This window comes from Myodes glareolus, chromosome 8, assembly GCF_982192425.1.
Source record: "Myodes glareolus chromosome 8, mMyoGla1.1, whole genome shotgun sequence".
Classification (NCBI taxonomy): Eukaryota; Metazoa; Chordata; class Mammalia; order Rodentia; family Cricetidae; genus Myodes; species Myodes glareolus.
In genome coordinates, this window is record NC_142033.1 from 8,684,924 (window position 1) to 8,757,012 (window position 72,089).

The window sequence follows — 72,089 nt, forward strand, 5'->3', positions numbered from 1 at the left end:
ATGAGAGTTGGTTATGCAATGGGTCTTTGGCCAGGATAGAGAATGTTGGACTGTGTTTCAGAAGAGCCATCTCCTTATGATCCAATTTTCTCCTCCACTGCAGCTATCTGGAGGTAATACCCCCTTCACCCAGTCAACTGACTGCAGTTTTTCTGAAGAAGGCTTAACCCTCTCAGCCTCTCACTGTGTCCAGAAGCAAACTAACTGAACAAATTATAACTTCTACCTGTCGACAAAGAACACTGTAAAACAGTAAAGAAACTTATTAAGACCTTAGAAAATAAAGGGAAATGGATAGCTATGGTACTTTGGTTATTTCACCAGAATAGCAACAGAATAGAAATAGTGCACATGCTCATTCCTTCATAGATGCGTATTTATTCCACAGATGGACAGAGACCCTTCCAGAGAGAAGTGAACAGGGTTAAGGCAGTATCCATCCTATGGGGGCACCAGAAGCTACAAACAGTTGGATAGCTAGAATGCTTACTCCCAAATGAAGTTGCTGTGGACTCAGCCTGCCTTGACTAACTCACCTTGAGCAACACCACAGGGACAGCATTCCTTGCTAGCTTTCTGTTAGAAACCGTAAAGAATATAAATTCATTGCAGTGATGTGCCAAGGTTTACAGCCTCATCTGACCTTGGTGTTCCAGACACTTCAATGTACTCAATTCTTTCCTGATGTGGGATTCCCCTCTGTATGCTGTGAACACCATTGGTGAATAAAAAAAAAAAACTGCCTTGGCTTGTTGTAGGACAGAACTGAGGTAGGCGGGGAAAACTAAACTGAGTGCTGGGAAAAAGGAGGCAGAATCAGAGAGAAGCCATGTATCCCTGCTTTAGGTAGACACCAAAACTTTTTTAGGTAAGCCACAGCCATGTAATGATACACAGATTAATAGAAATGGGTTAAATTAATATGTAAGAATTAGCCAATAAGAAGCTAGAGCTAATGGGCCAAGCAGTGATTTAATTAATACAGTTTCTGTGTGATTATTTCAGGAGTCTAGGCAGCCTCCTCCAACACCTTCCTGACCATTTCACAGTTGGCTCCCCCCATATCATTTTACTTCTGTAGCCTTTGCCTGTCTAAACCAGAGGACTAAATGTGCTAATGGGAAGCTGTGTGTATTAATGAGCATATTTTGCTTGGTTCATAAAAGGTTTAGTTACAATACCGCTTTTTCAACATGTAAAAATGTGGGCACTTAGCAACAACAACAGATTTCTTTTTTAAATTTTTGTGCCTCTGATGATGAAAGAATTATCTGAGTATTATTTTGAAAACAAGGATGATAGAGCTTCTGTCACTCCCTATCATCTCTCCAGTAACAAGGCTGCTGATCAGGTCATCTGTGCTGTTGTTATTATGACGGATTGACTAAGTGTCTAGTAACTACCAAGGACTTTAAACCCTCCCTGTTGTGGGAAAATGCTCTTCTACACTATAAAGATTTGTCACTTATATTAGTTTGATAAAATGCTGACTGGTCAGTAGCCAGGCAGGAAGTATACGTGGGGTGACCAGACTAGGAGAATTCTGAGTCAGTCACCACCCAGACACAGAGGAAGTAAGATGAGAATGCTTCACTGAGAAAAGGTGCCAAGCCACATGGCTAAACATAGACAAGAATTATGGGTTAATTTAAGCTGTCAGAGCTAGTTAATAATAAGCTGGAGCTAGTAGGGCAAACAGTTTATAATTAATATAAGCCTCTGTGTGTTTCTTTGAGACTGAACAGCTCAGGAACCAGGCGGGACAGAACCTTCTGTCTACACTTCCCTGCATGAATCTGAGTTCCAACCACTTTCCCTCAAGGCTAGAGGATTCGAACTATTTGTAGAATCTCTCCATAAAGTTTCAGTTTACTCAACAATTAAACAGAGGTAATAATAGTAAGGGCAATAATACCAATCAAAACTAAAGAGTTTGTGCAACCAAAGTTCCAAGAACAATGGACCCCTGGTGTTAAATTAATATTTTGTCATTTCACTTACTTTTCACTCATTTATATTGTATTCCTGACTGTGTGAAAGCTTGCATGTTGAGCCTGAGCTAATCATGTCCTACTGCCCTTTTAACAATAACTCAAACACCCTTTATCTTCTGAACATCACGCAGTGCTCCGTGGTGCATTTGCTTCTCCCGTCTGAGGGAGTTTCATAACGGTGTGGACATGTATTACTCAGATTTTATATTAATCTTCAGTTCCAAGTGCAGTTCTTAATGCATAAAAACTGCACAAAAAGTAACAAAATCATGTAAATATGCCATAACCTTATATGCATAGTCGAATTTATATTAAGTAATTTGTCCTTATTGATCTAATGCTTTGTGACAGTTCTCCAGGCATTGTCTGTTATATTTTTGGTTGTGAGTCTAGCCCCTAATGACTGAACCATCTCTCCAGTCACTTGGGCATTATCAGTGTAGGGGACTTGCTTTCAGCTCTGTCTTGCCCAAAAACAGGGCATATTTCTTCCTTTCTTTTGGAGTAAACTTGCAGACTTGATATAGCCGACATCCTCTTGCTTTGATTTTGCATGTGCTACGTGAAATACAATTACAAAGAAGGAACAGCAAGTGAGATTGTGACCCTGGCATTTGGCTACATGGTTGAATTCTTCGTCACCTGGAATGCAGAATTAGAGTGTGATAGTTTATCATGCGCACTGAGTGTGTGTGTGTGTGCATGTGTGTGTGTCCATATTTATCATAGGAGGGTCTTTCACACATATGAGGAGGAAGTTGGATGCTTTCCACTATCATTCTCTACCTTCTTGGCTTGAGACAATGTCTTTGTCTGAATAGGAAATTTGCCTTTGTGTTGAAGCCCATGAACTTTTAGAATCCATCTGACTCTACTCCAAAAGGTGGGCTATGGGCACCCACAATCATATCTGGTCTTTTATATGGGTGCTGGGAACTCAAACTCAGGCCCTCGTGTTTGCAGAGCAAGCATGCTCCTGAGACCTTCAGTGGCATCTTAATTCAGTTGTTCTCTTCTGTTATGTCTAGTTCACCTACTTAGGGGGGCAGGAAGAACCTTTGATATGAGCAGTGTTCTCTGGCATGATCCAAGCCTCAGAAGTACTTAGAGATCAGGAGAATGCTATTCAAAAGGAAAGGAAGGAGACAAGGTCGTTAACATTCTTTGCATAGCGTTCATTTATAGCATGCATCACACATATGATAACTAATGTTCTGTAACAACTTTGTGAATTGTTGTTCATGAAACACTTGGCTTCCAAGTATGAGGAGGACTGTAACACTTCAGAGAGGTCTACTATTTATCAAGGTCACAGAGTTCATAAGTGTTAGGAGAAGATATCAGACCAGGATTTCTGGACCCCAGACTCTACCTTCTGTCCTCTACAACATCCTGGGCCAACAGAAAAAATTCTGTCTAACTAAGATATGAAGAGTAATTATAAACAGAATAGCCGGGCAGAAGTGGCACACACCTTTAATCCCAGCACTCAGGAGGCAAAGGCAGGATCTCTGTGAGTTCGAGACCAACCTGGTCTACAAGAGCTAGTTCCAGGACAGGCTCCAAAGCTACAGAGAAACACTGCCTCAAAAAAAAAAAAAAGCAAAGACACTAATTAAATATAAGGCACTAATTGTAAACACATCGCTAAAAACTGGAGAGCTCAAAACAGTGAAAGATTCTTATATGTGAAAGGCATTAGTGCATCTTCCCATTTTATACAGTGTGTATAATTAATTCACCTCCTTTTTGAACTTGCTTGTTTGCTAGGGGTGACCTTGAGTAGTAGTAATCTTTCTACTAGGATTATGAGCATTTACCACCAAGCCTGATGTATGTGGTGCCAGGAATAAACCCCAGGACTTAATGTGTGCTAGATAAGCAAGCTCCCAACTGAGCCACAATGCAGCCAAACAAGTTTGTTTTCGACAGTAAGAGCTCAGCAGGACTAGGGGAGTCCGCAGAGTAGATGGCAGCAAATCATGGGAGCATGCGATGAGGCTGTTGACAAGTGGGCACTCTTCCCTTTGTAACGCTACCTACGGGAGACACAGTGGTTTCCCCAGGACACCCAGTCATCATGTCTGAAACACTAATCTGTCGTGTCACGTTGTTAATGATTCTGAAGCACTGGTTTCGACTTCTTAAATGAGAGGAGATAATGTAGGTGCTAATGACTGCTCTCATTTCTCAGTGTCACCAAACTGTTGAAGAGTTTCATCTTTATAAACGTCAACTTGTGAACTGCTGGACATGAGTGTTCTACCTGGAGACCTAGCATCAGGGATTTAATGGCCAACTTCGAGGAGTTCTTCAACGTTAGTAATTTCTATCAGTAACAATTGCCAACATTTTTGACGGCCAGTATGTATCAGTGGCTATTCCAGATGTACCATACAGGTTACGTCATCATTTCGTTTTCACAACAAGCTTGAGAATTAGAACTCTTATTATGAAAGATAAATACGGGTGATTTTCGGGATGTGAATAATCCCTGAAACTCCCAACACACAGGGCTATCACACTCATCCCTTCTCAGCCTAATACTGGTCCCTCTGGCGGTAGCCTCAACTTGGGCAGGCTCAGTAAATAAGCACAGTTCTGTTTATCAACAGAAGGCACTGGGGTCTGTCGCAACATCAGCAAAGGGAATGAGGTTGTTCTATGACTCACTTGGCTCCAACAGAAAGAAGCACACACTCAAAGACTGGATCTCACAGTCATCATGACGCAAACAGAGGAACAGAGGACAGAAACAAAATACAAGCGCAGGTGCCAAACTATTGAATGAGCTTTTCTGACGGTTCCTCATTAGAAACTTCAGCTTCACGGTCAGCCCCTGGGCCCTCGGTTACTTCTACCCACTAGTGAACGTTCTAGACAGAGGAGTGAAAGTGCAGGGGTTCGTCCTCTGGTGTGGCAGCATCAGTCTTCCGTGGAAGAAGTCTCTCTTGTTGCCTCTTCTGCTGCTCCCTGGCAGAGCATAGTTCTGGCAGCTCTTGAGACAGCCTGCAGACTGGATTCCATACTTTCACTAGTCAACAGGAAGTGCCGTACCCTGTCTTTCACTAGCGTGTTCCCTGCCTAACAAACCCAGGAGTTCTGGATGCCCGAATTCCGACCTGGTCTCTGCTGGTTTGGAATTGGTTTTCTAGTAAGCATACAGACTGCCGTCTCCAGGTGTCGCACATGAGAGTGGAGCTCGGGGACCAGTTTGCTGGTATAGTGGGTCCACGCTTCCAGGCTCGCATGCCTGACTCTTACTGGACTCTGGCCGCAAATAAATGTTATGTTCGTAACAACAGTAAAAGAGTTCTACCAATAGCTTTATCTAATGTACAATCACCACTCACCTATGGCCACACAAACACCTGTACAGATACGAGGTGTGAAGGAGTGAGGGGAATACAGGGAAGGATGACAGGAAAGAAGATAAAAAGAAGATAAAGGAAGAACAAGAGACAGAGAGAGAGAGACAGATAGAGAGAGAAAGAGGAGAAGGGAGCAAGGAGGGAAGGTTTCTTTATATATTATATGCTACTTGTGTCTCACCAGGATCTGTTCTTTAAGTCTAGGTTTGAATGTCCTAAAGAAAATGTCGCTACACTCAGAAAAATGAAGATGAAAACTACCCTGAGATTCCACCTCATCCCGGTCCAAATGATATTCATATCACACACGCACACACACACACACACACACACACACACACACTGGCAAGGGTGAGGGCAGCAGGTGTCCTGACACCCTACTGGTGAGGACAGAAACAACATCTGTCACTGGAGATTAGTTTGGGTGCTCCTCAAAAACTGAACGCACATTTGTCATATGACCTACATTCTACTTCTTGATATTTACCAAAAGACTCCAAATCAACACTTCATCAACCAGCCCATCAATGTTTTTAAAGAGCTATTCACACGGCTGCATTATGCAACCAACTTGGCTGCCTGACTGTGGATGAATGAAACAGCAAACGGAGTTCATAGACACAAGGGAATAACTGCAGATAAATGTATTAAGAGTATTAAGTCAGTCTCAGAAAAACAAATATCACATTTTCTCTCATTCATGTTCCCAGACATTTTTATGTATGTATGTTATATATATAATACCATGTATGTACTGAAGACATGAAAGCAGAAGCAGACCAGACTGAGAAGCAAAGAGCACTAATTAGTAGGAAGGGCGAAGGGCGAGGAGAAGCAGTTAAGTACGAGGAGGGGGATATATTCATGGTACAGGGTACATAAAAATTAACTCAGATGACTGTACAATAATAATAATAATAATGATAATGATAATAAACAGGAGGCCATAGTCAAAACAAAATAAAAAAGAGTTAGTTCTGTGCCTCTGAACTTGGGGCTCCGGGGTGTGTTATTTCAGGCAGCGTACTTTGCAATGCAGGGGTGTTGGCACTATCTCCTCCCCATGTCCCACACAAGGCTTCTGGAGGCTGTGTGACTTTCCCAAGACCACATGGCTGTTGAGGAAGTAGCAAACTGGGGTCTGATTTTGCTTGCCTGAGAGTTGCTCTAGGGGCCCAATTCTATTCTCTACATTGCTGTTTTAGTTCTGTTTTAGACACTTAATCATTCTTTCATAGACTCAACAAACATTTTCTGGGCGCCTGCTATAACAACGGGGATCACAAAGGCGAACTATGTAAAATAGTTCCCTACTTCTTGAGACTCACATGTAAGAGGGGAACTAGACAATAGGCCAATGAGTGGGCAGAGTAATTTCCAATTACACTATATACCATGGAGTCCATGAGACAGGGTGCTGTATAATTCGATACACAGGAACTTGAAGGACCTTCCTACAGGAGGTGAGCTTTAAGCATGGACTTTAAAAGATAGGGAAAGAACAAAATAAATGTAAAACTCTTAAGGCCTGAGTGTGCTAGAAGATCTGAAGGTAAGCAAGAGGCCTCTGGGGGCCCCGAGAGAGTGACCTGTGGAAGATGCTGGATGACAAGCAAGCTGAGGCTGGGCCATTGTTTCCCTGAACAGGGAAGGGGAAGGAGAAAGAATGGTCTGTTCTCTACACGCTGTCCAGAGTCCTGACAGGGCTTCAGTTTCCGGCAATAGGATCCGATGATAATTTTAAAGATGGCCCTGGCCCTTCACAGGGGACAAACTCGAAGTAAATAGATACAAAGTCGCTTTCATCTAAGAGAGATGTTCCCTCACCAGACTGCGTTGGTGCCGACAGAGGAAAAGCCACTTGATCTGAGCTCGTGGTATTGATGGACCTAGACGTGACTAATAGGGAGAGAGAGGAATCCAAAACGGCATCCTGATTTTTGATTTTGTTAAGAATACAGTTGGTTGGCATCCTGCAGCTGAAATTTAGTGTGACCGGCCCTGCTGTCACACCTGAGCACATCTCTTTGTCCTACTACTGTGTGGTTCTAAACAAATCCTCCTGCCGGCTTCACCTGAGAGTCCTCCCAAGGCTCACACCTCCAACTACACACACATACCATACACCATACACACCACACACACCACACACACTACACACACCACACACGCCCCACACACCACACACACCAACATAAACATTACCCACCACACCACACACACCACACCATACATACACACCCCACATACCACATCATACACACACACACCACACACCACACCACACCACACACACACCAACATAAACATTACCCACCACACCACACCATATACACACACCCCATACACCACACCATACACACACACATACCACGCCACACACACCAACATAAACATTACCCACCACACCACACACACACACACACACACACACACACACATTAATCCTCTCTAACTCCATTTCTGAGAATCCCCTCCAATGATTTATGTCAGGGTATTAACTCTGTGAAGACCAGAGGCTGAGTTCTCTAGCTCTCTTATTTTATAAACAGAAAACTGAGAAAAACCCAAGAAATGGATCTGTTCAAGGTTACCTAGCTATCACACACACACACACACACACACACACACACACACACACACACACGCACGCACACACGAAGAGAGTGCCAATCTCTTGATTCCCAAACAAACCCCCTTTGACTTAATTCAAGCTGGCCTCTAAAATTCTCTCGCCTCCATTGTCTCTCCTCCTCCGCTGTAACTTCATGATGAAGGGGTGGTCCGCCCGCCTCCTCTGCACCTACATTGCCTCTCTCGATAAGGTCAAAGACTGTGTCATCATCTGGCAGGACACACAGCGCTGACCGTATTACCTAGGCAATTCAATACACTTAGGGAATGCTGATTGATGATGTGCTAGTCCCGCATTTGCACACCAAGTCTCTCGTATGTTTAAGACGACTTCTCAGTCTGCACAGCAGTCGGGTGCGCCCCGTTCTGGGCTGCTGTAAGACAGAAGCCAACTCCTGCCTGTTGTACATCTTTATTATTATCAATGCTCTTACTGTATCTGCTCAATCCATCATAAAGGAAATTGCAGTGTCTGTAGTCTCTGATTTTCCCCCATCTATGCACAAACTGGGCTAGACTAAGATCTGAGATTCTGTTTACTTGTTTCTAAATCCTAGACATCTCATTAGTGATCCATGACCTAATCCTTTTAATATGCCTTCCAAGAAGGTTTCCTCATTACACTCTCCCTCAGGAATAGGAGGAACTCTAGGTGTGGCGGGGAGAGGAAACATCTCCTACAAGTCTCTGAAAATCCACATGGGATTTAGAAACGAGAGCTTCAGCCATGCTGAAGTGGTGTGAACGCAGTGTGAACCCGTGCTGCCACCTTTACTCTTTCCACTCCCTGGTGTAACCATTTCCTACCTTCCATCTGTCTCCACAGGGCGCGGCCACCTTTTGCCTCCTCCTCGGCACCAGTGAGCAGCTGAGCAAGCCCTCCCCCACCCCAGGGCTTCCCAGGAGAATCACGAGGGAGGAACCCTGTTCTATCACCTTCCTTCCATTCCAGTTGCCATTCTCCTCCTGGATTATCCACCCCTGAACACGGTCTCGTGTCAATCTCGACCGGCTTCTACTCTTGCCATCCCTTATTTCCCGGATAGCCATGACTTTTAATAAATATCCCATACAAAATGACAGTCCAGATACACTTTATCCCATATTTTAATAGTTAACATTTTAACACTGCAAGTTGTATTAATAAATAAGGCTGACCAAGGCGAAGAGTCTGACGTCAAAGGTCAGGCTAACCCGAACAAACTTTAGATCTGCTTCTGTTTTACAATATTGGGATAAAGAGATAAACTCTCCAACCCTCTTTCTTCCTCCGCTATGTAAGGACTAAAAGCATCTCCATAGTCACTTGTTAGGATTAAAGGATTTAACACACACGAACCTCTTAGACACAGTCTGGCAGGGTGCAAACCACTCAACAGTTAACCGCGGCTCTTAGCCTTGCTGGTGTTATTGTTAGAAGGGCACCCGCCTGTCTCTAGACGTTGAAATAGTGATGACAGAATCAGGGCGAGAGTTCCTTTAGTGCCTTTCCAATTTAGAAGTGGAAACAAAAGAAACTCTGGGAAACCATTGGAAGCCGATGTGCCCCCATGGGTGGCATGAGCGAAAGGCCAGTGGAGCAGCCATCCCATAATTTCAGGGTATAATAAGTCCAGGAGCGTTACTCGGAAACTTTATCTTCCCAACAAAAGTGAGCAGGGGCTCCCGTGAAAAGAGCTGGAATCTGGTCACTAGGCAGTGGTTTTGAACAGCAAATACAGATGACAGCCATATTTACGGTCAATTTACCAGGATCAGGTATCAGATGACCCCTGACACCAGCCACCGCTTACTAAAGAGCTAATTAGCTGTGAAAATGAGGTGACAAGTCAATTGTATCCGCACAAAGGACGAATTTGTCATGTGGGAATCTGCTGGTAGTTACAGCTTCTGGGTGGCTTCGTGGCCTACAAAGGAAGCTAAGTGAGAGGAAGAAGGAGAGGGAGGCCCCCAGTACTGAGGAAACCCCAGAGTGTTTACTTCCCAGGCACAGGTGACTGCACATAGCCACTCCTGGCCAGGAACCCCCGGCTTCAACATCAGCTGTGGGGGAAGAGAAGGGTCAGCAGAGAGCCCAGCTGTGTCAGGGTACGAATGAAGATGTTAGCAGCCTGTGTTCCCCAACTAGTTTTTCTTTAAAATTTAAACAGTGTGTTCACGGAAACTGCAGGAAACCTAAGAAAAACAAAGGCAGAGAAAGAAATCTCTATATTTTCTACCCCCAAAGAATCGGTGGTAAGATGAGGCAATTGGCAAAGAAAGCTGAAGGCAGGCGGGACACACAGTTCAAAGTCTTTATTGACGTCACACTGTGCCCTAAAAGCATTTCTTCGCGTTATCAGTCAATTCCCAGCATGACTGTAATTTATAGAATCACCCTTTCCAAGTTCTCTAACTCTCAGAGATCACTCATTAATTGATGAGGAGACATCACTGTCTTACAATTGATACACTGTGAACGATGTTAAAGTTTCCTCACCCGTGCTGACTAGGAACGCCCAAGGTTACCGACTGTTCCCAAAACTGTCCTGGGTGCCGTCAGCTACCATCCCTGTGCCTGCACTATGAACTAGCTACTGAGCATGGAACTCTGTTGAGACCGAGACCCACTCAAAGACAGTGGGGTCCTATTTTTTATAGAAATTATATCACTTTCACCAACTAGGGAAAGAGGTAAGGAAGCCTGGCTATGTGGAGAAGACATGCTTCCTACTCCATTGTAGCAATGGTGGGGGGGAGGGCAGGAAGTTCTCTGCTTAGGTTCCTGAAGTCAGCAAAAATCAGGTTACATCATTGCACAGGGTCATAATGAGCTCTAATGGTTAGCACAGGTAAGGACAGAATGCCTTCCTACCTACCAGGCGAGTGCTCCTATGTTCCTAAGAGTCTTCACATACGAGGAGACCCTGGCATGCCTTACAAGACATCTGAGTCTCGGAAGTCCCATCTCATATGACTTCAGGGGAAAGGCATTTTCCTGCCCACACTGTAAGACAGTCCAGTCTCTCTCTCAGAATGATTTATGGTAGAAACCAGAAGAAAAAAAAATACCACTCTTAATCAGAGGACGTGGCAGGTCTGTAGTGGTTCAAACAAGGTTGTGAAAAATTGGCCATGCTTTTCCCAAGGTCATGATTAGGTGTGTCAAATAAGAACATGCAAAGACCAAGCTAAATAGTTCACTTCTTCCCAGCAGGAAGCCATGCAGCCAGAACCTCAGCCTTCAGGCTGGTCATGCCTTCTCCTGTCATCAAATGTCTAAAACAACTAAAGCATCATCCATTTGAAATTTCTTTTAACATAAAAAGTATTTCTGTTTGGCTATAGAACCACCCCCTACCACCATCATGTAACAAATTAAATCGTTCCACTTTAATAGCTAATGACTTGCTTACTCCTTAAAGTCCCTTCAAGTGTCTTTTTCTCCCCTTCTCATGGACTCTGTTCCATCTCCTTTGTCTCCACCCACATTTACTCCAAGCTAGACACACATTTAGCTCTTAGAAGGTAAGGTCAGCCTGTGAAAGAAAGCACACTTTTATTTTTCTGAGCCTAGATTACCTTGCTTATACAGTGTCTTCCAGATCCATCTGTTTTTCTGCAAATTTTGCTTCATTTTTCTTTATTGCTGGATAAAATTCCATACTGTACATGGGCCACATTTTAGTCATTCATCTGTTGGCTGATTTCATTTCTTAGCTATTGTGAAAAAAGCAAGGGATGAACATAGCTATGCACGTGTTTCTATAGCGGGAATGGAGTCCTTCATATATAGCTGTGTCATGCGTAGGTTCTATCTTTAGATTTTTGAGAAATGATCACACTGATTTCCATATTCTGCACCAGTTTACACTTCTACCTAATTTCCCCCCAAATCCTCATTAGTATTTGTCATTTGCTGTCTTGGTGGTGGGCATTCTGAGAGTAGGGAGAGTTGGAATCTCAAAGTAGTTCTAAGTTACACTTTTCTGATGGCTAGGGATATTGAATACTTTTTTAAATGCTTATTGGCTATTTGTAAATATTCTTTTGATAATTATCTGTGGCTCATTGACCCACAGGTTGATTAGCAGGTATATTTGGTGTAATTTTGAAGATAAAGATAGATTGACTGTTAGATAGATAGAGAGAAATAATAGATAGATGATAGATAGATAGATAGATAAATAGACAGACAGACAGACAGACATGAATTTTAAAAGAAATCCCACGCTAGCTCAGAATTGAGTATAATAGAGGGTTGTTTATTTAGGGGAAGACTCACAGATTACAGTCCCCTGCTCAAATGCGGAACAGCAACCGAATCCCACAGCCAGAAGAGAGCCCAGATGAGCGCTTTACATAGGCATATATAGTGTAAGTGGGCGGTTCGCTTACAGGCTACTGGCGGTAGAAATTCCTACAGCATAGGTAGATGATAGATAGATTATGGACAGATAGATAGATGGACAGATAGATGAATGGATAGATAGATAGATAGATAGATAGATAGATAGATAGATAGATGGATGGATAGATAGATCAGAGAGAGATATGATATAGATAGGTAGACAGACAGACAGATAGATAGGTAATAGAGTCATTAACCCCTAGTCTGAAGTGTAGTTGTAAAGAATTATTTTGTGTTCTGTAGGCTATCTGCTTACTCTTGTTGATAGTTTCTTTTGCTGTGCAGAAACTTTTTTAATTTCACGCAGTTGAATTTGTCAATTTTGGGGACTATTTCCTATGCCATTGGAGTTCTATTAGAAAACTTCTGGCATAGACCTACATCCTGAAGTGCTTTTTCTTGACAATCTCTGTGTTTCTGGTTTTACATTAACATGTTAGATCCAGCTGAATTTATAGGAAGAAAGAGACAGCACTAATTTCATTTTTCTGCAGATGGACATCCACCATTACTAACACCATTGATTGACAAGGCTCTCTTTTTTTTTCAATATGTTTTTGATATCACTGTCAAAAATTAAGTGGCCACAGTTGTATGGGTTTGCCACTTGTAACATGAGGGCTGGCTTGTTGGGGTTTCTGTCCCGCCCAGTACCCCACAACCGGCAACTCCCAATGAAAATCACACACAGGACTCCATAAGATTATAAAGCTGATTGGCCCATTAGGTCAGGCTACTTGTTAGTTCTTATGACACATATTACCCCATTATCCTTATCTACATTAGCCATATGGTTTGGTACCTTTTTCAGCTGGGCAAGTTACATGCTGCCTCTTCGGTGGTCTGCGCAGGAGTGGCAGAGGAAGCTTCCTGCTTCCCAGAATTCTCCTGTTCTCATTGCATCACCTTTAATTCCTGTCTGGTTGACTCACCTATACTTCCTGCCTGGCCAATCAGCATTTTATTAAAATACACGATTGACAGAATACAGACAATTCTCCCGCACCATTTCCCTCTTTTTTTTTTTAAACAAAGGAAAATACCCATAGTTCATTTGTTGGGAATGTGGGCATAGTATTTCAGGCTACTTCCTGCTGGTTGGGGGTGCTGATGATCTTATGGGGACCTAAAGAAAATTTAGAGTTATAATCAAGTCCTGACTGGAGTATCCTGTGAGTCTTGATCATCTCAGGCAGCAGTCTTGAATCTGTTCTGGATATAGAACTCTGTCATCTGGGCCATCTGTTCCTATCGGAGATTTCTCAGGTGGTCTTCCTTTTTCGAACCTGATTTTTCTTAACTCAGAATGAATCCACAGCCTCTCATTTTCTGTGGAAACAAAAGCAAAATCTCTTCTCCAAAATAACATACCTTTTGACTTCAATTTTGAAGCCAAGGTATTTTCAAAATTCTATCTTGGATTAATCCAACAGCATTTATAAGCAAATATTTTTTAGCAGCTGATGCTCCTTTCTCAGCATTCAAACAATTCAAAGAGAGCATAACATACAGTATCAAGATTCTCTGTGTATTTTCCATCTTTATGCAACTTTATTTTAACCTCTATTTCTTTTATTTTTACTTTTAACTTTTTGAGACAGGTTCTCTGTATGTCTTTGTCCTGGAATAACTCTGTAGACCAGGCTGTCCTTGAACTCACAGAGATCCCTCTGTCTCTGCCTCCCAGGCATTGGGATTAAAGGCGTGTACTACCACACCTTAAAGTCACAGAGGTCAATCTACCTCTGCCACTTGAAGTCTCAGAGGTCAATGTACCTCTGCCTCCCAAGTGTTGGGATTAAAGGTGTGTACCACCACACCCAACTACTTTCTTTCTTTCTTTACTTTAAGAACTTTAACTTTTATCCTGCATATATTTTTAACACACTGTAAACCATTTAGAGGTTTTCTTCATCTTTGAATCTCTCTTTACTGTATATCTCTCTTTTTTGACCACATGAGTCTTTAATTTGCTAAACAATATGAGAGCCATGGCGTTGACAGCTAGATCCAGCCCATTCCTTAGCTTTCCAGACTCATGGCTGAGATACCAGCCAGAGCTGTGTTCACTGACACAACTCTATGGCGTTTCAAAGTCCTTTCTAGCAAGCAAGCTGCAGCATTCTGCTCACAGACCACACTCAGTCGGACTGCCTGCCTGAAAGAGTCAGAGATTGCCCTGGCAGGACAGCCCAGAAAGCCAGCATTTTAAAACAGCACAGCTTTTTTCCTGCTATGGCTGAAAACCCGAAAAGCATGCCTTCAGCTTTTCATCAACACTGCTTAAGTGTTTTGTGGCAGGACCTCTTAAAGGAGCTGCAAAATTTTGCAGCTAAAGCTGAGTCAGGAAGTCTCTCTTAGATGAGAGCACTTGCTTGCCTCTAGCAAGCAGAGCAGACCCGAGAAATTGCTGCTCCCAAGAAAACATGATTTACTCTATTCTTTTCCAAGCTTTCTCAGGCTTTCTGTGGATGCAATTATCCACGTGAGTGCCATATGTAGCATGACGGGGGCTGACTTGTTGGGGTTTCTGTCCCACCTGGTACCCCGCAGCTGGCAACTCCCAACGAAAATCACACACAGGACTCCATAAGATTATAAAGCTGATTGGCCCATTAGGTCAGGCTACTTGTTAGTTCTTATGACACATATTACCCCATTATCCTTATCTACATTAGCCAAATGGCTTGGTACCTTTTTCAGCTGGGCAAGTTACATGCTGCCTCTTCGGTGATCTGCGCAGGAGTGGCAGAGGAAGCTTCCTGCTTCCCAGAATTCTCCTGTTCTCATTGCATCATCTCTAATTCCTGTCTGGTTGACTCACCTATACTTCCTACCTGGCCAATCAGCGTTTTATTAAACTACACGATTGACAGAATACAGACAATTCTCCCACACCAGCCACTGGATCATCTGCAGTGTTCCATTGGTCTGTCTCCATGTCTGTTTTTGTCTGTAGCATTCTGTTGGTCTGTCTCCAAGTCTTTTTTGTTCCAGCACCATGCTGACTTTGTCACTGTGATGGAGTACAGTTTGAGGTGAGCTAATGTGATGTTTCCAGCTGTATTCTTCCTACTTAGCATTGCATTGACTCTCTGTGGTCAAACAAATGTTCATATTTGCTCTGAATCTGTGGAGAATATCATTGGAATTCTTGCGGTGATTGAATTGCTTCTGGAGATTGTTTTGGATTGTATAGCCATTTTCAAAACATTCATCCTGCCAATAACTATTTCAAAATAAGCCCAGGTTTGTCTGACATGGGTTTCTGTTGGAGCAGATGGCATTGGTTGTAAGCTTCAGCCCATGAAAACCCTTCTGCTGAGGTATGACCCAAGCTTCCTTGGAGTTGACTCCACAAACATGCCTTTATAGAAACCTCTACTTAATACTTTTCCTCACCACAGCCTCATTCTGTTGAGGGGTTGGAAATAGTACTTAGAGTATGTCATTGTGCAAAGCCAAAAACAGACTACAAAGCCACAACAGGACTCTAAATTTTCTGCTCCATGGAGCTACATAGAACACAAGCTCTCGCTCAGTCAAAGAACTGTCATTGCTTGAAGACCTGACCCCAGTTCAGGTTTGAAAGTCCTAGAAAGTCTGTAGAAGTTGTTTCTCTGTGTTTCTCTGGAATCAGGAGAACACACTCTTGGGTTACATGCTATAGGATGCTATTTGAAGACTCAACCAAGTTAAACTAATAATCTACAGACATAGAGGATGGAAATTAAATGATTACCTGAAATTTCAAAAGTTGGGCATATATTCAACTTCCAGAAGAATAAAAGTAAAGTCAATTCACGCAAATAGATTTTTTAAGTACTCCCTAAAACAATAATTTTATGCTAGTATTATTTTAACTCTATTTAAAACAATCCCTTGCACAGCTCAAAACTGGTAGGAAAGTGAACGTTTCACACACTACACGGTCCATTAGAATTATTACAGCCACCACTGAAATGAGAGCAAACAGTGATTCCAGAGACTCCGGCAGTTTAGAAAGAAAAATAAAAATACACTTGAACCTCGGTGAAAAGATCTAACAAGGGGTGTTTCAAAGCTATGAACAGAAGTTGAAAACATTACAGCAGCAGCTCTCTGAGCCCCAGCACAGTTGTGTTTTAGGGCACATTGTTGCTATTGTTACTGGATCTCCCCAAGGGGTCACTGTGGCTTGTAGCCAAGAGCCATTCATAGAAGGCTGATTACCCTAGAATGCCAGCGGACCTCACTTAAGCAACCATGACATAAGCAAAGCAAGTAACAAAATAGACATCAGTAGCCATTACTTCTATAACCAGAAAATAATTCACTTGAAGGAACTCAGCCCTGTGGGTCTCTTTAAATCGTAATAACCAGTGTGCCTTAATGTTTATTTTCTGTCCCCTCTACGCCCACGCTCGCAGGCAGGAAACGGAAGGAGCGGACTAAAGATTAGCCAGAACTGAAGTTGAAGCACTTCTGAGAGTATAATTATGAAAAAGTAATTACATTAAATTGACTCACTGTTTTGGAAATATGCCAAATGCTTAAAAATGAATAATACCTTTTACCTTCCCCATCAATACTTGTTAGCCAAAATGACAAAAAAAAAAAATGTTAGCGCCACTAAAAATCTTGATTTAACAGATTCTCCACCTGAACTAAATTTGACGCCACCCAACTGTTCCCTTTGACAGTCTCTGCTTCAATAAGTGTAAATGATTCGCCACTGGAATACCAAACCTCTGAGTTATGTTTCATATTAATTATTTTTTCATTTATATTACAAAGTCAATCATATGGTTATTATAGAAAATTTAAATAATGGCACAAAATATAAACTAATAATTACTCTTAATATTGTCAACCCCCAAAGCAGAGATCATTGATATTCCAAAGCTTTGTACATTTTTATTACAAAATTTAGATTCCTTTTGTAGCTATTGCTTTGTAGTCTGCTTTTCTTTTTGCATAATGACATACTCTAAGCTTTCTCATGGAATCAAATACTGTTTCACCATGTGACTCTGAAATCCATGTTTTAGAACAGAAGCACATAATTATTAAAATGGACACCTTTGTAAAACACATTGGCTGTTTTCAATATTTTATTCTTAGAAAGTCTGTGCCCAAGAGACATAAATTGTTGTGGATATGTGTATTCCTTTGGAATGCATCCTTCGGAGCTAAAGTGTCAGTTTCAGTGGGAAGAAGCACACCTTAGATGGCCGTGTGAATGCCGCCCTCCCACACCACCAAGAGCCGTCACTACAACTTCCATGTTCTCACCAACAACTTACTGTTATTGCTGAATTTTTTCCTCACTAAGCAGTTGGGTCACTTTCTGTCTTTCTTTTATTCAACCACCGAAATCTGATCATATTTTCTGTATTTGTCTTTTGAATTTTCTGGTCTTAATTGTCTGGTCCTGGTTTATCTGATTCCCAATGTGTGTTCTACATACAGAAAATTAGGATCATGTTTCATTTATCATGGTTTTCTTTTACTTAGTTTTCTTCGTTTTCTTTCTGTCTAATATGTGATGGATTTTTCTGACATAAAACTGTGAGAGATTGCTTTATAATAAAATAGTTAAAGAAAAAACAGGGACTGGAGAGATGACTCAGAGGTTAAAAACATTGCCTGTTCTTCCAAAGGTCCTGAGTTCAATTCCCAGCAGCAACATAACTGCTCACAACCATCTGTAATGGGGTCTGGTGCCCTCTTCTGGTCTGTAGGCACACACACAGACAGGATAGTGTATACATAATAAATAAATAAATAAATAAATATTTTTTAAAAATAAAATAAAACAAAGTAAGGCTAGAACTTGTTACTTTGAGTACTTTCACCAATAGCCCTCATTCTGGCCCAAAAGCTTTTAAGGAGTTTTGTTAAGTGATTAAATCATTCTTGTTTAGCTGTAGAAATTTTGAGAATATGAAATTAAGCACTGAGAAGGTCCTTCTTACCCTCCAAAAATATGAAAATGTATATGCTACTAATGTATGCTTCCTGCTCAATTAAGGGTTTTAGCAGTTATTCTGCAAAATTAGCTTTTACATATTTTATTAACTCTTGGAGAATTTCATATGTCATACGTTGTTCTTTGATCATTTTGTTCTTCTCCTAACTCCTCCCAGATACATGCTTTATTCCATAAACACCCAACTTTGTGTTCTCGTAATTCTTTTTAAATCGCTCCTATCCAATTAGTGCTGGCTGTATAATCCTGGTGTGTGGGCATTCACTGGAGTTTGTTACACCTGTCGGGCCACACCCTTAAAGCAAATCAACTCTCCCTCTCTTCCAAGCTATCAATTACCAAGAGCTCCTCAGCCAGGGCCGGGATTTCTTGCCTATGCCCTTCCCCTCACCTCTGCTCTACGCTGGGGTTTTGCCTTGCTTGAGCTTGACCATCTTAGGGAGTGAGTGAACCTTAGATCCAATCAGAAAGAGGCTGGCTATGCCCGTGGCATTCACGCCACCTTGCAGCAGCAAGCATATTTTGCCAGAGCAGTCACTGTTATAACATACAGGGTTCATAGCTGGAAAACAATGGCAATTGCTTTTCTCCTCCTGCACTTACAGCGCCTTCCAGTACTGTGAAACCAGTACAGACGAAACACCCGAGTCAAATCTATCTTGATCTCTCCATGCTTTATGACTCAGCTATGTGATGTATTGGGAGTGCAGGATAGAGAAGGGAATATAGGGAGGAACAGCTCATACTACAGACCTTATAAAAGGGTCATATGAAAAACTGCTACTGCAGATGCTTTCTGTAATATACCCATAATAAATGTATATGAATATGAATATACATATATTTGTGTGTGTGTATGTGTGTGTGTGTGTGTGTGTGTGTGTGTGCATGTATCTTAAATGGAATTACCCTATAACAGGGCAACAATGTCCCATCAGACACCTTAGGGTAACAACAACAAGAAGTCTGGTGCTAGGAATGGATTATAGTATTTGGAAGTGTTGGCCAGTAAGGGTCCGCAGACCCCAGACTATTATACAATTCTGTCATTGTTCTTGATTCTCCTCCAGAACTTGACGGTGAGACCTTATGGCTAAAGATGTCAAAATTAACATAGGTACTGATGACTTAGAGGAAAATGAACCACTCCAGTGGATTTTCCCAGCTGAAAACATAAGCTCAGGAAAAGTGACTGGCCACCAGGAAAGGTTACACATGACTTTCAGCACCCGACCATCCCCAGCAAGGTTGAGCAGAGCATAGGGTTTTCTTGAAGGTAGCCTGTCTATACCAGCGGTTCTCAACCTCCCTAACGCTGCGACCCTTTAATTCAGTCCTTCATGTTGTGGTGACCCCATCATAAAACTACTGCAATTGTGCTGTTGTTATGAATCATAATGTAAATATTTATGGAGATAAAGGTTTGCCAAAGAGGTCCTAACCCACAGGTTGAGAGCCACAAGTCTATAGGTAACTGAGCAGTAAGTCAACCCAAGAGAAACCTGGACAACACGTTTTCTCCAACTCTTCCAGAAACATTCATGCTCCTTTGATGATATAACTTTTCCCTGCCATCTTGTATTTTTCTAAGCAATTCATAGAAAAGACATAGCAAGTTGTATATGCTGAATAAATATGGTCGATGTTTAGGTTTAGAAGACAGAGTCAATAAAGTAAAAATAGCCCCACTATTAAAAACAAACAAAACCCAAGTGAGGCACTTTCTGTTAGAAGAGAACGGAAGTCATAGTGATGACTGAAGTCACAATTACACTTCACTTGCATATATGAGAAGCCACAACAGAAGTAAAGATAAGATCTCTCTGTTTAAAATTCTCTTTGCTCCGCTACTTCACAGACTGGAGTATTCTCCCTGGAAGGTTGCAACACTTGGATAATATTTCTCTGGACCTCAGATAGAAGCCTCCCTTGATGGCCTCATAAACTAAAACAGAGTGGGAACAAAAGAGGCAAAGTCACCAACTTCCTCCCTTCTCACGAGTGTTTGTTCATCTCTTCCTTATTAATCTTTATATTCATGCTAATCACATATATAATCTCATTAAATATAGAAAGTACACAAACAAGAGTGTAACTAATAACCTGTAAAACTATGATATGATTATGAAACTATGTATCCAATAACCTGTAAAAACAGATGTGATTATGAAATAGCATTCTCTAGTAATCATTTTATAGGTATATCTTAGGAGTTATCTTGTTATCAATGTGCTGCCTTAAAAATGCCCAAGTCATTCTTGGGACTGCCCTTTTATCCACTTTAGTCCTATGCCTACGAGTCATCAGGAACTTTTTCCATTTCAAGAGAAGCCCCTTTTGAAGCAGAAAGAAGAGCAGTAAAGACTTGATGACCATGGAAATGTAATTGTTAGTCTTAGCTGGGAATTGTCAACTAAGCGAAGCGGGAGATCAGAATCATCACAGAGATCATTCAGAGCAGGGAGAGTCCCTCAGGCTCAAATATGGTCAGGACTTCCGCACACTCATGGGAGGAAAAGTCACCCACGGGTCAGATATGGCTGAGGTTCCGCGTTCTCTTGGGTGGCTGCATCCCTGATTGCTTCTCCAATGTGTCTGCTAATAGAAGAATGGAAGAGGCTGGCCTGCCTCTCAGAGAGTGGAAGTCTGACTCAGCTTCTGGAAACAGGGAGGAGGTTTCTCCAAATGGGGGCACATTCCTCAAAGAGGGCAAGCAGAAAGACGTAAGGTACACTGTCTAAAGTCTCTAAACCTGTGTCTCAGGTGTGTGAGGTTTTACAGCGAGTGAGCTTGTGCTCTTCTCTTGCTGTGGGACTCCTGGGCACTTTGTCCACAGAGGCAAAGCCCTTGTCATTTTTCACACTGCAACCCACAGCTGCCGGGCACAGTATCAAAGCAGACCAAGCAGATCTTCACAGACGAAAGCTCCGAGACCCACCACAGACTCTGGCAGCACTAACAAACCCGGAACACAGATTCTACTGGGCCCCAGTGGGCAGCAGGAGAGGGAAACACAAAATCCCGCAGCAATGAGATTAGGCCACGGCCATAAAGAATCAACTTCTCTTAAAAGGTAGTGTATGTCCTAACATCTTCTGGTCATATAAAACCATGTGAATGATGGTGGTGTGAAGATCTAAACACTGTTAATACCACAGGTGGTGTGAAGATCTAAACACTGTTAATACCACAGGTTAGATGGGAGAGAGAGAGACAGACAGACGGACAGACAGACAGACAGACAGATAGACAGACAGGTGATAGAGTCTATATATATACACATGTGTGAATATATGTGGATATATTAAACAAACTTAGTTGTACTTTTTAAGCAAATGTAGAGTCAATATAAAAAGATGTTTTCCTGTATTTATACTTAACATAACACCCAGAAGCAATACAATATAATGTTTTAAACAAAAGTCTCTCTTAACTCAGATTCCCTTTGAAATCTATAGGAATTGTCTGTCAATGGAAGATTCAGCAAAGAGGAGAACAGCTCCTACTGATCCAGCCAGCCCTCGAAGGACAGCAAGGGCAGAAGTCCATGACTAGTGGTTTGTAGTGGCATCACTGCAGCAACTAAGGATCCAAGTCTCACGGTCAATAAGATCTGGGTTCAAATCCCTACTTGGGTTCTTACCTGGCTCATTAACTTCTCCGAGATTCAGTTTCCCTCCTTTATAAAGCAGGAGTAAAAGTACCTCCCTCAATAGCTGTGATCACATTAAAAGACATTGATATTAAAAATAAAATGACGCTGAAGTACATGAAACAGCATCTAGAACAAAATAGACTCTGCTTATTTGATAAATTAGGGCTGTTATTTCTATCACTACGATTGATTATTTATGCCCAAGTTTATCCAAAAACAGACTCAAAGTGACTGATAAAGATAAACAAAACACGAAAAAGTAACACACGTGAACAGTAGATGAGACAGGAAGAATATTTTAACTCAGCAGATCCGTCAGATTAAAATTTGTGTTTCTCCCTCCTGAAACACTCGTCAGTCGCAGAGCAGCTGAAAGCAGGGGCGACCGAGCACCGCAGGGGCGGCCAAGCACCGCAGGGGCGGCAGAACACCGCAGGGGCGACCGAACACCGCAGGGGCTGCCGAGCACCGGTGGAGGGGCTCTTGGGAAGACTAAAGCTTCGTTTTTATTTCACCTCAGGCCACAGACTCTTGCCCATGCTCCCATGAAAACACCAGCTATCAGAGAAAAGATTACTATAAACTTTAGTGTCTGGGGCACAAGGGCCAAGAAGGAGAATAACACGACCTCAGTTTACTATGTAGTAGGAGATCTGTGCCAACTCCCCATTCACTCTGCAAGCCAGCCTTTCTGCGGGCCCTTCTCCTGATCCTCGTGCTTGGCTGGAGGTAGAGCCCCACCCTCTCATTTAGTGAGGTGACTCAAAAAGTGAGATCCCATCATAAATATCATTTCAGAAAAATTATGCCCCACCACTTTCAATGGCAGATCACCAGGGAAGGGAGGCATTTGGGTATGTAAATTCACTCAAGTCTACTTTTGAATATTAATCCGTATCAAGTCACCTCTCCCACAATCATTTTTGCCATAAACGTGGGGTCATTATCCAGCAAGCTGTAAGGATTAGCATTTTAAAGCCATGTTGGAGATAGGAATCCAACCAATAGATGTAAGCACTCTTAGCCTCCAGTGGAGAGGAGTCTATGCTCACAGTGTATGTCCATGCAGACAGAGAATTGGGAAATCATTTCAGGCATGGAAAGGAAAAAGCCCAGTTAAATGTCTGTGAGTCTCTGGGACCCTTTGTTGATCCGCTTCCTAGAGCACTATTAAACCTCAGTGAGAAACAGTTTAACTCCGTAACCAAACAGAAACAGCTTACAGACATGAGCAACAAAGAACAGGGCCAAAAATGGGGGCTGGTGATGGCATTTGCCTTCTTGCCATCTTCTGAACACCGAGGCAGCACATTACCACATTTCTAACCAAGAAGTTGGGCAGCAGAATTTGAAGCAGGAAGACCAGGGCTCGCTCCTAGTCTGTAGACCCTCGGCTCTCTCGGAAACACCACACTCAGAAAAACTAATCCAGGTTGAGTCCTGACCAGGCATTCAGCCAAAAGAGTCCCTTGAAATCAGTACTTAGCCCAGCAACTCAGTGTGGGAAGGCATCAGAAGGTGGATAAGGAAGGCGGTTTAAAATGAGAAGGGATTATTACAGCTTCTTGCAAACATGCTTTCTTTGACAGAGCAGAGTACTGAGAATGTAGATCTGGCAACTGAGGCGAAGAGGGTGAGAAATTCAGACCGTCTGGGCAGAATGGTCATGAAGCACAGTGTCTCCTCTCAGGAAAGCAACCACTGTCACCCACACCAACGTGGTCTAATTACAGACAAGCCAGGGCCTAGGCTCCTCCGCCAGCTAGGTGATGTCTGTATGGCAACCACAGAAACCCATTATGTCCTAAGTTCATCCTTGGCGCCATTCTCCAAATCCCTAGCTCTCACAAGCACCAGGGGCAAAATCTTTGCCCCTTTTACTAAAGCACCAACTGCAATGTCTCAACAAATATGGACAGAAACTGAGTGGAGACACCGGTGCTCTGGAAGGTTTGAATGGAAATGCAATCTTGTTTCAAAATAATGTTTGCAATATTTAAAAATTATTTCTATAAAATAACTACAAGATAATTTGGGAAGATACAGGGGTTAAATATGATATGGTTTTATTTTGTGAAAATTACCCAGAAGACGTAAATCTGGTGAGAGAGAAAGAAAGCAATAGGTTAGGGGCAGGAAAAGAGAGAACTGGGGAGTGGTGGAGTCATACAGAGCTAAGAGGAAGCCGCGACTCCACGTCACGGTGATGGTTCTAGTGCCCTCAAATTGCACACCTTAAAATGACTATCTTTCTTTTATGTGTCTTACAAATTTTATCTCAGAAGTTTGGTGGAATTTCCTTATGAGCTGGATACTAAATGACTTTGTGGAATGATTAATTTTCTAAAGTGTGAAAATGATATTACATCAGTAGGAGAATTTTCTTTTCAAAGTTGAAAGTGGTAGTCTCTAGGGATAAGAAATCATCATATCTACAATTTCCAATATTTCAGTAAAAGAACGTGTTTGTATCAGGTTCATCTTCTTATTTAGCTTCTCTAGGATCACGAATAATAGGCTCAAAGACCTTTAATTATGGTTAGAATCCACTTATGAGTGAATACATACCGTGTTCCTCATTTTGGGTCTGGCTTACCTCACTCAGTAAAGCGTTTTCTATTTCCATCCATTTGCATGCAAAATTCAAGATGTCATTGTTTTTTACCGCTGAGTAAAACTCTAATGTGTATATGTTCCACACCTTCTTTAACCATTCTTCTATTGAGGGGCACCTAGGTTGTTTCCAGATGCTGGCTATTACAAATAGTGCTGCTATGAACATAGTTGAACAAATGCTTTTGTAGTATGATAGGGAATCTCTTGGGTATATTCCCAGGAGTGGAATTGCTGGGTCCTGAGGGAGGTTGACTCCCAGTTTCCTGAGAAACCGCCACACTGATTTCCACAGTGGCTGCACGAGTTTGCATTCCCACCAACAATAGATGAGTGTTCCCCTCACCCCACATCCTCTCCAGCATAGGCTATCGCTGGTGTTTTTGACTTTAGCTATTCTGACAGGTGTAAGATGGTATCTCAAAGTGGTTTTGATTTGCATTTCCCTGATCGCTAAGGAGGTTGAGCATGACCTTAAGTGTCTTCTGGCCATTTGAAGTTCATCTGTTGTGAATTCTCTGTTAAGTTCAGTACCCCATTTTTTAATTGGGTTAATTAGAGTTTTAGTGCCTAGTTTCTTGAGTTCTTTGTATATTTTGGAGATCAGACCTTTGTCTGATGAGGGGTTGGTGAAGATCTTCTCCCAGTCAGAAGGCAGCCTTTTTGTCCTACTGACAGTGTCCTTTGCTTTACAGAAGCTTCTCAGTTTCAGTAGATCCCATTTATTCATTGTTTCTCTTATTGTCTGTGCTGCTGGGGTCCTACTTAGGAAGAGGGCTCCTGTGCCTATATCTTGTAGACTACTTCCCACTTTCTCTTCTATCAGGTTCAAAGTGGACGGATTAATGTTGATGTCTTTAATCCATTTGGACTTGATTTTTGTGCATGGTGATAGATATGGATCTACTTTCATTTTTTTACAGGTTGACATCCAGTTATGCCAACACCATTTGTTAAAGATGCTTTCCTTCTTCCATTGTATACCTTTAGCTCCCTTGTCGAAAATTAGGTGTTCATAAGTTTGTGGGTTAATATCTGGGTCTTCTATTTGATTCCATAGGTCGACTTCTCTGTTCTTATGCCAATACCAAGCTGTTTTCAATACTGTAGCTCTATAATAGAGTTTGAAGTCAGGGATGGTAATGCCTCCAGAAGTTCTTTTATTGTATAAGATTGTTTTGGCTATCCTGGGTTTTTTGTTTTGCCATATAAACTTGATTATTGTTCTCTCAAGGTCTGTGAAGAAGTTTGATGGGATTTTGATGGGGATTGCATTGAATCTATAGATTGCTTTTGGTAGAAGTGCCATTTTTACTATGTTGATTCTCCCAATCCAAGAGCAGGGGAGGTCTTTCCATTTTCTGGTATCCTCCTCAATTTCTTTCTTCAAAGACTTAAAGTTTTTGTCAAATAGGTCTTTCACTTCCTTGGTTAGAGTAACCCCAAGATATTTTATGCTATTTGTGGCTATCATGAAAGGTGATGTTTCTCTGATTTCCCTCTCTGCTTCTTTATCCTTTGTGTATAGGAGGGCCACTGATTTTTTGGAGTTGATCTTGTATCCTGCCACGTTACTAAAGGTGTTTATCAGCTGTAGGAGTACTTTGGTAGAGTTTTTGGGGTCACTTATGTAAACTATCATATCGTCAGCTGTAGGGAGCCACCTGGAGGCACAGGTGGTCCTGCAGTTTGGAGGTATACCTGGCTTGGCCGCGTGGGGCTGAGCACCCTTGCCTGCACCCTTGCTTGCACATGCTCAGACCAGCAGAATGGCATTAACCAATCAGGACAGCGTTCAAGCCTCTCCACCGTTTAAAAGCAGCTGCCTCTGGACTCTACTTCTGCTCTCTCTAAGCTTTCTCTCGTCCCTGCTCTATCTTCCCCTCCCCCAATTTTCCTCAATCAAAGGGCTCCGAATAAAGACGTGACCAGGGAAGGAATTCTCGTATTTAGTGGCGTTCATTCCTGCTGGTCAGGATGCGCGCCGCAGTCAGCAAATAACGAAAGTTTAACTTCATCCTTTCCAATACGAATGAAATAGACAAGAGTCCCAGGTAACCTCGGGTGCATGGGGGAGTGGGAGGGTTGATGGAAGGGGAGAGGGTTAGAGAGAAGGGAGTAGGGGAGGAATGGGAAAAGCTCGGTGGCCTGGGATGGGGGGGGGGAGGAAGGATGAATATGGGATCAGGGAAGAATATATTTCAACTAAGGGAGTCATTTTAGGGTTTACAGGAGACTTGATTATATATGGGATCCCAGGTCCAAGGAGAGATCCCCCAGATTGTTCTCTGGACAGAGGAGAGGGTGCCTGAACCGGCCGTGGCCCATAACCATACTGATGTATATTTTGCTTATCACCATAGATCCTTCATCTGGCGAAGGACGGCGATACAGACGGAGACCCACATTGGAGCACCGGACTGAGCCCCCCAAGGTCCAAATGAGGAGCAGAAGGAGGAAGAACATGAAAAAGGAAATCAGGACTGCGAGGGATGCGATCACCCACTGATACAAGGAAATGGATCTAATGAGAGTTTACCAAGGCCAGTTGGACTGGGACTGAACGAGGACGTGATCTAACCAGATTCTCGGAATTTGGCCGGATTCTCTGAATGTGGCTGGCCCGAAGTCTTTCTGAAAAGCCATTGACTATGATACTGGGACTTGTTTCCTCTGCATATACTGGATTTTGGGGATCCAGTCTGTTTGGATACTCACCTTCCTGGACCTGGAGGGAGGGGGGAGGAACTTGAACTTCCCACAGGGCAGGAAACCCTGACTGCCCTAAGGGACGAAGAGGGAGGAGGAGAGGGAGTGGGGGGAGTGGGAGGGTGTTGGGAAGAGGGGCGGAAATGGAAACTTTTATAATTTAATGAAATTTACTTTCAAAAAAAAAAAGAACGTGTTTGTATACAGAAAGTAAAGCAACATGGAAAAAATATGACTGTTGAATCCAAGTGAAAAGTAACCAGCTATTCATTGTGCTATTTTTCAATATTTCATTATCTTCAAAACTTGCCAAATATTGAGACAAAACATTTTAACGATCCTTTAAAATTATGAATAAAGATCAGGGTTCATATTAATTAATTAATTAGTGCAGAAATTTGCCAAGTACCTTCTTAATGCCAGATACTATCCTAATACGTCAGAAATATTAATGCAACATGACCTTGTTATTCCAGTCTACTGTGGATAGCCATAAATAAGCAAACATCACAATATAAGTTATGCTCTGAAGATGCCAACAAGGACTCCAAGTCTAACACCTACAGGATCTTACTGAACGTCCTTGAGAAATAGTCAGGTAAAACCCAATGAGAAGTAACCTGGACTAGACTCTCAGCAAGAGGCCACAGATACCACACACAAATGAAAACAGGTAGCAGTGTTTACAGGGGGCCACACAGTCTGCAAGGGGCATTGCCACTCAAACTCAACCAACAGGAAGCCACTCCAGAAGGCGAAAATCAGTAACGAAGGAGGCCAAGGGGCGAGTCTCAGTTGTACGTCAGCCCACGTTTACAGCACATCCCAGTCTTGCCTCTGGAGGTATCTGCCTTTCCTAATGGTGGGAGGAGGGGAGTGGGCAGTCAAAAGTGTATGAGAAAAGCAGGAGGCACTGGAAAAGCTCCAGGTCTGGGTGAGGGGGCATAGCCACGACCACCAGCCGGGTGCAGATCAATGAGTACTCATGCAGCCCAGAGCCGCCCTGCTGAGGGTATTTTTCATTTTCTTTTAAATACAAATGCCAGGCGGAGACGCGGGCACAGGGTAGTAATTCCCAGAGCTGTGAACCCCCAGTCCGTTTCAAGTTGAATTGATTGTCTCTCTAGAACTACTTAAACGGAATCACATGGCAGAAGGTTGGGAAGGGCCACAGTTGCACGTTGCTTGGTGTGCCCACTGCAGTCCGACGCTTGCCGACTCTGGTTGGAGAACAGAAGGGGGTTCTTACATTTCCTGTTACCATGATCACCACATTCACAGAAGAGGTTGGGAGGAGACTCGATGGAAGGGAATACTTGGCAAACTTGAGATTAATAAAATGATGCTGACCTTAAGAAATAAACAAATTAGGCTACGCTCTTTTTAGGTTACCCTTTACCAAGGGACAGCAGGGGTTCCCACTCATGGATCTAGAGAGAATTGTAGTCTGGGGTCAGGTACAGCACCGTATTTAGGATTTCAGGCTGGGAGCTCTGAACGATTTTCCACAAAAATCCACGGCAGCCTCTTGTGCGCAGAGGGCTGCCAGGCCATCTACAAACCCAGGGCTGCTGCTTCTCAGCACAAAGTTTAAAATAGCCGCACTGAAGAAAAATCTCCCCTTTCCTATCTTGAAACACATCTCTGGGTGTTATTTTATCCTATTCTGGGGCCTGAGAAGAAGCCTGACTGCTAATTCGCAGCTCTGGCACTTTGAAGTCCCATTGCTATTCCAAACTCGGGAGCCTCCCATATCATAAAGGAATCTTCCACCCGCCCCCAGCCACACTACAAATAAACTTGCTTCAACAAACCCACAAGCCGCCCTGCGCCCCAGTGCCCCAACGCCAGCCAGCCTCTGAGAACGGAGCCAGAGCAGCGCAAGCTCCGTAGAGAAAATAATATCCTCAGCATGGAGCCCGGAGCAAGAAAAACAGTGAGCTATTTAAACCCCGCCATTTCTCTTTTAAAGACTTGGGTGTTCTTCAGAAAGAGAATTTTCCTCCCGCCTCACAAGGGTCCAGAGTGTTACTCATTTTATTTACAGAGCTTTGAAGTGAGCCTCCAAAGTTTGAGTTCAGCTCCAAGGAATGTGAGGGTCAAATCATTTTCCCTTTCTGATGAAGGGAAGCTGTGAATTTAATACCACAATTTATTCAACACGAGGAAATGCACCAGGGCACGCTCCGCTATTCATGTAGACACTTGGAACCGTACCACACTCCAAAGACTTTGTACAGTTTGGCTAACAGTGGCAGGACATTAATGAGTCTTCTGGCTAATCCATTCCTCCCAGTCTCAGCACCTGTGAAATGCAAGACACTTTGCATCTAATAGTGGGCCTGACTGGATCGTTTTAAACAGTGCTGGACACATCATCTTCTAGAAACAAAATCATTAAAACGGCATCCCTATGGTGTGTGTATATTTTAGGAAACCCGGGGGCTAAATAGCACAGCTGGGCCTGTGGCTTCTCCTGGTGACCTTGCAGTTGACCTCTCTTTGTACAAGTGCCCTTTCGGGCTTTGTTATCTTAACAAGAACCCGCATTTATATAGCTGCTTTCTTTATGGAGCTTGAAGTGCTTTGTTGACCTTGGAATGCCCTTCATGCATAGGAGGATGCTCGCCCTAGGCCACAGAGCTGGCTAGACATTCACAGGCTAAGGACCAAAACATTCAGCTGTGAGCTAACGTTAGTGCTGAATGTGCTTTTCAGGCTCTCCTGGCTGGAACGATGGGGGTGTCCCGCCGCCTGCAGAACATGATAGCACCCAGGCACATTTGAAAGAAATACAAGGAGTCAAGCATCGGATCTTTGAGCACGCATCTAGAATCCCTGTGGCCTCTGTTTCCCCACCTGCTAAATGGGCTTCGAGATCACAACATGGGCATCTGCTATTAGTTACCCTCTTAGGTCTACACAGCTGCCCTTCCTGTTTCTTGTTTGCAGCTGATTTCACGTGTTGGATTGATTAAATATGGAATGACCTGACACTATCCTCATGGATTTACGTGTATTATGCTATTTAATGCTTACACTAATCAGTTAGACTAGGTACACTTACAAGCAGACACAAGACAAAGGCACTGTGAGTACCTTGAGGACTACTTCATGAGCGGGTGGAACTCAAGTTCAAGGCCGTCTCCTGCCTCTGAACCAGGTGCTTTTCACATGGCCAACTTGTTTTCCGCGACTGCTTCAGACCTTATGATATACAGGAGACCTGTAAATAATCAGCTGTCATACAATATACTAAGAAGATAATGATGATTGATTGATTGATTGATGGTTTTTTGAGACAGGGTTTCTCTATATAACAGCCCTAGCTATCCTGGAACTAGCTCTTGTAGACCAGGCTGGCCTTAAACTCACAAAGATCCTCCCAAGTGCTGTGATTAAAGGCATGTGCCACCACCGCCTGGCAATAAAATCCAGCTTAGGTACACCATACTGAACCACTGATATCCACAGTAATCTCACTGCAGAAGCCTTGGGGCTCTGCATGTCTGCGGTCTTCTTTCCGCTCCGCCTGGCTTCTTGGCAGGTCTTCACCTGGGGCTGTGCCTCAACTCCAGCCTCCCACTCTCTGATGTCCTGGTTTCGAACAAAATGTTCCCTTGGGAGAGCATAATGAATACTCCTAGTTTTTGTTTCCTTTTTTTTTTTCAAAAGGATCATGTGAACCTCCAGCAATAAACAGGAAGTGTCCAGGGACTGTGCGGCAAGGGAGCCATGAGGTATTGCTTTCCAGACCCTTTGTTTCTTGTTTATTTCATTGAGAGGAGAGAGAGGAGGGCCTTTGCTTCCGTTTTCTCTTTCTGAAAACCGGTTGACCCACAGTTGTTAAAAGTTTATTAGAAAATAACAAACTCTTTTTTTCTCACCTGCTTTTTCATTCTCCCTTGTGATAACAAATAAATAAATAATACATTTTTTCTCAGCAAAGCCCAAAGATATAAAGACTTCCAGGCCACCAAACAATTGGAAACTCTGTCACTGATCTCCAAGGCTTCCTAACCACTTTCAAGGACGATTTAATTGAACTGTCACTTAATGGATCACTAAAAATCATTCTTGATTTTGGGTTGGGATGGATATCAGGATTTCAGACAACTGAGAAATGTTTCTGTAATAAAACTTCCTCCTCTTCTATTTTACTTACTGAACAACTTGTTTTCATCCGTGAACAGAGATAATGTGGTTCTCTCTCACTCTAGCGATCCCGAGACTTTCCCAGCCCCACTGAGCTACAATTTAATTGAATGAATAAAATAAATTTTGTAGCAGGATTTAAATGAAAGTACATTTCAATACAAGTTCCTGTTTTAAAGTTGGTATTTATCAAAATGTGTATACGGACATTATTTTGACCAATTGCATGCTATAGCCATGAAAGTGACTCAATAATGTTTTAACATTTATAGCTTGATGCGAAAGACAATTTTTAATTGAAATGTCAACATATATACATATTTTAGTAGAGAATTATGATATGACAATCTATAAAAACTTCAAGTCTTAAATGTATTACATAAAGATAAAATTCCTCAGGGAAAGCAGGCTGGAAAAATGACTTCAAAAGAAAAATAAATGAATGTTGTAAATGCCCCGCTTGTTAAAAGGAGTGTTTGTTTGTGAACTGTTAAATAGGTGAGAGCTGATAGCCAAGCGGTATTTAGACTCTACTCGATTCATTTTAAAGGGTGACGTAATAATTTTATGTAAAACTCAATATTTAGAATATTCTACTTAAAGGTGAGCCCTGCCTGTATGGCGGACACCCGTGCTTTCATTTCTGCTGAAAACAGATCAGGTGACCCTCAGCTTTTTCCAGGTCTCTGAAGTGGTGCACCAAAGCAAACTCTGAAGACTACACTTAGAAGGAAGAAGCGACGCTCACATCCCTCATCCCGCAAGCACACAGTAGGTGACTGCAAAGGGTGAAAGGTGAAAGGCTCTAAGTGCAAACAGCTCACAAGTGATGGGAGCTGGCGACTCGTATTGTCACTCTCTGCTCCTGCACGGAGCCTCACAACTGAGTGTGGCACAGCCCTAGCCCCGTGCCTGCTGGCTATCATTTTCACAACAGTCCAGCACAGTTTCAAACTCTGCATGATTACAATGTCAGAGTGTGTGGTTAGTAGATGAAGTCTACATTAAAATCCTCTCCTGAACGTGTTCTCATAGGAGTGGGGCCCAGTCGGACTGCAAATCCCTTTGGAGCAGAATCTGACCATGCATCCCAGTTGTGAATGCATTTACCTTTAACTTACCAATGGCATCTGAGATTGACTTCATAAATAACTTTGCACTGTTTCACAAAATAGGAAGAGTCTGGAAACTGCCCAGGCATGATAGGTTAAATAAATTAAGATAGCACAGAAAACTATCCAGCTTAAAAAAAATCTAACACCTACAAACAGGTGCACAGATGTTTGAAATCTAACACCTATAAACAGGCACACAGAAAACTATTCTTAAGTGGGAAACGAAATCGCAGAGCTTGTGATATTGATGGAATGCAAAGTGCTGTAGGAAAGAGGCTGCCTGACTGGAACTGTTAATGTCTGTATCTGTCCCCAGCGGCTTGCAAAGGCACAGGGTGGGCACTACCTGACTAGAACTGTTCGTATCTGTATCCATCCCCAGCGGCTTGCAAAGCGCCAGAAGAAGGAAAAGAGAGTATCAAAGACACAGGGTGGGTAAAAACGAGATGAGATTGGGCCTGTCAGGGGATATCTTTTATAATATTTTGACTTTTGAAACACACATTACAGCCGATCCCAAACCTAAATGGACTAAAGAAGGTTTCCACTAGCCGCAGTCCAGTGCCGGCCTAGTGCATGTTAATTAGCTAACCTTATCTGCGGCCCCTGGCCGTGTTTTCTCTGTATGAGCATGGATGCATATTTTATTGATTTTGCTGCAGGAACAGTAATTGCTAAATTGGAGCTCCATGAAAAGCATCCCCCACAGCAGCTTAATCTATTTAATGGTTTTAAGCAATTTACAAAAAGTGACTGAAGGATTTCTTTTTGGCTTTCTCCCTACGTTTCTCCTTTCTTTCTCATTTCAGCATTTGAGTGAGTAACCTGCGTTTTGTTGAGCACACTTAGATGTAGAGCAGAAGTATTTTAATGGCACATTTAGTGCCATTTATAATAATGTTTTTAGTCATTAAAATGTACCCAAGGGAGGGCCCGGACAGCAACATAACTAATTACACCCATGCAAAGGCTGGCACTGGCAAAGGAGGCCAGCTCTCACACCCCATTCCAATTTTTCACCAGCGGGGACCTCTCCTCCCTAGGTCCCTCCATTCTGTTAGTCCATCAGCCCCCTGCTGGCTTCATTTCCTTCCTTACTGAGCTAGGACCCTGTGATCATGGTTTCAACTGGCCTCTTGTCAGCATCTTCAATTTCCCAGACCCTTTGCCTTCTGTCGTGTGCCCCCCTGCCAACCTCCAACTCCGGATTCCCCCCAGCAATCCATCTCTTTGCCTTGCACCATTAGAGCCAAGCCGAGCTGGAGTGGAGACTCACACCACCCCGCAGGTGGACATCGTGAAGGAGTGGGGTTTGTTGACCTCAGCTGAATTCTTCATACTGCTTCTGACCCTTTCTTCAGTGGAACTTTCCCAAGTCCTCGTCCTCAGGTTCCAAAAACCCCCTCCAGCAGAGGGCAGGTCTGAGCATTTTTCTCATTTTCTTCCCGCTTACTCCTAGAGACAGCCTTACCCACGTCCCGTGTGGCTCTCCCGCCCAGACAGATCGGTCATCACACACCTGGCCTGAGTTCAAGAGTGCCTGGCAGAAGCGGCAAAATCTCTCCAGAAACTGCCGCAACTCGCCCTTGAGGAAAGTCCCCCCTCATCAGTTGAGACTCTAACCCTAATCTAACATGAATCCCAACCAGATGGTAAACCTCGAATGCCGCAGGACAGGTTTACGAAGACAGGGCTGACCTCAGAATGGAGAGGATGGAAAAAACTAGAAGAACACAGAGGGGAAGTGGGTTTGGCGGCAAGAGTCGGCCAGGAGACCGTTGCCCTGACCCAAGGAACAAGCTTCAAAATGCAGGTATCCATAAACTTGGATGAAGAAAAAAATAATGTTTTAATCGTTGCCAATCTTTAATGGAGCTTGAGCACTGCCTTTGTCAAGAGCGCATCAGCATCCGGTGGGGACAGCAGGACCAGGGCTCTGGCGCTGAGGGAAATGCTGGCTGTCTGCATGTTCTATTGTAATTGCCGCGGATCTCTCAGAACGCCAATTAATTACACTCATCATCATTACTTCAAAGCCACCCTAGGCACCAAGCAGATTACCCGCTGTTTCCACACAATGTCTTAGAAAGTGTCATATAGATCGCTACGTCACTGAACTTGGTCTTTAAATATTTAACTGGCCGCATGGCATATCATTGATTGTGACTTTAGCGATTGCATTGTGTGGTCTCACATGAATATCCCAGATTCTGAAAACGGGACACAATGTGTCAACAGTGAATCCTGAGAGCTTTCCAAGCTTACCTTGTCTTCCCTCAGAAGTTGGAAGACCTGAGTCTATCTGAATTTGTGTTTTTACCTCTTTCCTCACCACATCCAGAGGGTAGGGGCTTCTTCATCCAGCAAAATGACCCAGCTCATTGTGGCCCTGGTTGTACCTGCTATCCAGAATTGTTCCCTAACCATTTTTCTTTTAGTTTCCCTTTTCCATTGACCACGTTCTTTCCTCATGAGAATCCACCCAGACTTATTTCCACTTCCCGCTTCAGCACTGGCTTGATTGCTCCTCTTCCCCTATCTTTACACATTCTTCATGTTCCCTGGAGACCGCATTATGCCTGTTCACCAGCCACTGCTTGAAACGTTAGCCTCCATTTGCTCTACCTCTTCATCTCCCATAACTCCCTGATCCATCACAGAGCAACTTCCATCTCCACCCCTTCATTGAAATTGTAGCACCCTAGTTCTCTGGACACATCAGGATCCTAACCAAGTCTAAAGCCTCTACTCAGTCCTACTTACACAATATTGCCTTCTTCCTCCATCAGCCCCCATCTGCAGTTCATTGTTCTAAGGTTTTATATGTGCTATTTTATTATATTTATTTTTAATCATTATATATTATATTACGATAAAATTATATTAATAATATAATTGTTATTATGATTTAACTGTTATTTAATTATTTATTATTATTTAATAGTTGTTAAATACTTATATTTATTTTAATTATCACACACACACCAATGAGGTGAATTTTGCTCATGGGACTTGTTTACCACTACATTTACAAGGTCTGCCACAGTGCCCGAAGCACAGTAGAAAGTCAGTTAATACTCGCTGTATTGAGGGGCTTCTGGAAGAAGAAAGACTCAAATGAGAAAATTCAAAACTGTCTATGAAGTGGAAGGAAAGTTGTTGTACTGTTTCCAAACAAGGCCTTGTGAAATGAAATGTTTCTATTTTGAGTAACAGGGATCATGGAAGTAGCCTTTTAGAAATTACTCATTGTCCACACCTTTGTTAAACAGTCCTAAATGTCCAATGGGATCCTGTGCATGCTGAACACTGACACATCAAGTATGTCTTAGCATGTTCCCCAACCTCCAGCCTCCGTGTGGGAACATGTATTCAAACGCTCATTACCCACCATCATTTATTTCTAACTGAACACTTGATTCAGTTCTATAACCAAACCCTAAGAAATTAGGGAGATTTTTTTATCATTTTTTTACATATTGGGTACTTACACTAATAGTTTTCAAGTGTTTCAGGCAGTACAAAGTAGTAATTGAAATGTGACCTCCAAAGCTGTGCATAATGGTGTTTGTGTTAATCCCAGCACTAGGGAGGCAGAGATAGGTGGATCACTGTGATCTTAAGGTCAGCCTAGTGTACATAGTGTGTTCCACAACAGCCAGGGCTACCCAGTGAAAATATGTCTCAAATGGTAAGCCAGACCCAAAAAGAGGAACACGGTATGTATTCACTCATAAGTGGATTCTAACCATAATTAAAGGTCTTTGAGCCTATTATTCCTGATCCTAGAGAAGCTAAATAAGAAGATGAACCTGATGAAGATTATTTAGCTATCCACCAGGAGGTAGGAAATAGACAAGAGTCCCAGGTAACCTCGGGTGCATGGGGGGGTGGGAGGGTTGATGGAAGGGGAGAGGGTTAGAGAGAAGGGAGTAGGGGAGGAACGGGGAAAGCTCAGTGGCCTGGGATGGGGGGGGAGGGAGGAAGGATGAATACGGGAGCAGGGAAGAATATATTTCAACTAAGGGAGTCATTTTAGGGTTTACAGGAGACTTGATTATATATGGGATCCCAGGTCCAAGGAGAGATCCCCCAGATTGTTCTCTGGACAGAGGAGAGGGTGCCTGAATCGGCTGTGGCCCATAACCATACTGATGTATATTTTGCTTATCACCATAGATCCTTCATCTGGCGAAGGACGGCGATACAGTCGGAGACCCACATTGGAGCACCGGACTGAGCCCCCCGAGGTCCAAATGAGGAGCAGAAGGAGGAAGAACATGAAAAACGAAATCAGTACTGCGAGGGATGCTATCACCCACTGATACAAGGTAACGGATCTAATGAGAGTTTACCAAGGCCAGTTGAACTGGGATTGAACGAGGAGGTGATCTAACCAGATTCTCGGAATTTGGCCGGATTCTCTGACTGTGGCTGGCCCGAAGTCTTTCTGAAAAGCCATTGACAATGACACTGGGACTTGTTTCCTCTGCATATACTGGATTTTGGGGATCCAGTCTGTTTGGACACTCACCTTCCTGGACCTGGAGGGAGGGGAAAGGAACTGGAACTTCCCACAGGGCAGGAAACCCTGACTGCCCTAAGGGACGAAGAGGGAGGAGGAGAGTGAGTGGGGGGAGTGGGAGGGTGTTGGGAAGAGGGGCGGAAATGGAAACTTTTATAATTTAATAAAATTAAAAAAAAAGAAAATATGTCTCAAAGAAGAAGAAGAAGAAGAAGAAGAAGAAGAAGAAGAAGAAGAAGAAGAAGAAGAAGAAGAAGAAGAAGAAGAAGAAGAAGAAGAGGGGGAGGGGTGGGGAGGGGAGGGGGAGGGGGAAGAAGAAGAAGAAGAAGAAGAAGAGGAGGAGGAGGGGGAGGGGTGGGGAGGGGAGGGGGAGGGGGAAGAAGAAGAAGTAGAAGAAGAAGAAGAAGAAGAAGGAGGAGGAGGAGGAGGAGGAGGAGGAGGAGGAGAAGGAGAAGGAGAAGGAGAAGGAGAAGGAGAAGGAGAAGGAGAAGGAGAAGAAAAGGGGAAAAGGGTGAATTCCTGTCAGGGTCCCACACTGGGGTGACATCTGTCAAGGTCCAGCCTCAACAGGATCCACTCATTCCAGGGTAGGGGCATGTGAATTAGAAACACCAGGCAGACAGAACAAAATTAAGATTAATTAACAAAATTAGAACAAAAGAAAAGGACAGAGACACAGACTAGAACCAGAAGGGTGAACCAGTGAATACTGAGGCCATGTTTATTTTCCATATGTTCATATACCTCAGTCTAAAAGGGAGGTGAAGAAGGCAAAAGCCTGCTTTACCATGATACAAAGAACAAAAAGAGCAAATACCCCTTCAATACCTGAAGCATCAAGCATTCTGTTGTTTAGACAGGGCATGCAGTGGCCACACCTTAGACCAAGCATCCTGTAGGCAGTCACTCCAGCGGTCAAACCTCCTGGCATAACCTTGAAGGAGCAGGAGTAGGCCCAACTCTCCGACCCTTGGTCAAGGTAGAACAGACCCACTTCTGTGGGCGCCCACACACTCCAGAGCCAGGGTATCAGAGTTTAAGTCCGGGTTGTGCCACTCATCCTGGTAACACCCTGACCTAATCACATCACCCCTCCATAACTCCATTTCCCTCTGTGAAATGAAATTGTTGGCGGAGAGTTCGGTGTATCAAACAAGTTATAATTTCTAAAGTCTCTGGCACATGTTACAGTGTGCTCCGTATGTTTTGATTTTTATCATGTGTTAACATCTTATCTAAACTATTTACTTGAACCACTGTATGAATTTTTCACAGCTAGTCTGTGAGGTAGGTGCTATTGCTTTTACATTGAGGGCAATAAAACAGTTAAAGGAGATGAAGCGATCTGCTATGTAATTGGTTAAGTAAAGATGTGAACCCAGCTAGCCTGGGTGTAAACTACTGGCCTCTACAACAGTCCAGGCACTGGTCCAGACATCACGATCCTTGGGGACAAAGATTTCCTGTTTCTATGCATAAAGGAAGACAGGTAGAGAAATGACTGCCGTGATGCGTGTGAAATGGGTAATGTGCAGGGATGCCCAACAGCATTTGATAAAAGTAAAAAGACAAAGCTCTCAAAAATGATCACCCCAACCCAGAAACTAAAAACCAGGAGATGTGTAGATAATGACTCACATAAATGGGAATTCACCAAATTATTGTGAAAATAGTGAGAATAAGCTAAACAGTCAAAATAAGTGAATAATTTATTATTATGTCCTATTCCAAAAATGGTACACTAAACTGGCATTTCATTTGTATTTTAATAAATAAAGTTTGCCTGAGGGTCAGAAAAACAAAACAGTCAGCCACTGGCTTTTACCTCTACCTCCGTCCAAAATGCGATCCTGCCTCCAGGAATCTCAGGATGAGACTGTGTCTAAGATCTTGTCTCCTCCCGTTTTATATTCCTCTCTAGTTCTAGGATTAAGGGAGTGCACCACTACTGCCCGGTTTCTATGGCAAACTAGTGTGGCTCCTGGGATTAAAGGTGTGCATCAACCTACCTGGTCTGTAAAGCTGACCAGTGTGACTGTTTTACATTTTTTGGGTTGAGTTGGCTTTCTGGATCTCTGTGCTTCTGGGAACTGGGATTGTTTTATTACCTTGTTGCATTTCTTGAGCTCACTCTGCTTTCATTCTGCCTTTAGCAGATAAGCCTCATCTCTGCCCACCCCGTCCCTACTGTTCCCAGCTGCTGTCTACTTTTCCCTCTATCTTTTCTCAGTGGTCCCAGAACTATCAAATAGTTGTATTCTTCCCTCTTTCCTTTCTACTCACATGATGTGGCTTTCCCCTCTATATGCTATGATTATGTTTCACTACCACTGGTTATTAAAGAAGCTGTTTCAGCCAATGGCTTAGTAGAATAAAATCAGGTGAGAAATGCAAACAGAGATGTAGAGAGAAAGAAGGCAAAGTGAAAGAGACACCATGTAGCTACCAAAGGAGACAGACGCGCCCAGAAACTTGCTGGTAAACCACAAGCCTCATGGTAAAATATAAAATAATAGGAATGGGTTAATTTAAGATGTAAGAGTTAGTCAATAAGAAACCTAAGCTATTGGCCAACCAGTGTTGTAATTAATATAGTTTCTATGTGATTATTTAGGTCTGGGCGGCCGGGAAACAAATGATCGGTCTCTGCCTACTAACACACACTCACAGAAACTAACCTTAGGGCACATAGTACCACCAGAATTTCATTTTCCCCAAATGACTAGAGTTGACATGGTGGATTTTAATTGGCTTTAAGAGTGGGGGGGTCCTACTCTGTGGTAGAGGCTCTTTTTGTAGACAGTGCTGTAGTTTCAGAGTAGTAGGAAGATGAACCTGTTTCCCCAAACACCTGGGTTGAAGGTGTAACTACCATGCTAGGACCTTAATCTAACCGGGAAAACAACACTTCATCGATTCCACAGCTTTTCCTTCTTGGATACTCCAAATACTTCCACCCTGTAAATAAGCTTGTAAGCATAGTTTTTAAAAAAGTGCAACCAAAGACTTTATCCCAGAAGCACAAGCCCCAACACACACATACACACACACACACACACAAAGCATGAAAGCCAAGACAAAACAACCTCTGAAAAACTACAAGCCTCAATAATGGTCTCCAGTGAAAATGAATTAGATTAAAGCTCAAAGAATTCACAGCAGTGATTATAAGTATGTTCAAATAAATCAATGGCAATACAAATGAAGTCTTAGGAATTATAAGATGACACAAATAGCTGAGTGAAGGAAGGAAATAAATATATATGATATGAAAGTGCAAATTATTAAAGACAAATACTGGGAAAATCAATCTGAAATATTGGAAGTGAAAAGTTCAATAAATTGCATAAAAAGTCCATGGAAAACATGACCAATCAAAGACAGAACAAAAATATCCTGACTTTAAGATGAGGTAGATGAACTGAAACATTCAGACAGTGACAAGGAAAAACCAATGAGAAAACACAAACAGAATGTGACCAAAAGGACTAACCTCCATGAGAAATGAGAAAGACAGAAGAAGAATTTCATGTTAAAGGCATACAAAGCATTGTCAATAAAAATCATAGCAGAAAGCAGCCCAAATTTAAGGAAATAAATGCCCTTCCAGTGAGGGGATCTCTTGGAGCATAAAACAGACAAGGCCAGAAAATGAACCCCTAATGCCTTAAACCCCTTGTGCTACTTAAAACCGGATTTAGAATAAAGAAAGGGTATGAATGCTGCAAGAGATAAACACAAAGTCACATACAAGAGCAAGCTAATTAAAATAACAGTAGGTTTATTAACAGAAACTTTAAAAGACGAGAGAGTTTGGAAAGAAGCATTTTAAACTCTGAAAGACAACTGCTGACTCAGACTGCTACCCGCAGCACAGCTGTCGTTACTGAAAGAAAGGGAAAACTTTCCCCAATAAAAACAAGCTAAGATAATTCACGACAACTAATCTCCAGTCTTACAGGAATCTGAGTTTAGGTCCTTGTCACTGTGATAAAACACCATGACCAAAAGCAATTTGGGGAAGAAAAAGTTTATTTCAGCTTACAGATTCACATCGCAGCCCATCCTTGAAGGAAGTGAGGACAGGAACTCAAGCAGGCCGGAATGAAGTGAAGCAAAAGCCATGGAGGACTTGTTGACTGCTGTGTTCCCTATAACTCACTCAGCCTGCTCTGTTATACCTATCCAGGACCATCTGCCAAGGGGTAGCACAACCTACGATGGGCTGGACCCTTCTTCAACCGTCATAAATCAAGAAAATGTCTCACAGGCTTTCCTCCAGGCCAGTCAGTTGAGGGTCCCTCTCCTCAAATGGCTCTAGCTTGTGTCAAGTTGACCTAAAACTCACCAGCCCAGAATGCTTCAAGAGAAAGATAAGCACATCCATGTAGCTACAAGAAAGAATAAATCATACTAGAACTGTAGTTAATAAATTAGAAAAGGGGAAACACCATACACTACAAATCAATAAATTACAGGAACTAATACAAACTTTTTATAGTAACTCTAAATATTAGTGGTCTCGATTTCCCAATCAGGACACAACACAATGGATTAGAATATAGTGTTTATATTTACTGTTTCTATGATACACACCTCACTATCAAAGATTAACAAACACAGCCTATGGTGGCCCCATAGGCTTATATATTCAAACACCTGTTCCCAGTTGATGGAACTATTTGGGAAGGATTAAGAAGTGTGACCTTGTTGGAGAAGGTAGGTCATGGGCCAGGGTTAAGGGTTTTAAAAACCTCCCACCATCCCCAGTGCTTTCTCTGCTTCCTGATTGTGAATCTAGATATGAGTTCTCAGTGGCTGTTCCAGTCCGTTCCTGCCTGCCTGCTGCTGTGCTCCCTGTCATAGGCTAACGGACTCTTAAGTTCGGGCACCGTTAGCCCCAAATAAACCCTTCCTTCTGTAAGTTACCTTGCTCACGGTGTTTTATCACAGCAATGGAAACACAACTAAGACAAAGCCTTAGGGCAGAGAAAGTTAGAAAAGGGTATTCTAGCCAACCGGAACTAAGAATCAAGCAGGTGTTGCTGCTGTTTTAATATCTCACAAAATGAAATTCAGACAAATATTAATTGGAAGAGATAAAGAAGGTCGGTCAATTCATATTGATCAGAACAATCATCAAGCGGATATTACAACTTCAAGTATGATTTAGTAGATTATTTTATAACAAGATATATTTGAAGAACTAAACCCTCTATTTTTAAATATTCATGACAGAGTTTCTCAGCAGCAGGTCCTGTGTTTTCTACTGAATAATTCTTAGTGGTGGGGATTTCACATGCATTGTGGGATGTTTCTGAGCAACATCTACCTCTACCAAATCAGATACACTCTCTCTATTCACCTCTCCCAAGATGTGACAAGAGAAATGTTGGGAAATATTGTCAGGTGTCCTCTGGCAGAAAAAGTACTTCAAATACCACTCAGATACAAATATTCCTAATGTTAAACCAAATATACATAAAAATAATATTTATAAGAAAACATATTCATCAGGAACAAAACCCTCCAAAAGTATTGGACTTAAAGTTAAACCAAAACTACATTTAGATCTGTCTTCCATCTACATGAAATTCTAATTTAACCAGGAATCATATTCGCCCCCTATATTCCCCTGCTAAGTCCTGCTGCCTCCCAATGCATCCCTTTCCAAATTAATCTCTTTTGTTTTTAGATCCAACTAATGTTGTACTATGTGCAAGAGTAGTGACCAGTGGTCACAATAACAAAGTTAAATAACGATCTCTCCCCAGTTGTCATCAATTTCCAATAATTCTTCAGCTAGGGGTTGGACTTCATGAACGCTTCTCCAGTCCATGCTAGGATGTTTTTCTGGCCTGGTCTTGGACAGCACGTACAGAGATGACCACAGATGTGGTGAGGTAGTGTGTGCATTGACCACATTCTTTCTGGAAGACACCATTTGTAGCACTCCTTTGCATCTTTACATACCCTCTTGTGAAGTGTCCTCTAAGTGGGAGGATCCCTACAGATGTCCCTTTTAGGACTGAGCACTTTGACTACTTGTGTATAAAAGCTTTCCTGGGAGACAGAGGCTGAGAGCAGTCTCTATCTACAAGTGTGAGTGAAGATAGTTAGAAGATAGTGTGATAACGTGACCATTTAGCTAGAAAACAACAGCAACTTCCCTTCTAGGGTCTATCACCTCCCTAACTGTGAACTTTTGACAAGGTTTACAGAACTAGGCATGAATTCCCCCTGTTGACTACCCCATAACACCCATGATACTATGGCACCACTAGACATGTCTTTCCCCTGCTGACTACCCCATAACAGACATGATACTATGGCACCACTGTCTCGCCTGACAGTTTTGTGTTGTAGTATGGAGGGTCCGGTCCTGCCTAAAACCATTGATATTTTTTCTTTCCAGTGACCTGTATTACACCTTCTATGACTATGAAATCTACCCAGCAAAGAAAAAACTCCAGGACAGTTCAAGATTGATTTCGCTGTGTCCTTTAGCCAAAGTGTGTGCTATCCTAGACAATGGGGTCATACCACCCAGTTAGATGAGCAACCAAGAACAATGGCAGTAGCCAATTTAAAGCCACACTATTAAATGATGAATGAGTCACCAAAGAAGTAAAGGGAGAACTTTTTAAAGTTATAGAGTTAAATAGAAATAAACACCCAACCTACCAAAAAATACAGGCTGTAATAAAAACAGTTCTAAGAGAAGAGTTTACTACTGTGTCCCAATTAAAATATCAAAGAAATCTCAGACAAAAACTTTAATGTACCTTAGGGTTGTGGAAAAACAGGAATAAGTCAAACCCCAAATCAACAGATAGAAAGAAATTATAAAGATACATCTCTCTCAATCTCTCTTTCCCCATCCCATCCCATCCCTGTGTGTGTGTGTTTGTGTGTGTGTGTGTGTGTGTGTGTGTGTGTGTTTATATGTGTTTATGTGTGCATGTGTCTGAGGAGACCAGAAGAAACCCTCTTGTGTCGTTCCTCTTCAATCTCTTTCCACTTTCTTTTTTGAGCCAGGGTCTCTCACTGACCTGATGCTCACTAGTTCAGCTAACCTGGTTATCTAGAGATCTGAGGGACCTGTTTCTTTTTCTACAGTGGGATCAGAAGCACACACCCTATTCCTGGTTCCTTCACATGGATTCTGGGGACTGAAACTGATTCCTCATACTTACATGGCTGCTTCCTCAGCTCTAGACAACAATATTCTGACCAAGGATTTGTGCAGGAATTATTGACAGAGTATTCCCTTGACACCTGAAGTCTACAGAGCCTGTCAGACATATTTAACACCAAGATAAATTGTTACCAAAGCAAGTTACATAAGCCAACTTAATTTCCTTTACATTTTAAGTAATTGGAGTAGACTCATAAATGATGTCAATATCATCCTGACTAATTCACAAATGCTATCTCACTATTTCAAGCAAAGATATAAATAGATAATGTTGTACACTATATATTAAGGAGTTGAGTTGGCACGGTGGTACATATCTGCAATCCCAGAACTCCGGTGGCAGAGAAAGGACAGTCATGAATTCAAGGACACTCTCAGCTACATGACAAGCTTGAGCCACTCTGAGTTATATGAGACTCTGTGTCAAAAGGAAGGAGAAGAAGAGAAAAAGAAATAAGGCGAAGAAGAAGGAAAAGAGGAAGAGAATGAAAAGAAGGAAGAAGGGGAGGAAGAGTTGAAACTAAAAGAAATTGTGTAAGTTTCTTAATTGGTAAGTAGAACCAAGATTTGAATCCTGCTGTTTGGCTAGCCTGGTACAATTCCATAGCAGGACCTCCCTGAGCCTTTTCTAGAGGCCACATAGTCTTCTTTCAGTACAGCTGTGCGTATTTATCATTTTCCTTCAACTCTTCTTGTTAGTCTGAGACCCTGCCTTCTTACTGTCAATGAGGAAATGCAGAATAAAAGTCTGTCACATGCATAGACCTCAGTTGGGATTTTAGCCTTGTTAAAATAAATTGTTTCTTGGCTCAGAAGCAAGTGGTAAGGTTTAGAGTTACTAACAGTGTTGACCTATGACATAATGCAAAATCACTTACATCACAACGGAACCAATAAGGTCTTTGAGATGCTTGTCCACACTTAATAGTAATTCCATAAGTAATCTACCAATCTACTCACAGAGAATAATCTACAAGTGCCATAGTGTCAATGTATGTTTACACTAATATGTGCTGTGTTTTGTCAGTACTCTCTCTCTCTCTCTCTCTCTCTCTCTCTTTCACACTCACACACACACACACACACACACACACACAAATCTATCTTCCTTCTCTGAATTCCTTCCTCAAAATGTGACCTTATTTGCAAATAATGTAAGATGGGGTCATTCTGGAGCAGTATGGCCTCTGATACAGTACGTCTGACGAGCATCCTCACAGGAAAACATTACAGAAGAGCTGGAGGACCAGGAGGAGTGCCGGGAAATGCTGTCTTCTGGCTATGACGTTGTCACACTCATGAACTCACTGCAGCAGCGGTTACCTACACACCACTTCACAATAAATGCCAACATTCCAACAGGCAAGCACGAGCTGAACTCTGTAGGTTACAAGAAGAAGGAAGAGGAGAAGGATGAGGAGGAAAAAGAGAAGAGAAGGCGAGGAGGAGGAAGAGGAAAACAAGAAGTCGGGTGGGGTTGTGGATACGGTGAGGTGTCTGCGGAAGTGTGAACAAGGAGCTGGGATGGGTATAATCAAGATACACTGTTTATATGTATGAAATTCTTGGATATTAAATAAAAGATAGTCTTTTTTTTTAAGAAAGACAGAGACACACACAGGCAGTACTGTACAGGAAAAGAAACAGAAAAGAACCATCACCAAGCCAAGAAACGCTGACTGCTACGGGTAAAACAAAAGTAAATGGGGCAAAATTCTCCCCAAGAGCCTCATGGAAATCATGCTCTTACCATCTTGATTCCGTTCTCATGGCCTCCAGAATTGTAAAAGGATATGCTCTATTATTATAAGGCACTAAGTTCAAGATATTTTGTTACAGCAGTCTTAGGGCAACTAATACAGTACTCTGGGACATAATTAGCCATAACTGGCTTGGGGCTGGAGAGATGGCTTAGTGGTTAAGAGCACTGGCTGCTCTTCCACTGGTCCTGAGTTCAATTCCCAGCAAAAATATGGTAGCTCACAACCATCCATGATGAGATCTGGTGCCCTCTTCTGGCCAGCAGGTAGACTTTGCAGGCAGCATACTGTACACATAATAGATAAATAAAATACTTTTTTTTAAAAGTCTGACTCACAGGGTCATGAAAGAGATTGAATAAGAGAAAAATATGAAGAGCTTAACAATGCTGGCACAAACTAAATAGTCGGGAAATGGTGACAATGATTATTTGTAAGTGTTGTTAATAACCATACATTATAATATAGCAGTGGTAAAACTTTCCCAGCAAGAAGCATCACATTCCTTACCCCCAACCCTTTACCTTGGCTCCTCCCTACTCAAGGGCTCTTTCCCAGCAAATGTGAGTGCATTGTGGGTACAGAGGTTCTTGCGTAGCTGTCAGAAACCAGCCTTTGGGGAATGCTGACCAACACCTCTGAGATGTCTTTGTGTGATAGGAGGAGAAGGACCTAGTCGATAGGCATCCTTCATAGCTCCCAAAAAAAGGGCCATCAATCTCCTCCTAGGTGACTGTCACATTGACCATTTTCAGGCAGCGTTTTCAACCTTGGAGGTTTGGGCAACCTGCCAGTAATGAAGATGTATTAATGCTTAATGCAGCTTAATGTAATAGGTGTCATGTTCATAATTTACAGAAGCTCTTTCTAAAGCATTAAATTCATTTATACTCCTTAAAAGCTACTCAATCGTAGGGGCTAAGTTAGTTTGCTGGGGTTTCTTTTTTAGGATCAAATGATATATAAATTGTTAACATATCCAGACTCATCCATTAGTGCATGTGAAGGCAATAAATGTGCCAGAGGAGCAATAACATGATCGAGGAAAGTCATTGTGGTCATTAGGGCTGAAAGGGTTTCATTTATGGCCCTGGGAAAGAGAATGAAGGCTGTAAAGTAGACCCAGGAGCTCCCAGTGACCAGAAGTCTAGCCTCATTATGCTCACATGAAAATAAAACAAAATGGACATTTTAGGTGGTCAAAAGTGACAATGGATTGTACCTTCTACTTCACAGGGCCTTGTCCCTCAGGCTTCCAGCCACCATCTTGAGCAAAGAAAATGGGATGGGTTGCTGAGGTCTTCACATCCCAACTGTCAGCTTGCGGACTATAGATTGGCTGTTTGGTAAATAACTCTAAGAAAAACAGGGGCCATGACTAATGAGAGCCCTTGCTTGTTGGGCAGATCAGGGAGGCCAGTAATTGATGGACTTATAAATCCTAGTACCATGCCTCCCAAGTCACCCTGGAACAGCAGAGGTACAAGAAAAAGCCATAACTGTATCCATCAGATGAAGTCAACCAAGGGCCATCACCCACTGTCGTCTGCTGACAACCACAATAATTCATGTGGCTGTGACTCAACCCCAAGCAAAATACTGCAGAATTCAAGACACATGACAGAAAGAAAGGTGAATGACAATATTTTAAAAATTCAAAAGGAAATCTATCCCCACTGTGTTTGGTTTTTTTTCAGGCCTCTGTATAGATAGGATCAGTCACCTTGACCTACCTAGACAACAAAATCTGTAGGGGTGAAGCTTGATAATCAGTTTTTTTGTTTGTTTGTTTGTTTATTTTTTGTTAGTTTGGTTTGTTATTGCTTTGGTTTGCTTTTGAAATTTTTTTGAGACAAGGTCTCCCCTATATCATCCTAACTGGCCAGGAGCCCACTATATAAATCAGACTAGTCTCAAGCTCAGAAAACTGCCTGCCTCTACTTCCAGAGTGCTGGGATCAATGGCATGCTCCCCCATGTCCAGTTGCCATCAGCAGTGTTTTAAATGCACAAAGGAATTCCCATGTATGGACAGGATTAAGAATCATTAATTTAACTAATATTGAAGAAGAGCTATGAAGGCTCCAATTGACATTTCACGGCACGTCGGTCAGTTCCCCACGAATGAGTGGCAGGCCGTCAGTGCTTGCCATCAGCATTCTTCTCAAGAACTTGACAATCTATTCAGGTGTCCCCTGCAGGAGACTTCTGGGGTTCTCCTCAGCATCTGCAGAAATGAAGAATCAAAGAATAGACCTTTCTCCAAGCAAAAGTTCCATGAATGATACAGGTAAATACTGTTGATTCACTCCCTTGCTGAGTCCACAAGGCATGCCAGGTCCGGCTAGAGCTCTGACCATCTCTCGCCTGGACAAACAGTTGGACCAGTGGCTGTGAGACTTCACTCAGAGAGAACCTTGCTGAAGGCGTCGCTGTGAACTCCTGTTAATTCCGTAAACCATCAGACTTTATCTTCATGGCAGCAGAGCCACGAGGCTGAATAACGTTGGTGTAAAGGGTAAACACTGGGTGCGGGAGATGGGCACTCTAACTAAACCCACATCCGCAAGAGAGGCTCATGTTACTAGGGCCTCTAACGACCTCTAATTAAGTCATGTCATGTAGCCAGATTTGACTCCGAGAAAGAAATGCCTACAGTAATTGCATTTAGTTCATCTTGTAGCACGCTCCCAATCATAACTGCTAATTCAATTGTACGTTCATCCTGCCAGCTCGTTGCCATTAAGCACACATTTAATTACTTCAATAAAGGATTAATATGCAGCACACCAAAGGAGGGCCTGAACGCTGTGCCAAAGCACACAGCTGCCCCAGCGTTTAGCCCAGAGATAAAACAAGAATATCATTGGGCAGCATAATCCTGTTCCAAATACATCATTATTCAGTGAACATTCCAGACCTTTGTTTTCATGCTTGTACGCACCGTTCCACACGCATTGATCTCCGTGTCACCAGAAAGAGCTGTTAGAGGTGCCCAATGGCTTCCCATTGCTGTCTCAATAGGGGGCCCGCAGCCCCACCCCATCTTTCTCCAGGCTTGTAGGGCTCTGCTTATCTTGTCTCCAGGCGAAGGCTTACAGTCGCTACATTACAACATCCTGAGATAAGAGCTCTCCCTTGACATTGTTCCCACCCTGGCTGCAAACAAGTAGCAAACCTGGCATGGATAAAAGAGAGGGAGAGGGAGAATAACAAAGCCAGGGCGCCCCTCCTCGCATTCTCCTCCCAACTCCGTCTCAAAGGACAGCCCATCAATTCTCCAGGATGTACACAATCATTATTGTAGGGAAACAAAGGCCAGTGTCAATTGTGCAATGTTATAAAGCAGTCCCTCAAATTAAAACCATGTACCTAACTGCATGCGATGGCAGAAGCTATTTAGCAGTGATATTTTACAGAAAGGCAATGAAAAGCAATAACTGCTTTATTTAATGTATCTGTTCAATCCAGCTGCCCTGGATAGGCCTTAATAGAAGCTGTCGATCAATGTCAGGCCCTCAGAAATAACTGCAGCAGACTGCAATAAACATGAAGGGAAGATAACTGGGCCTACCGATCAGCCTCTTGGTACCTCTCCTGCGCCCAGAGATTTGTCATTTGTTTATGCTGCCCGCGGCAGTTGGCTCCGTGAGTATCGCTTCTCTCACCTGGCATCGGTGTGGGTGCCTCAGGGTTCAGGAGCAGGAGCTCAGGCAGAGAAACTTCAGGAAGGAGAATAAATAAAAACAGGAGGCCGGGTCGAGGGGGGAGGCGGTGGAGGAGACAGAAAAGAGTTTGGAACACATGAAGCACGCATTCCAGAATCGGCCCTCCTCCCGTCACCACCTCTCGTGGCAAGCTTTCCCTTGGAATTGATGAAATACGGCGGTCACGTTTGGCTTTGGTGTCTTCTTCAGCAGGTCCTGTGCTGTCGAGAAGGCACTATGGAGGCCTACAATCCAGACAGCACAAGCAGGACTTTGCTGGCCTCCTCCACCCTCCCACCCTGAACGCTGATGTTTCCTCCCTCAACCTGTCGTGATACATTCCCTAGCCTTACACAGACTCATCTACCCCATCTTTACAATGGGTTTGGTGACGCAACCCGTGGACTGATCTGCCAGTCTCCCTGCCTTTCCAAATACACTTCTATGGGCGCCCAGCCATACTCGTTCTTGTAAGTTTTGTCTATGGCCGCTGTGGTTTGAACATGGCAGAATCAAGCAGATACAGCAAAGATTGATGTCCATAGCCTAAAATATTTCCTGGACACTTACGGCCAAAGCTCTCCATCAACTTAGAAGTCGTCATCTCGAAGCCCAGATTTCCAGTTCATAGCCCACGTTCTATCACCTGCTCCTACGTCTTGTGTGGGCCCCCCCATCTGGAAGTCCTCGCCTCTCCTGTGTAATACATCCAAAATACAATCCATTTGCAGTGTCCCGTGTCTTGAATCTCCAAAACCGGCCTCACTATCTTCTTTGAATGCCCTATTGGGAAAGACGAGGGATTTTGACTTTAACCTCATTATTTTCCTCTTGCCATCCTCTCCTCTTATTACTTCCCAATTAGCCCCACAGGGTACCTTTTGTCGCTAGAAGGAGTGTGGAGGGTCTCTTACCCTGGCTGTTTGGAGATCCCACCTCTGCCCACTCTCCCTTATCGTAGCCTGGGTTATCACAGCCAATAGCCACTCTTCCTGATCTAGATAGCCAGCCTTTAAAGCAGTCAGATATTTAAAGCCATGGTTAGATAATTTAACACTAAGTATTTCTTGGGCAGCTTAAGCCAAGGACTCCAGATTTATTTCAGCCCCCCGCCAAGCCCTTTGGAATAAGATAGAAGGTACAGTTATCAACCCCACAGGCAACAGGGGCTGACATGGGTTTCATGACTTGTCAGAGGCGTAGTCTACACCTGGGTACACTGGGATTTGACCTCTTTAGAACTCCGTTAGTGTCTAACATCTAAAACTTTTCCTGTGACCATAAGGCTTTTTCTATGGTTTAGAAATCTTGGTTAGTTACCTACCTATTCCTTTATGGATAAAGGCCAATGTTAACTCTCATGGCCATCAGACTTTCCTGGTTTCCTTTCGTCATACACTGTCACAAACCATTTTTTGTTGTGCCCTACTAGTTCATGAACACACGATGCAGTTTTGCAGCAAACATGCAGCCTCCCGCACTGCTCCTTGGTCCTCACATCCTCTCTGGCCTTCCTAGAATAAATGGTTCTTCTTTGTTTCTCCTACAATACTTTGGTAACACAGCAGATAAAATTTAGCAAACCCTACTATATTTAAGTGGACATATCTCTGCACGCTCTGAAAGGTTCCAGATCTTTGAAAGGAAAGATAATTTCCTACACACATTTTTAGTGTTAGAGTCCAGAACTTAGGAAGTAATGAATTAATGCCATTTGGGTTTATTTTTCCAGGATTGCGCCCTTCCCAACGCATTTTATGATGGTTTTGTAGGGCTCTATTAGAAACAAAAATTAGATCAAGTAATTCCTTTTAGATGAACTCATGACATATTGCCTATGTACAAGATTTAAAGACCCATACGGCTTTGATGTGGGATTCCCTGTATGCTGTGAATGTGTTTTGTCAATGAATAAAGCTGCTTTGGTCCTATAGCAAGGTAAAATAGAGCTAGGCAGGAAAACTAAGCTGAATGCTAGGAGAAAGTAGGCAGAGTCAGGAAGACACAATGTAGCTGCCGGAGGAGACAGACACCAGAGAACCTTACTGGTAAACCACAAGCCTCATGGTAAAATATAAATTAATAGAAATGGGTTAATTTAAGATGTAAGAGCTAGCTAAAAATATGCTTAAGCTATTGGCCAAGCAGTATTGCAAATAATACAGTTTCTGTGTGATTATTTCAGGTCTGAGCAAGCGGGGACGAATAAGCAGTCTCCGCCAACACTCTTTCATGTGCCATTAGAGGACCGCTACAGAGACACATATTTCAGCCTCATTTTCATTCTCTTTCTTTCCACACTCCAGACAAAGACTCAGCACTCACTATATTGAACCACTGGGCTTTTGCACATGCTTCTTCGCCTTCCCAGAATGCCTCTTTCCCCCAGTACTCTTTGGAAACCTTTGCTCCTTCTTCATAGCCCAGGTCCAAGTGCCATCTACTCAATGAATATTTCCCTAGCAGAGGAAAGTTGGTACCCTTCATGGGAACCTCCATATGGTGACGATACAGAGACAACTTAGCTCCTCCGACTGATTCAGAATCCCTTCTTGTTAAATGGTGAGGAATACAAGTATGTAGTGGCATTTCTCTTGTTTTTTAATAAATAAAACTTGCCTGAGGATCAAAAAAGTAAAACAGCCCCACTGGTCAGCCTTACAGACCAGGCAGCAATAACACACACTTTTAATCCCAATGGCCGCACTAGTTTGCCATAAAAACCAGGCAGTAATGGTGCACGACTTTAATCCTAGAACTCGAGAGGATTATAAAACAGGAGGAGACAGCTCTCTCAAACACAGTCTCATTCTGAGAATCCTGGAGGCAGGATCGCATTTTCGGATTAAGGTCACAGTAAGAGCCAGTGGCTGGCTACTTTGTTTTTCTAGTCTGCAGGTTGAACCCCAATTTCTCTCTCCGAGTTTTTATTAATTGTGCTTCACAAGTATGTGTAAAAGCGTGGTGGTGTATGCACTGGAACCTTCATAGTGGACAAGTAACAACTGCCTGGTATTGGCCCTTCTGTTGAGAACAAATGATAAGAGACCTCTGCAATGGAGGGTGAAACCGGAGCCTTTCACTTAGTTGGAACCTTTGTTTAGACTTTGACCTTAGCTCAGAAGGACGACATATTGGAGAGTCTCTTACTTGCAGCTTATCAGTGATCAACAAGGTGACTGGTTCTCTGATATGATGGCTTGGCAGGCCCAGGAAGATGTCACCCTAAAACTGAACCTTTCTAAGTCTTAAATATTGTCTCTTGGTTTGAAGAAAGGTAAAGTCGAGTACAGGAGTAGATATAGTATATACTGCATTTTTTAAATCTTCCATTTATAAACTGAAGAGGATAAATTGAATAATGAGACTACCATAGTTATTATCCACACAGGACTGGTTCTGAATAATCCTCCCACACACAATTATCGAAATCCTCAGATTTTCAGATCTTTTGGGTAAAATGGTGTAATATTTAGATACTGTATACATACATTGTCCCATATGTGTGTGTGTGTGTGTGTGTGTGTGTACTTTAAATAGTATCTGCAATGACTTAAATTATAAAATTTGTCATAACACCTAATGAAATGTAAATAGTAGATAAATCATTCTTGTACTGGAACATTTAGAGAATAATTGCAAGAAAAGGGGGTATATGCATGTTCAGTATAAACACAACTTTTAAAAGAATCTCTATAGGAGAGAGCTGACTGTACTTCCATAACTTAAGAATCTTGTATAATGCTCCAAAATGAAAAGTCTATATACTTCTGTTCATTTTTCTGTTGTGTAGTAACTAAAGGCAAATTCTTTGCATCCTGTTTTGAAGAAATTAGCAATTTCTTTCACCAGCAAATGTCAGCCTTCTGATTATGGGGAACGTATTGTCATGTGACACTGTTCCCTGAGAGGTATGAACAAAAGTCTACTCACCTCAGATAGCGATCCCATGACAGACCAAAGTACAGCTGCCACCGAAGTTCAGCTTAGTGAGTCAGTGAGCTTCGTTGGGGTTTCTTACAGGAATAAAAGTGAGAGGTTACAGAAGCAGAAATGACTCCAAGTCAGCTCACCTCAGCATGGGTGACAACTCACAAAAGCTGAAAACCTGGAGTACACGGTATAGTCTGCAGAATAGGCTGGGCGTGTCTTTTCCAGCCAAAGAGACGTGTGGGTGTGGCACACACTCATTAACTCACTGCAGCTGTGGTCATCTGCAGAAGACCTGGACAAGATTTGCACAAAATTGGGCCAATGAGCATTCCCCATGGATGGGGGAAAGGGCCCATGAAGCCGTCTCCCTCCCCGAGGGACTATTGGCGGTTTAGGGACACTGGAAGAGGGGCGTGTCTTCTTTGATGGTATAACCACTGGCATGTTGGTTTTGCTTGCTCCAGAACATAACCTCCCACATGCCCTTACCCAGGCAACGCTCATCAAACTAGTGAGCCCCACACAAAGAAGACACGGAAGTGGAAGAAGGGACTTGCTGGGGAACCGGGGAGTATGGGAGAGAGTTATGAAAGTGGGAATGAAGATTTTATTATGTATGAAACTTCAAAGACTAGAAATACATTTTTAAAAGGTATTGCAAGCACTGTATTTGAAAACTGCACAATAGAGCCTTGGTATCTGAAGTCCTGTGTCTCAGGGACCCTCAGCTCCTCCACTAAGGATATGTTAGCTGAGCAGGTGGTCATTGCCGTGGGCTCTCGGTCCCCACTGTGTGCTACTGCATGCTGCACCTCGGAAATATTGGCTATCTTACTCTCATATCCCTTTTTTAATTCGTAGAATTTAAAAATTAATTTCTGATTCTTAATACTGCATCTACCTTGGCCTTTCTTCATATTCATGAAACACCACTCATATCTTACTATGGCTCCAGTTTGAGTTTCGATCCTACTGGAAGGCAGAGGAGGAATCCACTGCCATTCATTAGTTATGAATGGGCTAAAACGGGGAGGTCAAGAGCTCAAACCTGGATGACCATCATCTCCCAAGAGCCTCTACTATCTTTATGCTGTTGTTCTGCATTCTAGGAATGAGCGGAACCAGAAGAAAATGCTATATTTAATGAGAAAATAATGGACTATGACCATATACAATCCCACTAGAGCCAAAACCATCTGTGGGTTCACTTTCTGGCATTTTCAAACCAAATTGCATCAGTCCCAGTGACGGTAATGTGCTAAAACTTAACTTGAATTCTATGTGCTTTTGACAGATAGGTGCATTTGGAATGATGGGTAATCCCTGGGTCTGTCTTCCACGGGGTATGTGAATCAACAGCCTCTGTTTGAGTGCTCCACCTGCCAGTTATCAAGGCACTGAGGGTGAGACACTGCACCCTGGAGCTGAGTATCCCAACCCACACCCGCTCCAGCAGTGTTTCCCACACGGATACAACTCCGAAAGGAGGCAGTAAAATCGTGCTGGGAACCTGAACCCTGCTGACCCAGCGCGGTCACTGTGAGATTGTTTCATACTTCCAGGACAACAGCAAATTAAATCTTTTAAGCACTTTGAGGTCAAACGAGAGAGTTTGACTACCAACTGAATGAGACTTCTATTTTTTACCTGCATTTTGTGAAATGTGTAAGTGTGGATCAGAGACTGTAAGCACAGATTGGTACAGACATCTCAGATAGAGGAAGGGATGGGGAGGCAGAGTGAACTGCCCACCGTGAGTGAGCTCCTAGACCAGTAGTTTGTAACCTTCCCAGGCTACCGCCCTTTAACACAGTTCCTCTTGTTGCGGTGACCCCCAACCATAAAATTATTTTTGTTACTACTTCATAACTCTAATTTTTCTACTGTATGAATTGCAGTGCAAATATTTATGTTTTCTGATGGTCTTCTATGACCCCTGTGGAAGGGTTGTGTGACCTCCCTTAGAAGGGTCACAGCCGGCAGCCTGAGAAGCGCTGTCCTAGAGGGAGTCACAGATATTTGAAGTGTTGGAAGCAACCTCTGGGAGCCACTCAGAGCTAATCACTGGGGTCCATTGAAAGAGAAGGTGGAATTCATCTGACCTCTAAGACAAACCCACCCTAAATTGGCACCGTTTAAAGCCACTGCTTGAACACCACTCAGCACAATCTGGGCCCAGCATGGAGCCCCTTTCTACACGTCTGTCCCGCGCATTTCTGGGAGAACGCCACCATGTGGGGCTGATAGCTGAGCAAAGTAGCAGGGCCATTATTGAAGAGCCAGGCAACGTACCCATGGATTGTCATCCCTGTGGTTCAATCTCCGCGAAGGCTCTTAATTCACAGGAATAAACAAGGGAAAGGAATGGCCCATTTAGCTCAGCGGCAGGCTGACTCTTTCCAGCACTCAACCACTTTGTCCATGGGAGCCAATTGCCTTCTCAGAAGCCAATCAGTTAATCACCCATGAAGCCCCAAGAAGAGAAAAAGGCAGTTTAATGACAGTGTGCTGAAGAGCAGACCTTGCTGAAGAAGTTAAGCAAGGAAGGGAGGGCACTCCCTGAGCAAGCTTAGTACCCACACCCCCCCATGGACAGCAAGGACAGAGAGATCCAACCTGACCCAAGCACAAGGAACCTGGCATCCTTTCTCCCACAGACGGGCAGCACCAGAGAAGACTCTAGTGCCCTGGCTTGGCATTTAAGCCATCGTATAAAACCAAACAACAGTCTCTACACTCGGCCTACTTGGGGCAGGATTGTCACTCTGTCTCCTGCCACCAAGGCAGCCCTTTGAATGTTTCTGACAGTACCTGGGCCTATTCCCTTATCTGGGAAAACATCTGAGATTTCCCACAAGCTTGAGGGATTTATTGTAAGAAGGCAGAGTGTAACTTACACAGTACACAGTCAAAAACGTTACTATTCAGGTAGCCTGCCTGCTTTTAGGTTCCAGTTTAATTAGGCATAATTACAGATATGTAAGGGTGGCAGTGAGACCTTCCCCTACATGTACACTGGACAATGACCAGATCAGAGGATTTGACACGCCCATCTCCGCAAACATTTGTCATAATTTAGTGTTGGAAACGTTTCAAACTCTTTCCATCTTCTTAGAATCGATGAAACGGTGCAAGCCGACTGGGTGCCATCTGTGGCCGAGAGCCTATGACTATTAGATGCAGCAATCTGTTGGTGCCCCCAAATGGATGGTCACCTGGGTATGAGAGGGATGGGGTGCAGTGCACTTACAGGTATGATTAGAACCGTCCCTGTTGAGTAAGTCTTCAGAGAGCCATTTGCTGTAACGACTTCTATTTCTTCCATCCATTTTTCTATCAATTCCTGTGACGTTATTGAAATAATTTAATAATGACTTGACAGTTGAGAAGGAGCGCGCTGCAGGCATTTTATCTCTTGCTAATGCTGTGAATGGTCGGTATCGACAGCATCTGACATGGGGTCTGCCATGTTTCTGAGCGGTTCACGTATTTCTCCTCACTTCTTTCTCACTATAGCCCTGCACGGGATATATCAGTACTGTCATTTTATACAGGAGAAGACTCAGCCTAATGTCAGCAAAATGGCAGGATGAGAATTTCTACCATTCAGTCTCTCATAGTGACACTAAGTGACAAACTGTCCACACATGAAAATGCCTTCCCCAGAGTAAAGGAATTCGCACAAGACTGAAGAAATAAAAAGTTCTAAGTGTGTGTGTGTGGCAGGGGTGGTGACAGTGGTGGTGATGTGGGAGGAGGCAGAGGGAAGCCAGTCTGCATTCACCATAGATACCAGAGCCATCCTGGCCCAGTGATGCACCCATCATGGTTCAGCATAGCAACGGCAAGCTCCAGGCCAACCCCCACAGAGCCAGGACAGTCCCCCTAGTCCTAGCGTTTTGGTGCACACTCACAGACCAAGGCTCTGGGCCACATCTAGAGATTCAGACTTAGACTGGCCCTTGTAATCCAATGCCTCAGGCCTACCACAGTTTAAAGGAGGGTTCCTTAGCCTCATGGACTAAACCAGAATGGATTAAAGACGTTAATGTGAAACAGAAAATTCTTAAAAAAAAAAAAAAAAAACAACAACAAAAAAAAAAAACGAGGGAACTTCAGACCATCTTTTCAGATCAACTACTCAGCTAACAAAGTGGCTTTAGTGTCTCTTGAAGAATTACCATCCTTTTTGGATAAAAATCCCTTTCGCTTTTTGACGCAACCATTTTATCATGCAAAACTAAACCAGAGAAATGCAAGTCTACCTAACCACAGCCATCAGATGTTTCACAAAGATGCCAAAAATAAATAAATAAAAATGATCACTGGGGGAAAGACAGCATCTTCAACAAGTGACTCCAGGAAAATAGGCTGTCTATATGTAGAGGAATGAAATTGGATCCCTACCTAACGCCAGGCATAAAAATCAACTCCAAACGGACCGAAAATCACAGTGTGAAACTCTGAAGCTGCTAGAAGAAAACCTAGGCTAAATCCTACATAATGTAGAGACAGAAGACTTCCCAAATAGGACTTCATTGGCCCAAGAGTTAAGACCAACAATTCATAGGTGGTATTCCACAAAACTACAAAACTTCTGTACAGCAAAGAAAACTGTCAGGCAAGTGAGGAGGAAACCTATGGAGTGGGATAGAATATTTCCCATCTACACATTTGGAAAGGAAGTTTACTGGCTAGTTTTATGTCAACTTGACACAAGCTAGAGTCCTCTGGAAGAGGGAAGCTCAACTGAAGAAAAAACACAGCATTCCTGTATGGATGTTTCAAATAAATAGTTTAAAATTCATATTAAAAAATAAGTGATACAGGGCTGGAGAGATGGCTCAGAGGTTAAGAGCATTGCCCGCTCTTCCAAAGGTCCTGAGTGCAATTCCCAGCAACCACATGGTGGCTCACAACCATCTGTAATGAGGTCTGGTGCCCTCTGCTGGCCTGCAGACACACATACAGACAGAATATTGCATACATAATAAAATATTTTTTAAAAAAATAAGTGATACAATCCCAGAGAACCTAGACAACAATGCGGACCCTAAGAGAGACATATACAGATCTAATCTACATGGGAAGTAGAAAAAGATAAGATCTCTTAAGTAAATTGGGAGCATGGGGACCTTGGGAGAGGGTTGAAGGGGAGGAGAGAGGTAAGGAGGGGAGCAGAAAAAAATGTATGGCTCAATAAAAATAAAAAAGAATTAACTTTGATTGAAAAGAAAAAATAAGTTATAGTTTAACACTTTGGTTTCAAGAGAAGACTTACTATGTCTCTGGCTCAGTTTTCAAAAAAACATATTATATCCAGGTCACATGTTTTATTTGGCATACAAGTGAGAGAAAAGCATCAGTGTTTGGTCTAGTGAGGACATTCTTCCAGCTTTTGAAACGCTCTTATTTTTATCTTTTAATTTAAAGATACTTTTCTATACAGATTTGAATATAGATAACTATGAACTTTTCAACAGTTTTAAAATTTGATAATTCTAGGGAAGGAGAGCAGAGGAGAGGGGAGAGGAATGAGGGGAAGGGAAGGATGTCCAAATCACATGTACACTTGACACTTTAACTGTTTTAACTTTGGGGTTGTTTTTATCATACTTGTTCTTACTTTATTGATATATTTTTAAATCTGTAAAAACTATTTGGTTATCTCTAGATTTGTAGCAAATATACATTTTCTTCTTAAATTATTGATAAATATATTTTATTACAGTATAAAACCATATAGCATCAAATTTACACCCACTAAAATTTTTAAGGCTCTAGTATAATCATGTTGATCTAGGTCTCCAGAACCTCCTCATATCACATAGCTGAACCCTATCCCTGTTCCCACCCTTGATTCTAACAACCAAACCTTATCCCTATTCCCACCTAAGTTCCTAACAACCGCTATTTAACCTTTTGTTTCTGTGGCTGCCCTTATGAAAAGTATTGCGTGTTGATAGCTTTAAATTTCAAAATGTGCTCAGCTATGTTCATAGCAGCATTGCTTGTCAGAGACAGAACCTGGAAACAACCTAAATGCCCCTCAATCGAAGAATGGATAAGGAAAATGTACATTTACACAACGGAGTACTACACAGCAGAAAAAAATAACGACATCTTGAATTTTGCAGGAAAATGGATGGAGCTAGAAAACATCATTTTGAGTGAGGTAACCCAGACCCAGAAAGACAATTATCACATATACACACTGCAAACCAGCCCACAATCACAATCCCAGAGAACCTAGGGAGGGAAGAGGCAGGGAGGGGAGCAGAGAAAAATGTAGAGCTCAATAAAAATGAATAAAAATTAAATAAAAAATTTAAAAAAAGAAAAAATTCAAAGATAAAGCTCCTTTCTCCCTGGGAAAGCCCACAGCATCCATTCAGTATGTAACTTTAGAAGTGCAGCTTGAGGGATGTTTCCATGGCTCTCAGACCTCAGATCAAATGGAGGAGATCTACCATGGAACATGCAACTCTAGCTCCATGGAAATTAATTACTACAATTTCTTTGTGTCATTTCACTGTTTAAGAGGTTAACCTTTTGCCCTGCCCCCCAAAAAGCCAGCCATTAATCTTCAAACCATATAAATGGCTTTTTCTTCTTTCCTCATTTTTAAATTCACTTAAGGAAAGCTTGGCAGAGTTGCGTCCATCCCTACATAATGTGTTCGACGCTGCCTGGGAGAACGCCGCGGACTTTTAAGATAAGAGCTCTTAAGGATTTTTAAGCCATCAAGCAGGATCCATCAGAACAAACAAATGAGTGCTGTGCTCTTCTCCAGGGCAGGATGCGCTCTGTGACCTATCTTTCCTGTGACCTACAAGACATCAGGAGAAGATTTTCCGGAGCTTTATTGGCAATGCCACTATTAGACATACTTCCCTCTCTCTTTCAAGCTCTTTGGGGGTCAGCTTTAAAGTGAGCATTACGTGAATGGCTAATGGAATTAAGGGTATAATAATAGAAGGATATAGTGAGACAATTGTATTAACAAGGAATAAATCATGTTGAATGTAAGGTAAGTGTTTTTTAATTGATTGATGGGAAGGATGCTCCACAGGTTTTGTCGGGGACCAACAGCCATTTACCTCCTCATCTATAGTAAAAAGCCAAAATGTAGAAAAAAAGATAAGAAAATTATGCAAGGGGGAAGATAAATTATTCAGAGAAGATGGCCATTTTCTGCTGACATCACTAATGTGAAAAGGCACTAAATCTTTGACACTGGCTTCATTCCTTGGGGCTGTGGGCTGAAATAGCATTTTGTTCCAGAGATAAAATCTGAAATGTCTATTCCTCACATTTTCCTGCCTGCCATAGATAGCGTCCAAGATGCTTGGACACCTGAAGACAGCGCAGACCCTGCTTCCCACCTTGAAGCTGACTTTCTGCCTGCGTTTCTCCAGCACAGCCGCTGGTGCTTTCCATCCACCTGGCAAAGCCAGCTCGTGTGTACAGATTTCAGGGATGGGGCGAATTAACTAGAGGGCATTTGAAAGTAAAATTGATATAACAGGATGGTTCCCACTCCGATCCCAGCACGGGGGAGGCTGAGACAGGAGCACAGTAACTGGGAGGCCAACTGCGCTGTGTCGTGAAGTCTTGTTTAAGGAAGAAAGACCAGAAGAAGGGGAGCAAAGGAGGGAGGGGGAGAGTAGGAGGAAGGGAGGGATGGAGGGAGGAGATGTCGGGAAGTCCAGGGTCCGCTTTCTAAAATATTCTGCCACTTTCCCCTCCTTTTCTTCTTACTGCTTAGTCACCGGTTCAGCACATTCCAGACCAGCCATAGACATTCCATTCTTGCTGTAAGATTAAGGTACAAAGAACAGCGAGTTGATTCAAGCTGTATGAGAGAGGCCATTGGTCTTTCTAGAAGTCCTTTAAGAGTTGCTTTGCTCCCTGTGCAAGCACACACATATGTGTACACACACACACAGTTGTGCACACACACAAATACACACATATGCACACACACATACACACTGTCAGACACATGCATACACACACCAGGCGTGGTTATTTCCATACTGGTTCATAAGCCATCAGCCAGGATATTTTTTCCCATATCACTATAAACAACACATAATGACTCTATCCACCAAGAAGCCTAACTTTTATTGAAATCTCCAGCCTTGACCAGCTCTTTTCTTTTCAGAAGTTAATTTGCCTGCTTGGAAATGATAGTATTTTCCCCTTTTATATTGCTCTTGGAACAAAGTGGAGCTGACCACTCCTGCACCACTACCACTGAGCATTTAATATTTAAAATTCACTCCTCATAACCATACTTTGCAATAAATACTGTCATCCTCATTTCACAGGTAAGAAAACCAAAATTTAAGGGAATCAAATACTTCCTCAAAGGTTACTGACCAGACAAGGAGGGCTGGCTAAAATACAGGAAAAGTATGGCCTACAAAGAAACTAAAACTCAAGCAAGAACACCAAACACTACCTCCAAAGGACACCTGAACAACCTATCTCTGTGTCTATAGTAAAAATAATTCCATGGTGTCCTTAATGGATGGTATAAAATGGACTCCTAAATGACTTCTTCAGCTCTATCTTATTATATTATCCAATATGATAGAGGAAACTTGAACATGAACTTGAATGAAGGAAGCAGCTCTCCCCACTCCCTTACAGTATGAACGGCCTCTCTCCCTCTCACTCACCTCATCTCCTAAGAGAGTTGGGGACTCACACTGTGGCTTGTGTCCGCAGGCTGGTGACCACTCTGACCACTCCTGCTATCACATGGGAGATTGATCATGTCACCTTCTTCCTGTGTCTCCATAACTTTCACGGCTTCTGGAATTTGCGCCTCATCCCAGCCACCTCAGTTCTCCACATCTTCTGCCTCATTTGCGCCAAAAGGCAGGGCTCCTACTCCCAATTCTTCAGGTTCACCACATACCCTTTCTGAGAGATGATTTTTAATTATCTTCTAGAAATGTGAAGAGTTGCCATAGCTCATCACTCTATTTATAGCTCTGAAGTTTTAGTCAGGATTTTCCTGTCTAAAACATCAACAAAGTTTGTACCAGGTTTTCCTTCAAGGCCAACGTCCTTTAAATACAGTAATCAGCATATCTGTGCTGCTGGCTCAATATTCTGTTGAGATTGTGTACATCTTCCTGTGTCTTCGGGAATATGGGTATGGTATGAGGGTGGGCAACACCTCCTTCTAGTTTCATCACAACTAAATTGTGAATTGAAAGAATGTATTCAATCCAATCTACTCCTTGGACAAGAAGCAACCCCTGAAACTAATGTAGCATTGTACACAACAGCTATTGTATCTTTGGATTCCATGTCCCTGGATATAAGAGACACAGATCAAAATTATTCAGAAAACAGTTGGAGTCCACTCAATATGTGCAGCCCTTTTCTTTTAAGAAAGGCATTTGATGAAAAGCCAACCTGATGTCTTCAGGACAGAGTCCAGTTCAAATATGAGAAACATCTTTTGGGTTCTATTAAGGTAAGACGTTCAGTCTCAGGCCAGACAATCTGGCAGGAAAAGCAGTTGTTTATATTGTTGCTGATTACCACCGTGTAGATAAGGAAAAATCGTTCCTAAAATAACTGTACCATTTACTCACATGAACTGAGAGCCTACTACATTCCAGCAGCAGTATTACTGGTACCATTCCATTTCGTTTCCAATAGTCTAATAAGGAAGTCACCTATTTTAGCTTCAAAATGTATAGAGACTAAGTTAAGCTTCAGAAATATTAGACTCTATTCTGTTACTTCAATGGAATATGATAGAACTGCGATATGAGATCAGCCAATGTGACACTGGAATCTAAGATCTGACCCTGAAGTGTCAGGCGTCTTTGCAGGAAGGCACATGGGGTAAGATGGGGCTTAACATACCCTGCAGGTGTGCACCACACCCACACTGCCTACTCCCGGTTACAGTGGGGAAAGGTGGCTAGCACTGTTTCAAGTACAATGAAATCTCCCCACGGTGGGGAGATGGCTGAGCTAATAAGACACCTGCCCATGCTAACAAGAGGACTAAGCTCAGCTCACCAGCACCCATGTGAAAGTCAAGTGCTATAGCATGCATCTGTAATCCCAGCAATGAGGAACTAAGAAAATCAGATCCCCAGAGCTCACTGACCAACCAGCCTTTCATAAGTGAAATGTTGGTGCCGTGAGGAACCCTGTCTCAAAATATAAGGTGCAGAATGACTGAGGAAAGCACCCAGCATTCATCCCTGACCTCCATATGCCCATGTATGCGCATCTACATGGATTACAAAGTGTGTGCACTCACACATTGATGTTAAAACCACAGAGCCCCAATCACTGAGCATTTGCCTCTTTAACTAGTATTGAATTTCAGACGCATGGGCTAAACATAATAACCTTGACTTAAACACATAAGATCTTTGGCTACTTTTCATATCACAGAAAATGCAATCTCTTAATACAATAGAAGAAATTTTAGTGTACTACCAACAGAAAACAAGGAAATTTAGAAGACATAGAAGATTAAGGCAGAGTGGGCTCTGGCTTCTTTGTTGAGCTTTGATGTGTTTTCCTCTTTCCTATAACATTCTTCACTTTTTAAAAACATATAGCTCATCATCCAGGAAGACTGCACGATGTCTGTCAACTGGATTTCAGCCTTGGGGTTTTACTTTTTTATTTTATGTGTCTGAGTATAAGTTTATGCATCATGTTGTACAGTGCACATGGACACCAGAAGAGGGTGCTGGATCCTTGAGACTGGAGCTTCAGGGGACTGTTAGCTACTACTACATGGGTGCTGGAAACAGAACCTGGGTCCCCTGGCAAAGCGCCCAGTTCTCTTAACTGCTGAGTCATCTCTTTAACCCTTAATTGTGCATTTTAAGAGTCTGGGTCACCTGGTACCTCTACTTGAATGTTGTCTGTACATAAAATTCTGGACATGCTAAATCCACCTGTAGCTTCTGCACATGCTTCTAGGCATGGAGCCTCACAGACTTCAGCCCTCACTAGAATCCATTACCCTGCTTCTGTACTCTTTGTGTCCCATGGCCAATTGCCTGCCCTTAACAACCCACAAATCTTTCCAACCAGAGTATCCATGAAAGGTTGACTCTTACTTTCTTAGCACAAAGATGGTGGTAGGGATCAGTTTGAGGCAGGGATGGAGATTGGAGCCTTGTGGGTCTCTAGAAAGGTTGAACAGCAAAGACAGAAATATACATATACAGAGAGATGGGGGAGTGGCTGTGCAGCAGCAACCAAATAAAAGAACGAAATATGTGCAGTGGGTCCCCTCTTTAAAGGGAAAGGATGGCAGGAACGGGAGCTGTCTGGAAGGAACCGGGTGTGGCTACAACTACATAGGGAACTGAATGACGGCGTGAAGCGGGCGGTGGGCTGGGAGGCATGGGATAATGAGTGGCAGTTTGGAACTGAGGGAAAGCCAACATACCCGGGGCATGTCAAGCGTGGTATCAGAAGTGAAATAAAACGATGCCTGCTGGAGAGGGGGAGCCTAGCAGTTACAATAGTAGAGGTGCCAGCAGACAGCTGCGATTTGGCTCTTCCACCATTTCCTAGTGTGTGATATGGTTTTTATCCTTTCCTCGGAGAGCTGGATGAGAATGATCCCCGTAGTTTCTAGAATATGTGCAGTTCTGTTTCCAGGTCCATCATATTATTTTCTTATGGTGCAGCAGATAACCGTGGACATTGAAGCTGAATTTCCATACTCAAGTTCTGATTTTCTCCTTTCTAAAGGTGTGAGTATATATGTAGGTGTGCACACACATGTGTGCATAGGCTGTGGAGTCCAGAAGACAACTGCACCTGTCACCCCCAGGAAGGCCACAAGGTCTCTCCTTGGCCCGGAACCCACCAATTCAGCTAGACCGACCAGCCAACGAGCTCATGAATTCTTTTATTCCACCTTCCCAGTGCGGAAATTACAAGTCCATGTCACCACGTCCAACATCTTACACGGGTTCCAGGGATCAAATTCGGGTTCATGAGCACTGCAAGGCGGTGCCAGCCGAGCAGCCCCAGCCCAAGCCCCTGACTCCTTAGGACACCATTACTCTTGGGAGATTACCTAAGATCATGAGCTTCTGAATCTTATCTACAACAAACAAAGAAATAAAATGAAACTTTTCACAGGAAAGTTCTAAAGATAAAATGTGTGTAAAAGATTTAGATTATTGTGAATACATAAATTTTAATATCCTAAATTCTCTTTCACTTGAGTATGGTGATTGTCTATCTTATCGATAGATGAACTGTATCTTCAATTGTAGTCGGAGGCTGCTTGTTCATTTCCTGGCTGCCCAGACCCAAAATAATCACACAGAAACTATATTAATTGCAATACTGTTTGACCAATAGTTTAAGCATATTTCCAGCTAATGCTTATATCTTAAATTAATCCATTTCTGAGCGAGGGGCTCTGATCCTGTGGAGGGGTAAGTGTATTGTACCTGACCGCCACACAAGGCCGGTTAGGGAACACACAATACTCCCGCCACCCTTATCTCCCTGACTACTCCAAAGGGGCAGCTTCCCCAGCTAATCCCTCTCTCCTGCAAAGCCATCCCAGCTTTCTGCCTGGAACCCATACCCTCCCCTCTCCTTTTTTCGGGGCTTAAATTCCTCCATCTCAGCCGGGGTGGGCACTGCGGGCCAGGTTAGGCGGTGAGTGCAAAGGGACTGGAGTCCCTTTGTTCCAATAGCCGGCCTGCAGCAAGCCAAGACTGCAGGCAGGGGCACCTCTGACCAGCGAGGGGCTCTGATCCTGTGGAGGGGTAAGTGTATTGTTCCTGACCGCCACACAAGGCCGGTTAGGGAACACACAATATTCCCGCCACCCTTATCTCCCTGACTACTCCAAAGGGGCAGCTTCCCCAGCAAATCCCTCTCTCTTGCAACGCCATCCCAGCTCTCTGCCTGGAACCCATACCCTCCCCTCTCCTTTTTTCGGGGCTTAAATTCCTCCATCTCAGCCGGGGTGGGCACCGCGGGACGTACAGGCGGTGAGTGCAAAGGGACAGAAATCCCTTTGTTCTAATAGTCTGCCTGCAGCAACCTAAGGCTGCAGGCAAAGTGATTCCTGGATAGCAAGGGGCATTAATCCAGTAGCAAAAGACCCAGCGGAGGGAAGAGCCATTGGAGAGCATCTGAAGGAAGAGATGGGCAGGCGCCAAGGCAAGAATTCCTCCAACAATCTGAAAAACAACACGAAAACACCAGATCCCAGCGATCTTATGACAGAAGGACTTGAACACCCTATACCGGAAGAAGTGGAAAACAGTGTCATTATAAAAGCAATAGAGTCTCTTAAACAGGGTATGAATAACTCACTTAAAGAAATAGAAGAAAAATATAACAAAAAGATGGAAGAAATGAGTAAAGAAATAGAAGACAAATATAACAAAAAGTTTGAAGAAATAAGTAAATTCGTAAATGATACCCTGGGAAACCAAGAAAAAACAATCAAACAGGTAATGGAATCAGTTCAAGAATTGAAAACTGAAATGGAGGCAGTGAAGAAAACACAAACCGAGGACTGGCTGGATATGGAAAATCTAGGTAAACAAACAGAGACTTCAGGAACAAGCATAACCAATAGAATACAAGAGATAGAAGAACGAATCTCAGATTATGAAGACACCATAGAGAAAATAAATGCCCTGACCAAAGAAAACAGCAAATCCAACAAATTCTCATCACAAAACATTCAGGAAATATGGGACATAATAAAAAAACCAAATCTAAGAATAATAGGAGTAGAAGAAGGAGAAGAATTGCAGACCAAAGGTCCAGAAAATATATTCAACAAAATTATAGAAGAAAACTTTCCCATCCTAAAGAGTGATATTCCTATGAAGGTGCAAGAAGCATACAGAACACCGAATAGACTGGATCAGAAAAAAACATCCCCTCGCCATATAATAATCAAAACACAAAGCATTCAGATTAAAGAAAGGATATTAAGAGCTGCAAAGGAAAAAGGTCAAGTAACCTATAAAGGTAAACCTATCAGACTTACACCAGACTTCTCTATAGAAACCATGAAAGCCAGAAGGTCCTGGATAGAGGTACTGCAGAAACTAAGGGACCATGGATGCAAGCCCAGATTAATATACCCAGCCAAGCTTTCATTCACTATCAACGGAGAAAACAAAATATTCCAGGATAAAAACAAATTTAAACAATACGTAACTACTAATCCAGCCTTACAGAGAATATTAGAAGGAAAATTACATCCCAAGGAATCCAACATTGCCAACACTGACTACAATAACTCAGACATCTAGCGACCCTTCACTAGCACAACTCAAAGAAGGAAAACACATACACTCTACTACCCCCCCAAAAAAAAAATGACTCGAGTCAACAACCACTGGTCATTAATATCTCTTAATATCAATGGACTCAATTCACCTATAAAGAGGCACAGACTTAGAGATTGGATACGAAAACAGGATCCAACATTCTGCTGTTTACAAGAAACACACCTCAACCACAAAGACAGACACCTACTCAGAGTAAAGGGTTGGGAAAAGGTTTTCCAAGCAAATGGACCTAAGAAACAAGCGGGTGTGGCCATTCTAATATCTAACAAAATCGACTTCAAACTAAAATCAATCAGAAGAGATGGAGATGGACATTTCATACTCATAACAGGAACAACTCATCAGGAAGAAGTCTCAATCCTGAATATCTATGCCCCTAATATAAAGGCACCCACTTATGTAAAAGAAACTCTTCTAGAACTCAAGGCAGTCATCAAACCACACACGCTAATAGTAGGAGACTTCAACACTCCTCTCTCACCAATGGACAGGTCAATCAGACAGAAACCAAACAGAGAATTAAGAGATTTATTGGAGGTATTGAATCAAATGGACTTAACAGACATCTATAGAACACTCCACCCAAATAGGAAAGAATATACCTTCTTCTCTGCAGTTCATGGAACCTTCTCGAAGATTGACCACATACTCGGTAACAAAGCAAACTTCCACAGATACAAAAAAATATTAGTAACCACCTGTGTCTTGTCAGATCACCATGGATTAAAACTAGAATTCAACAACAATGCTAACCCCAGGAAGTCAACAAACTCATGGAAGTTGAACAGTCAACTACTAAATCACCCCTGGGTCAAGGACGAAATTAAGAAAGAAATTAAAGACTTCCTTGAATTTAATGAAAACAAAGACACAACATACTCAAACCTATGGGACACTATGAAAGCAGTGCTAAGAGGAAAGTTCATAGCAATAGGTGCCCAAATAAAGAAAACGGAGAAAGCACACATTGGAGACCTAACAGCACACTTGAAAGCTCTAGAAAAAAAAGAAGCTGATTCACCCAGGAGGAGTAGAAGACTGGAAATAATCAAACTGAGGGCTGAAATCAACAAAATAGAAACAGAGAAAACAATCCAAAGAATCAATGAATCAAAAAGCTGGTTCTTGGAGAAAATCAACAAGATTGACAAACCCCTATCCAAACTAATCAAACGGCAGAGAGAGAACGTGCAAATTAATAGGATCAGAAATGAAAAGGGGGACATAACCACAGACACAGAGGAAATTCAGAGAATCATTAGATCTTACTACGAAAGTTTATATGCCACAAAGTTGGAAAATGTAAAAGAAATGGACATTTTTTTAGATAAGTACCATATACCAAAGTTGAACCAAGAACAGGTGAACAATCTAAATAGACCTGTTAGTCGCGAAGAATTAGAAGCAGTTATCAAAAATCTCCCTACCAAAAAAAGCCCAGGACCAGATGGTTTCAATGCAGAATTCTACCAGAACTTCCAGGAAGAGCTAATACCTATACTCCTTAACGTATTCCACAATATAGAAACAGAAGAGTCATTGCCTAACTCCTTTTATGAAGCTACAGTTACCCTAATACCAAAACCACACAAAGACACAACCAAGAAAGAGAATTACAGGCCAATCTCACTCATGAACATTGACGCGAAAATTCTCAATAAAATACTGGCAAACCGTATCCAAGAGCACATTAGAAAAATTATCCATTATGATCAAGTCGGCTTCATTCCAGAGATGCAGGGCTGGTTCAACATTCGCAAATCTATCAATGTAATCCATCATATAAATAAACTGAAAGAAAAAAACCATATGATCATCTCACTAGATGCTGAAAAAGCATTTGACAAAATTCAACACCCATTTATGATAAAGGTGTTGGAGAGACTGGGGATACAAGGATCATACCTAAATATAATAAAAGCAATATACAGCAAGCCGACAGCTAACATCAAACTGAATGGAGAGAAACTCAAAGCCTTTCCACTAAAATCAGGAACGCGACAAGGCTGTCCACTCTCTCCATACCTCTTCAATATAGTGCTTGAAGTTCTAGCAATAGCAATAAGACAACATAAGGAGATCAAGGGGATTCGTATTGGAAAGGATGAAGTCAAACTTTCGTTATTTGCTGACGATATGATAGTTTACATAAGTGACCCCAAAAACTCTACCAAAGAACTCCTACAGCTGATAAACACCTTTAGTAACGTGGCAGGATACAAGATCAACTCCAAAAAATCAGTGGCCTTCCTATACACAAAGGATAAAGAAGCAGAGAGGGAAATCAGAGAAACATCACCTTTCATGATAGCCACAAATAGCATAAAATATCTTGGGGTTACTCTAACCAAGGAAGTGAAAGACCTATTTGACAAAAACTTTAAGTCCTTGAAGAAAGAAATTGAGGAGGATACCAGAAAATGGAAAGACCTTCCCTGCTCTTGGATTGGGAGAATCAACATAGTAAAAATGGCAATTCTACCAAAAGCAATCTATAGATTCAATGCAATCCCCATCAAAATCCCATCAAACTTCTTCACAGACCTTGAGAGAACAATAATCAAGTTTATATGGCAAAACAAAAAACCCAGGATAGCCAAAACAATCTTATACAATAAAGGAACTTCAGGAGGCATTACCATCCCTGACTTCAAACTCTATTATAGAGCTACAGTATTGAAAACAGCTTGGTATTGGCATAAGAACAGAGAAATCGACCTTTGGAATCGAATAGAAGACCCGGATATTAACCCACAAACCTATGAGCACCTAATTTTTGACAAGGGAGCTAAAGGTATACAATGGAAGAAGGAAAGCATCTTTAACAAATGGTGCTGGCATAACTGGATGTCAACCTGTAAAAAAATGAAAGTAGATCCATATCTATCACCATGCACAAAAATCAAGTCCAAATGGATTAAAGACATCAACATTAATCCGTCCACTTTGAACCTGATAGAAGAGAAAGTGGGAAGTAGTCTACAAGATATAGGCACAGGAGCCCTCTTCCTAAGTAGGACCCCAGCAGCACAGACAATAAGAGAAACAATGAATAAATGGGATCTACTGAAACTGAGAAGCTTCTGTAAAGCAAAGGACACTGTCAGTAGGACAAAAAGGCTGCCTTCTGACTGGGAGAAGATCTTCACCAACCCCTCATCAGACAAAGGTCTGATCTCCAAAATATACAAAGAACTCAAGAAACTAGGCACTAAAACTCTAATTAACCCAATTAAAAAATGGGGTACTGAACTTAACAGAGAATTCACAACAGATGAACTTCAAATGGCCAGAAGACACTTAAGGTCATGCTCAACCTCCTTAGCGATCAGGGAAATGCAAATCAAAACCACTTTGAGATACCATCTTACACCTGTCAGAATAGCTAAAGTCAAAAACACCAGCGATAGCCTATGCTGGAGAGGATGTGGGGTGAGGGGAACACTCATCTATTGTTGGTGGGAATGCAAACTCGTGCAGCCACTGTGGAAATCAGTGTGGCGGTTTCTCAGGAAACTGGGAGTCAACCTCCCTCAGGACCCAGCAATTCCACTCCTGGGAATATACCCAAGAGATTCCCTATCATACTACAAAAGCATTTGTTCAACTATGTTCATAGCAGCACTATTTGTAATAGCCAGCATCTGGAAACAACCTAGGTGCCCCTCAATAGAAGAATGGTTAAAGAAGGTGTGGAACATATACACATTAGAGTTTTACTCAGCGGTAAAAAACAATGACATCTTGAATTTTGCATGCAAATGGATGGAAATAGAAAACGCTTTACTGAGTGAGGTAAGCCAGACCCAAAATGAGGAACACGGTATGTATTCACTCATAAGTGGATTCTAACCATAATTAAAGGTCTTTGAGCCTATTATTCGTGATCCTAGAGAAGCTAAATAAGAAGATGAACCTGATGAAGATTATTTACCTATCCACCAGGAGGTAGGAAATAGTCAAGAGTCCCAGGTAACCTCGGGTGCATGGGGGGGGGTGGGAGGGTTGATGG